Source organism: Hoplias malabaricus, chromosome 12, assembly GCF_029633855.1.
Source record: "Hoplias malabaricus isolate fHopMal1 chromosome 12, fHopMal1.hap1, whole genome shotgun sequence".
NCBI classification, from domain to species: Eukaryota; Metazoa; Chordata; class Actinopteri; order Characiformes; family Erythrinidae; genus Hoplias; species Hoplias malabaricus.
The window spans coordinates 4,265,907-4,327,171 of NC_089811.1; the positions used below are offsets into that span (position 1 = coordinate 4,265,907).

General features: G+C 43.5%; 2 protein-coding genes across 4 annotated transcripts in view; both read left to right on the plus strand.

Moving 5' to 3' along the window:
- itprid2 (ITPR interacting domain containing 2) overlaps positions 1-15,881 on the plus strand; it is a 70,000-nt gene extending 54,119 nt beyond the window's left edge. For 2 of the 3 annotated variants that reach the window (XM_066686194.1, XM_066686195.1), the window contains exons 9-20: positions 154-485; positions 878-1,126; positions 1,771-1,819; positions 4,080-4,168; positions 5,326-7,005; positions 8,940-9,014; positions 9,618-9,733; positions 9,848-9,992; positions 10,521-10,586; positions 11,008-11,433; positions 13,430-13,559; positions 14,704-15,881. In XM_066686194.1, the coding sequence (XP_066542291.1) occupies positions 154-485; positions 878-1,126; positions 1,771-1,819; positions 4,080-4,168; positions 5,326-7,005; positions 8,940-9,014; positions 9,618-9,733; positions 9,848-9,992; positions 10,521-10,586; positions 11,008-11,433; positions 13,430-13,537 (3,335 nt within the window). In that variant the 3' untranslated portion in view covers positions 13,538-13,559; positions 14,704-15,881. The other variant, XM_066686196.1, reaches the window with a different exon arrangement.
- A 7,989-nt stretch (positions 15,882-23,870) lies between these two features.
- Positions 23,871-60,040, plus strand: ppp1r1c (protein phosphatase 1, regulatory (inhibitor) subunit 1C). The gene is made up of 6 exons (XM_066641029.1): positions 23,871-24,301; positions 29,651-29,711; positions 43,249-43,283; positions 44,855-44,921; positions 56,051-56,254; positions 58,035-60,040. The coding sequence occupies exons 1-6, from the start codon at positions 24,221-24,223 to the stop codon at positions 58,100-58,102; spliced, it is 516 nt and encodes a 171-aa protein (XP_066497126.1). The 5' UTR covers positions 23,871-24,220; the 3' UTR covers positions 58,103-60,040.
- Positions 60,041-61,265: the final 1,225 nt, after the last annotated feature.

A 61,265-nucleotide genomic window follows, 5' to 3' on the forward strand; every position in this document is an offset into this window, starting at 1 on the left:
AGCATTTACTCAGAGATTCTAATTCAAACAGCATCAAACCTCCATCAATAATAATTGATATAATACCAAATATATACCATTGATATAATACATTTATAAATGAACAAATGAAGCAATGCAAGGAGGTAGCAGTGTTATCTTTTGTTCCCGCAGGTCGGTTCCGGCAGACGGAGGTCCTGGCCAAGGTGGCGAACGTTTTCTCTGAGATTTACTGTAACGTCTCAGGGCGGCCCCTCCAGAAAATTGGAGCCAAGGAGGCGGAGCCTAAGGAGCCCATCAACAGCGCCGCCCTCAACGCGGCGAAGATCCTGAAGAAGAGCTTGACCCGGCCCAACATCCTGAACCCGTCTGAAGGAGAGTCCGGTCAGATCGGAGCCACCCCTGACCCCGAGGGGCACTCGGACTCGGAGAATAAACTTCCGAAGGTTTTTAAGAAGAAGGACTCTGCGTCTCCTCTGGCCACCGTCACCGAGGAGACCCTTCAGGTGGGTTTTCATGACGGAATAATAAGAATGGCTCTGCATACTTGGTTTGCCCCACTTTCCCACTGTTCTTCAGCGCTCAGGGCCCCCACAGAGCAGGTGTGATGTAGTGGTGGATCATTCTCAGCGCTGCAGTGACACTGACGTGGTGGTGTGTTAGTGTGTGTTGTGCTGGTGTAGAGTGGATCAGACACAGTATACACTTGCTGGAGTTTTTAATCCCCTCAGTGTCAGCGTCCTGTTTCCAATGATGAAGGACTAGAGTAAAAGTGACAAACACTAACACTCTTCCACCACATCAGTGTCACTCAAATAACGCCTGCTCTGTGTCGGTGCTAAAGAGGAGGGTCCTGTAAACAAGGAGGTGCTTTTAATGTTGTTGATGTCTGTCTCAGGTGTGTGTAAACGCTGCGGTGAACAAGACTGCGGTCTCTAAGGGCAACTCCGCTGAAGTCCGCCCCAACTTTGCCGTCAACTCTAAGGATGTCACAGAGCCAAACGACGGAGCTCAGGCCGGAGAAACGGACAGCGGCGAGGTCACAGAGCGCCAGAAAACTGAGAAATACCCCTCCTTCTCCCTGCTGACCAACCCCCACAACACACACCTCCTCAGACAGCAGCCAGACTCCTTCGAGATGGAGGAGGTACAGAAGCCTTGCTTTACACTTCCACTTAAGGCATATATTATACACATAAGCTCCATGACGCCAGGGGCCTCTTTTCCCCTGCTCTGTGCCCAAAGAGCATTGCACCGCCTTCTTACTCTGCGGGCGGGGGGCCCACCTGATCTTCCCTCATTGCCTTTTCGGGCCGAACCCAACCACAAGGCGTGTGCTATGGGACACTTCCCCCAGGCCTGGCTCCAGGGGTAGGTCTCGGTAACCCTCTCCTGGGCAGGGTGGTCTTGGGTTGTGTTGAGGTGGTTGGGGCGTCTGATAATGAGCCTCCTGGACGCCTCCCACTGGAGGTACACCAGGCACGTCCTGGGGTAGACCCCGGACATGGTGGGGGGATTATATCTCCAGGCTGGCCTGGGAACACTTGGGGATCCCACAGGAGCTGGTGGACGTTGCGGGGGACAGAGATGTCTGGACTTTTTTGCTTGCCCTGTTGTCACCACAAGCCAGAAACAGATTAAATGGAAAAGATGATGATGATGTTGATACACACACACACACACACACACACACACACACACACACACACGAAAATGAAAATAAACCATAGTTATCCCCTGTGTAGCAAAATGAGTGTGAGTGTGTGAAAGTAATGGACTGTTGTGCTTCAGTTGCAGAGCAATGAAGATGAGGTGCTTCCCATGTCTCGACCCGGCAGCGGTGAGTGTTCACTGTCTCCTATCTGCTCCTCACACGTCTGACCTACGCTCCTTCTGTTTAGGACCGTCTGATCAGAGAGATGGAGTATGAGATGTATCTGGTGAACTCACGGTCTTGAGCTGTTGGCTTTACTAAAGAATCCCAGTGTAACAGTGTACAGCAAACCACTGAAAAATAGTGGCCTTAACGTTTGTTTATGTGGCTTTCGAACGGCTGGAGGATGTGGGCTGGACCTGGTCCAGGATCAGATTTCTGTCTCAGAAAGTGATACCTTTAATATGCCAGAGCCCTGTTGCTCCATTAGAAAGTTCTTCTCTGATTAATCACTGAAAGCTGGGCTCCTGTGGAGATCTCTCGCCGTCCTAATAGTTTAACCTCGTTAATGCCAAAAGCAGCCGGGGCACATGGTTCATGTTAGCCTCTGGATTACACAACACGCTGGAAAAGAAAGCTTCTACTGGTGATTTGATTTAGTCCGAGCTGATGTTTCAAAGAGCATTCGCTGCTAAATATAGAGTGGGTCTTCAGTGAAATCAGTGTGACCACTTCTGAACCGACAAGATAACAGATACAGAGAGAAAGACTGTGTTTGTGACTTGATTATTATAACAATGCTCTACACAGCCCTTGGAGCAAACCTTGTGACAGTTCGTAGGGCCTGAGAAAGTGCTTGAGCAGTGGATAAGTACTGCCCTCTAGTGGTGGGCTGGAGATACCACACCACATCCCACTTGAGCTTGTTGTCCAAGGTTAAGACCTGTTTCACACACCCTCAGATTCCTCAGAGCCCCAGTTTTTTTCCTGCCAGTCGAGGGGATCAAACCCTTTGGTCCCAAGCCAATGTCACTTACTTTTGGACCACAGCTGCCCCCGAATAGGTTTTGCTGTCGCTGTCTAATGACATATGTGTCTCCAAAATAGTCATTTTTTTAGGAGAATTAATAAAAAAAGGTCTTAATTTTCAACGGAAATTTTGTAATTTTGGAGTGACAGTTTCTAATGGTCTATTAATTGTGAAATTGTTTAGAGAGTGACAGTATTCAAGGTATTTGTGCACACATGCTTGACATTCATTCATTGTCTGTAACACTTATCCAGTTCAGGGACGCAGTGGGTCCAGAGCCTACCTGGAATCACTGGGCACAATACACCCTGGAGGGGGCGCCAGTCCTTCACAGGGCAACACACACACATTCACTCTCACAATCACACCTACGGCACTTTTGAGTCTCCAATCCACCTTCTAACGTGTGTTTTTGGACTGTGGGAGGAAACCGGAGCACCCGGAGGAAACCCACGCAGACACAGAGAACACACCACACTCCTCACAGACAGTCACCTGGAGGAAACCCATTCAGACACAGAGAAAACACACCACACTCCTCACAGACAGTCACCCGGAGGAAACCCACGTGGACACAGGGAGAACACACCACACTCCTCACAGTCACCCAGAGGAAACCCACGTGGACACAGGGAGAACACACCACACTCCTCACAGACAATCACCCGGAATAAACCCACGTGGACACAGGGAGAACACACCACACTCCTCACAGTCACCCAGAGGAAACCCACGTGGACACAGGGAGAACACACCACACTCCTCACAGACAGTCACCCGGAGGAAACCCACGCAGACACAGGGAGAACACACCACACTCCTCACAGACAGTCACCCGGAGCGGTACTCGAACCCACAACCTCCAGGTCCCTGGAACTGTGACAGAGACACTACCTGCTGCACCACCGTGTGTGTGTGTGTGTGTGTGTGTGTGTGTGTGTTGCCCTGCGAAGGACTGACACCCCCTCCAGGGCGTGTTCCCAAGCCTGACATGATACACACTAAAGCTAAGAGAGGGAATATTATTGTACTGATCTGAAGGAGCTGAGAGTGTGGGAATCTGGAGAAACACGTATTAACCATCTTTTATTTACAGTAGAGTTATATAAATATTGTCCTACTGTGTGAAGATGCTTCGTGGTACATAGGGAGTTGGGCCACAGTGAGAGGTTTTATTGAATGCTGTAATTGCAGTGAAACGTTATGGTACAAACACATTGATAGATCTGAGAATACCTCAATATTAGGAGGCCTTTAAGAAGAATGTCCAAAAATGGGTCTAAAACATGGTATTCACAAGGTTTCTGTGGCTTGAAATAGGGTGGAAAGTTATTACCTGTGTTTAAAATGTGTGTTCATTTATGTTTATACCTTGTGTGTATAACTCCTTATATAGCTCTCTCTCTCTCTCTCTAGAGCACTTATTAAGGACAGCTAGTCAGCAGTCAGACAGCAGTGGCTTTGCAGAGGATCCTTCAACAGATGGTTCAGCAAATTCTCTGAAGGTATGTGTGTGTGAGAGAGAGAGAATAAAACACCCTCCCTACATCTCTATCAGTGCTGGCTCTATTATCAAGGGCTTGTAAGTTCAAGCTCTTAATATTATCATTAATCATTAGTATTCTCCTCCAAGCGTGTTGAGCTTCAGTGACATGCCTGCATTGGTTCAAAAAGATGCAGTGGCGCTCCACATGTCTCAGGGGGCCTCATGCTGGTGTTCACCATGCCACTGTGGTAGGGAGGACAGCTGGACAGTGTGTGAGAATTAGGAAAAGAGGAGAAAACTGAGCAACAACAACATCCTAACAAGCGGCAACTGTTCTAGCGTTTCCCCTACACTTTTTCTAGAAAAAAAATAATCCACACCATGTTGTCAGGGGTTAAATGGGTTAAAAGGCTTGGAGCATCTTTGTCCTGTGTGAACCTAGCTCCAGATTCCTTTTCTAACCACTGCAGTAGGACTCAGTGTTACATTTCTTGATCAAATGAATTATTCAGGCTCCTCATGGTCACATTAAATTCCAGCATAGATTCACATGCCGTAAGTACATTTCCTATAAAGGAACGGATGTGGTTAAGGATTTGGTTGTATTCCAGCATACGGAACAAGGAAACAAGCACTGAGGACAACGTGAGAGGAAGCAGGACGGTGAGCCTAGCAGCAAAGAGCGGGGATCATAATCTGGTTATTGAGAGACAGAGATGACTGTACCTGTGGACCGTTACTAATAAAGGCCAATACAGACTGATAGTTTAGCTGTAAAAATGTATAAATCTTTGTTTACAGACTGTATAAGTGAACAAATGTTGCTGGTAAGTAAATCTGTAGTCCATTCAGTTTTACTTAACTCTAAACATACCTCCTCTACCCACATGACTGCCTACTGTGCTGGCTAAAATGGGTGTCAGTCACCTGATATGACAGGGCTGGACAGTTTGCATTCTTATTTGACAAGTAAACCTATTCTGTAGCATTGCATCAGCAGCGGTTAAAAAAAATATGGTCCTGGACTGGCCTCAGTTGCCCCAGAGGATGCACATATTTGCCTCCACCTTCCAGAGGGATCAGGGGAGATCCAGTGAAAGGGTGGAATAAAACATGAACAAAGCGTGGAGGTTTAAGACTTTCCTACAAAACTGACTTGGATTATCTTTGTTTCAGGTCCAGGAAAGTTCGGACAGCTGCGACAGTGAGAACACGGTGACCTCTCATGCAGGTGATGGCAGTACTCCCCTGGCTTTGGAACATCCAGCTTTTGAGAAGCTTCAGGATGAAATGACTCTGCCTGGAGGGGCTAACAGTGTTCTTAAATACACAGCCCATCAGTTACCAAGACTAAACGATACAGACGAGACAATCACGGAGATGGAGAGTAGCACCGAGGAGTCTGACCTGCAGATTCTGTCCGATAGACTTCCTAGCCCTGTAATGGATGCAAACTCGAGCGTCGAGTCGAGCTCCACTGTTACTATAGATTCCGGAGATTCTGATTTTGTAGTAGATTCAGTTCTTACAGGTGAAAGTGTAGACATGACTCATGAGAATAATGTTGATTCTTTCAAAACGGTGGTAAACCTTTCATTACCATCAAATTCTTCCATGACGTTAAACCCAACAGATGAGCTTGACTCGAGCTTCAAGAGTGAACCTTCACCAAAAGAAGTTGATCCGATGTGTCAAATGGGCAGAGATCACATACGTACCACATCCGAGAAGGTCAGAAATGCCTTGATTCGTGCAGAGCAGAGGTCATCTTCGGTTTGCGATGATCGGGTAGGTCGGGCTTGGATCCGGAGGAAGGATTTGCTTAGGGATAATACAGATGAGACCAGAAACCCTTTGAGAAGGTCTAGCTCCCTTCCAACGAGTTTGTTGAGCCCAACCAGAGTGGTATCGTCAGTGCGAATACAACTGGGTGGCGGTTCTGTCCGGCATTGCACCCCGCCCGCCTACAGCTACAAATACGAGGAGGAACGGGAAAGGGATGAGATCGATTCCATCGCAGAGACAGACGAACATTCCGAGGACGTTCAGTCCAGATGCAGGTCCACTCTCCTAATCAAGCAGGTCTCCACGGAAAGTGAGCAATTCAGATCCCCTCCTTACCCACTAAACGTCCCCCCGCACTTGACCCGGTCAGCTAGCTCGCTCTACAGTGTCCCTGCTGATTTCCCCTTGCGACGTGTGGCCCAAGGTGCAGTTTGGAGTGCCAACAGTTTCCCAGATTTGACCAACCCTACAATGCCCCATGCACAGCTTCCACAACAAAACCAGCACCACCTGCCTCATTACAGAGGAGGCATTAACTCACCATTCTACCCTAACAAACCTGGTAACTACCCCAGTCACGGTGCTGTCAGCAGTCCGCTGGCACAAGGACAGAGCCCTATGTATACTCCTTATACCCCAGCACAGGACTCTTTTCTTCCTCAGTCACTTCACCCATCACTGCATGGTGTCCCTTACCCTCAAACAAATGCTCCATACTCCCAGGTACAAAATGCCCCCTATGGGCCATCAGCACCCTTCCATTCACCCTTTAACCATCCTCCACCTCATCTGAGTGGCCCCTATGGTTCCACGTTCAACCTGCAAGGAAATCCCTACAACCATTACTCTCCTCTCGCTCACTCCCATAGCGCACCCAACAGTCTGTTCCCCGGTGCTGCACCTTTCCACCCACACTTGCCCTACGGACACAACTGCAGCAGCCCATTCTCACAATCTCCTGCCCCATTCCCGTGTGACCTCACAAACACACCTCCTGCGATGAGCAGCACGGAAATGCAACTGCGTCGAGTTCTACATGAAATCAGAGACACGGTTCACGGCCTCAGCAGGGTGAGTTCATCTGTAGCGTCCTTCCAACCTGATATTGATAATATTACACTGCAGTTTCTAAAAATATATAGATAATGATGGATCACTCAGTGATTCCCAGACGCTGAATACAAAAGGGATTCAGTTCACATCTGAACACCATGAGAGTCTTATATTAGATACATAATCCTTTCAGTTGGGACAGATTGCAGGCACTTGCTTTTGCAAAGTATTTTATAAACAGTTTGTGCCCCTTTTGCTGCAGGGACAGCTTGTAGTCTTCTTGTCTATATGATGACATTGTGTTGGAGGGATTTATTCGCCTCTGACAGATATTTGGATTTTCTTTGGAGGTTGTTCAGGCTAGACGTCTACAGTGTGTGAGAAGACCCAACAGTCTTCAGAGATGAAAATACACTTCCAATATGAGAACAAGCTACCTACACACCCAGTCTACTTCCGGTATTAAACTGCACTGCAAAAAAGCCACAGCACAGTTAGCCTTTTTCCACCAAAAGAACCAGGTCTTGAACCAGTTCTTTTGAGGATTCTTAGAAACTTGGTTCTTCCCAGTGGACCGGCTCTTGACCTTTTCACCACTTTTGATGGGAAACACAGATACCTTATCAACAGAGAGTGGTGCGGGGTTTGAAGGGGTTGTTTGCTTCCATGGTTTATTCACTGTTTACAGTAGGGTCAGATCAGAGTGAGATGTGTGAATGATGCAGAGTTTGGGCTGTTGAAGAGAGTGTGTGTGTGTCCAGAGCCGATGCTCCTAGTGGGACACGCCCATGGACACCTTCATGCTTCCTCCTGAAGAACCTACTCCCTCCTACTATTCTTTGGTTCCAACTAGGAATACATTTCTTGGTTCAGGAAAAAATGTGTATTGCTGGAACAATTCCAAACAATTCCAAGTCGAATTCGGGAACAGGAACCGAACTGGTTCTACATGGGCTTCTAATGCAGATGTTGAAAATCTAAAGAAACTGGGTTCTGTGGTTTCTTTTATCATAACCTACAGAGATCTCATGCCCCAAAATAATACACTTAACATAAAGTATGTGTTGAAAAAATGTGCAGATTACGAAAGTCTAAGTAACAATGAAAATGCAGAACTTCCCTGATATTCCGAATAACAAAATGCGAAAATGAAATCCAATATACCGCTTCCTAGCGACTCCTGGTGTGACATTTTCAACTTTTTACTAAAGGGAACATGGAGAAAGGAGATGTTCAAATGAATTCAGTGAAGGGGTGAACTCTCTAGTAACACCTCAAAGTAATGTTGGATGATTTTGTATTTGAGATGTTTGTTGTGATTTTGTATTTGAGATGTTTGTTGATGACTGCTGTGGTTAATTTCTCATTGCTGTTGTGTAAAGCTTCCACCCCCTTTTTGGTCACTCTGGAAACAACACGTGTAGTTTTGTGGTTTGTTTTTCAGCGTGTGGGTGTGTATGCATCTTAACATTTCAGAATTGTGTCATTGGAAGGGAGAACAGACCCTCTGTCTTTGCTACTTGTGGCTAAGGACTGCAGAAACGGCACTATGCAACTTTTGGATGAGGATAAGAAATCGTCTCAGATCAGGACAGTGCTGTTAAAGTGAATGAATTACACTCTGAAAATGTAGGGGGAGCCAAGGAGCCAAAATACCAGGCCTTACCTAGTGTTCCTTTTAAAGCCCTAATATTTACTTAAGATCATTAAGCTCTAAACACTACTCCATGTAGCATTTTATTTGAAATGATCTGGGATTGCGCAACAGTTTTCCGAGTGCTATTCCCGTGATAGGCCCTGTGGTTCCTTGTTTCCTGGTAGTCTCTCCCTGAAAGCAAATAAGCAGCCAGACTGACTCAGCGTATCTCTGGGCAGAGTTCAGACTTGTCCCCCTTGTACGTGACTTCTGACTGAAACTCTTTTCTGTTTTCGGTGTGTGTTTGTGCCGCCAGAGCCCTTCGTTTCAGAGGGATGGCCCGCCCCTGGGAACACGGAGTCCACATCAAGCTTCACAGCCGCTCTACGAGGTCAGTCCCTCCTTCACCACTTTCATTCTGTCATTCTATGACCAGGTTTACTTCTGCTCCCACTGCAGCCTACATTTTCTTGATCTCTTGCACACGGCTAACGTCTATGGTGCAGTCTTTCAGTCCATTGACTTCCATTACTTCAAAAAATATCCTTTGAAGAACATTACGTAGAATTCTTACCATAAAATAAAGTAAATAAAACTGTAACTCTGTACCAAATCTTAATCTTATTTGCACTTTCACTCACTGGCCACTTTATTAGGGACACCTAGCTTGGCCTTCTACTCCAGAGGGAGCCATTTTACTCTCCCTCTGCCCTACAAAGAGTTGACAGTGTTCTGAGCACGGGGCTGGGGTTACGCTGATATTATTCGAGTCAGTGATGGTACAAGTGGTGTTCCAGAGTTCGTACACAGGCTCAAATCAAAATATTCAGACCACAGAGGGTCAGTGGTCAGAAACTGAAGGGTTAAACGAGGCCCACCCAAATGTACGTCATCATGACTGTGGGGATTCAAATGAAATGCTTAGTCATTTCCCTCTACGCTAATGGTGATGTGGCCTTCCTTCCCTGTGTTTGTCCTCTCTCGCTCACCGTAGGAGCTGCAGATGCGGCGCAGGAGTCTGAATGTGTTCAGGTCACAGATGATGGACCTGGAGCTGTCGCTGATGAGGCAGCAGTCCATGGTCTACCAGGATTTCAACTCTGATGAGAGGTGAGCAGGGCAGACCCCAGGCAGTGTTTTCTTTTTCTGAACTGTGGTTTTTAATGTGTGTGTTTTATTGTTTGAGTTTTTAAGTTACTCTGTGTGTGTGTGTGTGTGTGTCAGGAGGGAGGTGGAGCAGCTGCAGAGGTTACGGTCAGCGGTCAGACAGGAGCTTCAGGAGCTGGAGCTGCAGCTGGAAGATCGACTGCTGTCCCTCAGTGACCAGCTCCGATCAGCTCAGCACAGCCGGCTCTGCCACCACCCGCTGGTCAGTACACGCTATTGCAACCACACCAGCTCAGCACAAGCCGTTTAAACAAAGCAGTTACAACAACAACCACAGCAGTACAGATACTACAACAACAACCATCACAACCTTGATCCACTTACAGAAACAACACAGAAACACCAGTGACAGTGTCACAAACACGACAATGATCCAGCTACACCGACAAAAACACAGTTAAGGACTAAGAACACAGCAGTTATATATTTACCACAGCAACCACAACAAAGACACTATTACAAAAGGACACCACAGTTACAATCCATTTACAATAGCACAACACAACAATGATGTGCTTATAACAGCCACAACAACAACACAAGCACAGCAATGTTCCACGTACAACATCAACACAACATCAAAACAATCCAGCTCCATTATCTCACATACAACGAGTTTAAAAACACAACCTGATTACAGCAATATATAATGTATAGCAGTATTATGGTGATTTTACAGTGTTTGTGTCATTGAGTAAAGTGTGTGTGTGTGTGTCTGTCCATCCTACAGGGCTTATCGAGAGGACACAGTATGGACAGTCTGTCCACCTCCTCTGCTCTTAGGGCCATGGAGCCGGTGAGTGAGTTATCAACACACACACACACACACACACACACACACCCTCTCTGAGAACACCTGGAGCTCCTGGGGAAGCCTCATGTTACTCTTATCTTTCACAGCTGCTTAAGTGAAGGTGTGTGTGTGTAAAGGAACAATGTTTTTTTCAGTCAAATTTCTTTGTATTCTCTAAATGACCTGCATGGAGGGGGTCCCACACATGGGGGCAGCCATGTGTTAAAATGGGTTTAATACAGAAGCTCACATCCTGGCCACTAGGCGTCAGTGTAATGGTTGTTTTACAACAAGAAGAAGTATTGTTAGAGTAAATGGCTAATTGTCCTTTAAATACAATTTTATATAAGTATGTGTATGGCCATACATCTTGACATAGTGTGTGTGTGTGTGTGTGTGTGTGTGTGTGTGTGTGTCTCCACAGGTGACGGATCTCTTGCGGGAGCAGCTGTATCTCCAGTCAGAGCTCGGCTATGAAGAGTCTCTGAGTGCTGCTGGCACTCCCGTCTCCGGTCACTCGTCCAGAGCAGAAAGTCCATCCAGGTCCACCAGGAACTCTGAACAGTGCTCTCCGGCCCCTCAGAAAGGAGGCGTGTACCGGACCACGGTCTGCATCACCCCCAGTGTCCCCCCAAGACCCGAGCTGGGTCAGTCTCCACCAGGGGAGAGGCAGGAGAACATCTCCCCGAACCTCAACCCTGATTCCTCAGAGAGAGAGAGACCTCAGAGAGCAGGACTGCACCACTCGCCTCAGGAGGACCAGTCCAGCTCGGACAGAGAGGACATACGGGTTCAGGAGGACAGGGGAGGTGGAGGAGGGAAGGGACACCTGGAGCAGCTCATCCAGCAGGTGAGGACTGGGAGGCTATTCAGATTGCTTGCAATATGTTTGGGAGCTCTTGAATAGTTGACCTATGCGTGATGGTTCACCCACGACACCTCGAAGATTGACCAGACCCCACACAATCACTTTTCGGTAAAAAGAAACCATTTCTAAACCAGAAAACATGGGATAAAACATGCTCCACGTTTCACAACAAGTTCAGAGACTTTAGAATAGTCCTCCCCTCTCATCTGAGTTTGTCCAATCACAGAGCTGGACCTTGCTCTCCTCACTGCTGTGCGCTCGGGGGCGGGGTGAACAGCGAGCGGCTCATTATCATTTAAAGGAACAGGCACTGAAAGTGGGCGTTCCGAACAGGGCTGTTTACACAGGGGGAGAGCACTGCTGTTGGGTTTGGTCCTTGTGGTGATTTGACCCAAGCAGGTCACAGATGTTTCATTAAGAACCAGAACTGTGTTCCCTCATGGAAAAGGTGGAGAACATTTCTCCTGTAGATTACGAAAGGTTGGGATATTTATTGACACAGACTGATCTCAGGACACGAGGAGCCGGCTTTGTTCATCTTTCTTTAACCTCAGTTCAAATCTGAGGAGAAAGAGTGAATGATTAAAAATAGTTAGGTTTTAATTCCACTGGAAGATCAGAGAGAGACGTGAAGCTGGGTGAGTTTACATCTGTCAGAAAATGTGAGCAGTGAGATCGTAACTCACACTGGATCTGAGGATGCTTCCCTCTCCTTTAGTTTATCAAAGTACATGTGATTTGACAGAGATAAATTGCTGTGAAACGAAGTGAACAGTGATGAGGAGTCGACTCCAAAAGAGTCGATTATTTTTATTTTGGGAACGACTCTGGGGAAAACTCTCGAAAATAAATATAAACTAGGTTCAGGGTGTTGCTTGTTTGCTCTGTCTATAGCCGTGATACTGTGAGTTAAAATCAAGTGAAGTCTAGGAGTCGATTCTGTCAACTCCAGCAGAAGGAATCGAGAATCAGAGTCGACTCTAATAGGTTCAGAGTCATGTGACATTGTAATATGGGTGTATTACAATTAAAAACCTGCCCATTCTCGACTGTACTCTTACCCTCTCTCTACCCTCTTTCAAAAGTGACATAGTGACCTTTCTGAGGTGCTGAGACAGAGGCTCTGTTCGCTCGACTACAGTTCAGTGAATCATCATGATTTTGAAGCGGTTGTTTTATGGAACAGTTACTACCTAGTGTTGCTTTAACATTTATACGTCTGTTGGATCCAGCAATTAGCTTTTCACCAAACATGTCTCACTTGTCACTCATGGCTATTTTCATAATTGATGACAGTTCTATGTTGAGAATAAATCCACAGTCCCCTGAGAGTCCCCTGGAGCCTAGGCTTTGAGACTGAAGTGGAAGGAGTGAATGCTGTTCTCCCTGAAGGAGAAGTGGCAGTGTTTCTAATGTTAATGCAGTCTGTCCTTTCCCCTGAGAGTCTTGTGAACAGAGTCGTACTGTGTCGCTGGCAGGGGGAGGGGCTCTGGCTTTGTGTTGATGGATGAGCCGACAGGAGAACACTTGACTGATTAACTTCTTCATCGGCTCAGTGTGCTCTTAGAGCCTGGACTGACTTTTCAAACGAGGACATTGTGCAGACTAACGTCAAAACCTGTGACCTCATTCCACGTAATGGTCTGGCAGTGTGTATTTGTGTGTGTTAGATGTTCCTCGGTGTGTTTGACATATACCCCACATTCTGTCTAATTTTTTTTTTTTTTTTTATTTTTTTTAATTATTATTATTATTATTATTTAATTTATTATTATTATTTTTTTTTTACAATTTTGATACCCTGGTATTTTCTGCTAATACAACACCCAGCTCAGCCCCCTCAGCTGACAGATGCCTGAACTGACCAACCCAATGCCATGTGATCAGCCATCTCCCAAAGCAATGTCTAAGGCATAGCCCTCTTGTCCTTTCGCCTGTGCTGCACTGTGATGACTGATGTTTTCTCTGTTGTTTTCAGATAAAGCAGAGTCTGGCGGAGGAGATCAGACAGGAGCTAGTGAATGAGCTTCTGGCCGCTGTGTCTCCGCGGCGGTCTCCCGTCTCCTCGAGAGAGCCGCCATCGTAACCATGGAGATGGAGACCAGAGGGTGGGTTCTAACATGAGACTCAAGACACTCCCACACTGAAACACACGTGCGCCTGCACTAACCCCCTGTCCACGTGCGCCTGCACTAACCCCCTGTCCACGTGCGCCTGCACTAACCCCCTGTCCACGTGCGCCTGCACTAACCCCCTGTCCACGTGCGCCTGCACTAACCCCCTGTCCACGTGCGCCTACACTTACCCCCTGTTCACACGCGCCTACACTAACCCCCTTTTCACACGCGCCTGCACTAACCCCCTTTTCACACGCGCCTGCACTAACCCCCTTTTCACACGCGCCTGCACTAACCCCCTTTTCACACGCGCCTGCACTAACCCCCTTTTCACACACGCCTGCACTAACCCCCTGTCCACGCGTGCCTAGATAAGTGTGTATTGGAAAAAAACAAGTAGGGTGAGGGTCCTACCCTTCGTATGAATTTGACCCAATTCTGGCAGCTGATTTTGATTTAGTCTTAGTCTTCTGACTAAAATGTGTATTAGCTTCAGTCTCATTTTAGTCATTTAATTATTGTTAGTTTTAGTGCCTTAAATTAAAAAGTCTACTTTAAGTCAGGTATTTTAAAGGCTTTCATATTTTAGCAGAATTGTTGTGTTCAAATGTAGGCACTTTTTTCTTATGCTTTGAATTTGTTTAACATTAACATTTCTAGTTCAAAGTTTGCCGCAAGCCAAGACTGAGTCGACTCCTAGAGATTCGACTCTGTGAATCATTGGCCAACCTTTGATATGAATGATTCCCAGATGCTCAGTGAATCGATTCTTTGGGAGTCAACTTTTCTCCTTCACAAATTCTGCCCAGCTGCTTGTTTCCCTGACAGACAGAGCATTTCCTGTTTTTGTTTCTTTGCGATTTTGATTCCAATCCAGAAACAACAGGTCATTGATTAGTCTTTCATATGTTTATTGTTCATTTAGTTTTTATTCATTGACACATACTGTAAAACATTTTGTCATGGTTCTTGTCTTTAAATTGTTCATTTTATTTAGTTTTCATTGGGAAAAATAGGTAGTAATTGACTATTTTTCATCATAGATTATGTTGGTGATGAAGTTGGTGAAGATGTTGATGAAGGTGGTCTGTACTGGGCGCAGTGTTGACGCTTCTTCTGGCTTTTCTCTCTGCAGCAGCTGAAGAGGAGGAGTGCTGTGAAAGTGAAGTCTGTGTGAACACTGATGAAGCCGTGCACTGAGATCAGCTCAATATCGCCCCCACCCCCCGTGTCTGCCACACACTACTGCAATTAAATCCCCTGATATACCCCTCCCTCACCCCTCCCTGCACTGCTACTCAAATGCACAGTTCGGGTTAAGCCCACACTACTGCAGAAACCTTCTCCAGCTATAGCAATGCCCCACAACTACAGCAACAATGTCCATCCATCCATCCATCCTCCAATATTCCTCCAGCTGCTCCACCATTAAGGCATTTCAGAGTACTTTACAGAGGGCCTGTGAATAGTTTGGGAACTTTTCCCATTGTACTGTGTTTTTATTCTCAAATACATAATTCATAAACCTTACATCGTTCAGTTATAACCATAATGTGAGCACTATGAAACCACAATGTAACAACTGTTATGAGATAAATCTGGACTCTCTGATTGGTGCCTTAGAGTTTGAGGCCAGCGGATCAAGCAGGTTTATTCTGAGAGCAAATATCACAGGAAACATCTGGAAATGAAAGCAAAATAACCATAAAATCAGAATCCAGATGTCTCTCATGCTCCCATCTGGAAATACCTGGGAAATCAGTCTTTGAAGAAAGCCTTGGCTTAACAAACATACCCCCATCAGCTATAACATTACTACCACCTCCTTGTTTTCTTGTTTTTACCCTCACTGTCCACTGACTGGACATTTTGCAGTTCTACAATTACAGACTGTAGTCCACCTGTGGCTCCACCCACTCTTCTTCAGCTATCAGGACCACCACAGCAGGTATCATTTCGGTCGTGGACATTTTTGTCTGGTGACAGAGAGAGGTTTAAAAACTCCAGTAGCCACTGCCGTGTCTGATCCACTTGAACCACAACCCACACTAACACCACCACCTGGTCACTGCAGCACTGAGAATGATCCACCATCCAAATCATACCTGTTCTGTGGGGGTGCTGACCACTGAAGTGGAATACAGTAGAACTACAAAGTACTCCTTTGCGGTAAGTGAACCATGAAATGACCTTGGGCAGTCTTTTAGCCCTAAGTTACTGCAAATGCACATGTTTATGAAAGTCACTGTGTGTGCTGCAGTGGTAGAACCCACCTACACCCTCTACCTACATAAGTACACAGTGCAAACTCTTGCACTTGGTTCACAGCTTTGAAATTATCGGACACTATTGAGCCCGGTCCAATTTGTGCGTCTCGTTTTCAGAAGCAGTTCCTCAGAAAGCCCTCCATTGAATGGTTCTTCAGAGAATCTGTGCTTCTTTATATTTCAGACCCTTTATTTTTTTAAGAGTCACAGGTCTAACCTCAGTTTTCACTGCAGTTTGCTCCCGCGGGTTCGTCTTGCGGAGCCCAGACAGACACTGCTCCAGAAAAGCATTATATTGTTCTTCAAACTTCATGTATTGTTTTATTACACAAGATGTCCGTGATTTGTTTTTGTCATTGTGTTTTTTAAAGGACACTCTCCCTGGTGTCAGAGTAGGGAGAGACTACAGATTTTATTTCATGTGTTCTGTAGGAATTCTTTATGAGCTCTCTGTAACTTCACTATGTGCCCTATGATTACTGGGAGTCCTCTGAGTTCTCTGTTGTTGCTTTTCCACTGCATGGCACCTACTCAACTCTACCCTGTTTTGTCCCTGGTTCGGTAACAGCGGGCTTTGGAAACCACAGCAATGGCGGCGGTAACATTAAGTGGTGTTTACTCATGGTGTATCGGCGTGTTGTTGTTGTTTGGGACTGAACACAGCTCCGTCATCAGTTCAGACAGATCAGTAGAGTTTGTTCCTTCCTTGTTGCAGCGTCCAGCTCTCGCTGGATTCTTTCGTCGGCCACCGATCCAAGGAGCGTTTGAATCTCTTCAAAAGACCACGGCGTCATTTTACGAGCTGCCGTCGTGAGTCGGATAAAAACAAACGTGATCTCTGCTGCAGCTGGAGATTTTACAGATGGAGAGTTGGTGCTGGTCGTCTGCATTGCGTGGCGTGGCGTAGAGTGACGACTCTCTCTGGACAATCAGCGCTCTGCAAGGTTTACACGCCACGGTTTAGTCCCTACTCGACTCGCTCTGAACCACAGAGAACAGCCACTAAACAAGAATCTGCTTCCAGAACCAGGACCAGGACTAGATTTACCTAATGGAAAAGGTAAAAAAGCAGTGTACAGTTGAGTAGAGTAGGAACCATGCAGTGGAAAAGCACCATTTGAGTCCTGTGTCCTCGATGGTACCACACTTTATTCCACTGTAATTTCTGGGCTGTATTTATGTTTGTGATCATTTTTGTGGGTCCATTTGCATGTGTCACTAAAGGTGAAGGTGGTCACAGCGATGATGATGATGTTGATTGCACTGTGGGTAATAGTGAAAGTGTGTGTGTGTGTATAAGTGAATGTGTTTGTGAATAACTGTCTACTGTAATCCAACTATCTTCTAATGCAGCCTCTGTGAGGTACTAACCGTGCAATACATTTCACTTTGTCTCAACTTGAACTGACCAGTCACAACTGCTGTTTCTAGGCCTGCCACTATAGAGAGGAATTTAATAAGCACAGTGAGGTGCTATAATGACCTCGTTTTAAACCCGATATCTGCTATCTGACTGTTTTTGTTTAATTTTGTAGCACTTCTGTCTGATGGTTATGCAACAGAACTTTTTGAGAGCTCATTTACATATATACAGACCAGCCAAAACATTAAAATACACTCATTGTCCATTCTTTCAGCTCTACTTAAAAGCACTATGTAATTCTACAGTTACAGTCCATCTATGGCTTTGCAGAAATTATTCTACCACTTTCAATCTCTTCTTCAATGTCTAGGACCCCCACAGGACCACCACATGGCCAGGTGGTCTATGATTTTGGAGGTGGATAAATCTCGAAGCTCCAGTGGCAGTGACCTGGTGGTGGTGTGTTAGTGTGTGTTGTGCTGATGCGCGTGGATCAGACACAGCAGTAGCTGCTGGAGTTTTCAAACCCTGTGTCCACTCACCGTCCACTCTGAGAGACACTCCTCCCTCGTTGGTCCACCTTGTAGATGTAAAGTCAGAGACAGTAGCTCATCTGTCACTGCACAGAGTGTGTCGGCGGGATATTTTTGGTCGGTGGACTATACTCAGTCCAGCAGTGACACTGAGGGGTTTAAAAACTCCAGCAGCACTGCTGTGTCTGATCCACTCGCCCCAGCACAACACACACTGCCACCTCTGGGTGTCCTGATTATTGATGAACAGGGTGAAAAGGGGCAAAAAGTATGCAGAGCCACAGATAGATTACAGGCTGTGATTGTAGAACTACAGTGCCCCTGTGAGGTCAGTGGACACTGAGGGCAGAACCAAGGCTGGTCTGTGTATCAGTGTTCAAGGCATGGGATCTAAAACAGTCTTGGAAATGAACCCTTAACAGAGTTTGGTGTGTGAAGCCAGGACAAACATAGGATATGATCCCTGTAATACAGTGGTCATGGGAGGCCAGGTATTGGCTTAAATGTGCTTTATGTAAAGGCATTATAAAGCCCCCTGTAATGAAGTGTGACCTAATAAATTCACACAGAATAACGTAATGACAGGAGTCCATCACACGCTGTATGTGTAAACAATAAGCTTTTCGAGCCTGTTCCTCTGAACTCCTGACAGAGGCTTTAAATCTACTCCTCTGGCTCCAGTCTTTTACATAAATGACCAGGGCCTTTGTAATTATTTTCTTGAAAATGCAGCAGCCACTAGCTTTGTGTGGCGTCTATGGGAAGTCCCTCTGTAATTCCTATCTTTCCTGAGTAAGAAGAAAAGTGTTAGCCGAATGACTTCCACGCCTTTTTATGTGCGAGAGAACGCAGGTGATGTTGATCTATGTTCTGCAGTGTGTTAATGAACTGTAATACTAACTGATTCACAAGACTACGTCTTTTTTTTTTTTTTTTTTTGTAAGGGATTTGTTAACTTGTCGTCTGGGATGCATGAGGGATTTATGGCTAAACGCAAATCATTAATAAAGATTTATTTATTTTCAATACACAGAAGCGACTGTCCTTCATTCCGTGTTTGTCCACACCTGAACCTACCTGTTAGTTAGGAGTTTTAATATGTGTAATGAAAGTTTATCCCTGAATCACGTATCACATGAATCAGTGCTTCATTATGTAAAGAGTAACACAAAACTGAATCAGAAAGCAGCAATAAGTTTTTGTTTGTATAAAGCCTAGTTATTCATGTAAAACAAACGGAAAGTTGGGTAAATGATTCCTGAAATTCCAGGGGATATCATGCTGGGGCAGATGTGGCCTAATGGTTAAAGAAGCGGGAAAGTATGGAAATCCATTTCCGCCACATGAAATAATAATGAAAAAGGCACTTTTTGTCTATTATTATGCAAATTGCTATCTCAGTGTTTCCAGGTACTATCTCATTATTTTGAGACTCTCTTAGTATCTCAATAAAACAAAATGGTATCTTGAAATATTAAGATGGTGAGACCGGAAATTCACCTGTTCAATCCCCACAACTTGCAGCAAATTTGGGGGTGGTTGGAATGAAGGTACAGCACTGTCTTCTCTCTCAGTCCATGGCTAAAGTGCCCTCCCAAATGTTCCTCAGGCATTGGGGCTAACTGCCCACCAGTCTGGGAGTGTGTTTTCTCTGCTCCCAGTGCGTTGTTCAAATGCTGTTCCTAGATCTCAGTTCAGCATCAGCACCATCATTCCTCTGCATCTGATCCGAAAACTGAACCTACTGGGCCTGAACACCTCCCTTTGAACCTGGAAGAAGGGATCCCTCAGGGCTGTGTGCTCAGTCCACTGCTGTTCACTTTGCTGACTCATGTCGGTGCAGTACTATGCAATGCATATCTCAAACCACATCATCAAGTTTGCAGACGGCACCACCGTGGTGGGCCTCATCAGCAAGAAAGGCGAGTCGGCGTACAGAGGAAAGGTACAAATCTAGAATGTTTTGCAGGTGGTGGAGTGTGAATTAGAAAAGAGATGATGGCTTTTGGAAAATGTGGTGATTGAATGTATGAAAGCCCTCTTGGAAACATTACCTAAGTATAACTGTTGTGCCAGCTGGACGTGTGCCACATCATGAGCTGTGCTTGACTTGTTTTGCAGCAAGTGTTGTGTGGGTCCGACCTTTGTTCCACAACACACCTGACATCTGACCTGTGTAATAAGGATGAGTGAATGAAATCCTCATTGATACATTGGATCTGATCTGATCCGATCAACAAATAACAAAACTGCTTCTGCAATTTCCGATGGACTTTTAACTTGGTATTTACCATCATTCCAATGCACTCTCTGATAAATCTGCTGCAAAACAATACACATGAACCTCTAAAAATAATTTCACACAAGCGAAACCTGATCCAGCTTGTCGTCACCATGGAAACCTCATCTAGTACGGGCCTGTAGTCTGTGGGACCATGGGTAAATGAGTGAATGTTCAGAGTGTTGTTTTTTTGGAAGAGTGTGATTCCGCTGCGGAGAGAACTCGCCTCATCATGTGTAAATAATGTGTGTAAGCTCAGGCAAGGCTTCATTTTAATCTGTGTGTGTGTGTAATGGACTGCTGTTAAGATCACATTGTACATTTTGGAGTTAAAATGACGTCTGTGTGGTCAGGAGGAAATTGCCTTGCTGCCGGAGCGGCGCTGCCCATTGCTGTGACTATCAGATTACTCCACAGTGTGGGCAGTTAGACCCAACAGAGGGCGTTCAACACTGCCCTCAGCTCTGTTCTCTACCTCTCTCTATTTTCTATCTGGTTCTACCATTAACTCTACTTTCTGCTTTCTTTCTATTTCCCTCTCCCTCCCTCCATCCATCCCCCTCATGCCCCCACACCCCTGTCCACCCAACACAAGGCCACACTTGTCTAACAAACCTACAGACTTGCTGTGACAGGGCTTTGGTACTTGCTTCTTTCAGCTGACAAAATTTTGACACTTTAAAAACTCTGAGTACGCATTAAATTACATTTTTTGCACTTGCACATTGGAATAAAACACGTTTCTGTGTGAGTGACTGAGTGAGTGTGTGAAACTGTCCAAAGGTCTGTGTGAGTGACTGAGTGATTGTGACATTTGTCTTGTGCCTAATCATTCTGAACTCATTCATTCATTCATTTCCTTTTTTATTCGTGCTGATGAATGGCCAGTTTAACTGAACACACAAATCTCATGCGTTGTGTGTTGGTGGAAATGTTCTCTTTACTTTCCCTGTCCTTTTCTTCGCCTGCTGCTATCCACAAAGTCTCTGGCCTTTCCTCGTGCACGGATATTAAAGGTTCCTGGAGCGTGGTGATGACCTAGAGGCCTGTAAATGGTGTGCATTGATAGAAAACTCTAAGCAAGCTTTTGGGTTTGGATTTTTTGGGGTTTATTCCAGCAGCAGCAAAATCTTTCATCCATAAAGTGATTAAACCATGAGAAGGAAGATATTTTTAGCATGGTGTAAACTTCTCAGCTCCGTGTGGGGGATTGTCTATAATATTTACTGTATTATAATAAAACAAATCATTGTACAGGAAGAAAATGTAAAGACGAAAACGTTTTCTGATGTATAACATATTTTCTATAGACTTCTACACCTCGTTTACAGATTAACAAACCTCCTGAATGAATTCTGCTACTGTAAGCTGCTCCCATTGCTGACACGGCCGCTCAGAGCTGGACGCCACAACTCTGTACGGAAAGGAAAGAGACGCAAATGCATGCCTGTTAATGTGAATGAACGTTTCACAGTGATCCTGTGTCGAGTTCAAATCAGACTTTCACAGTTCCAAAATGTAACACATCTACAATTCAGAGTGTTGTTGGGGTCAACAGGGGGCACTCTCCCTCTGGACTGTGTGGATACCTATGCCTGAGAGGCCGCACTTTTGGGGTTGTTGAGGCTACCCTGTAGTGTCCCAAAGACTGTAAATTATTTGGGGGTCTTAAAGGAACTAAGCCCTCCTTTTGCTGTGTGGTCTAGTCCTAGACCTAATCTCGGTCCAGAAACAGTCCAGAGTGTGTATCTTTTGTCTTTGAATGTGTATCATCAGCTCAGCTCTGGGTATTTGTGTGGTGAAGTGGTGAGTGATGTCTTTGCTGTGTGGCTGTACGTCTGGACTCTGAACTTTTGAGAGAGAGGTTTGTTTTTGTTATTGATCTGCTGTGAGGTTTGTAGAAATGTCTCCGCTCTGTCCAGCAGTTTTGGAGTGGTCGTGGTCTAATGACCCACTCTCCAGCGTGCAGGAGGATCAATACGGAAGATTTCCGTGGCAGATGGCCAGTGGACAGAAAGAGAAAATGGCTGGGCTGGACTCAGGCCGATGTAAAGGTGAGAGATCAGGTTTTCTTTGGTGAAGTCTCTGAGAGCGCTGTTTTATTCCCTCCTCTACACATCCTCTAATAATGACTTACTAGGTTTTAGTTTTTTGTCTGTTCCATCCATCCATCCATCCGTTCATCTGTCAGTCAATCAGTCACGCCACTCAATCAGGGGTGGTTTGTTCCTTAGGGCCATGGGGCAACACGCCACCTAAACAGAAAGGGAGGATATTTTTTGCTTTAATTCTACTACAGTAAAAACCCATGGCTCTGTATTAACCAAGCTCTGCCAGGCGGTTTGTTTTTGTCCAAACTCTAAATATCATAGTCCAATCATCGTTATGTTTTGTTCTATACGGTCCTGCCTTTTTTTTTTGGGCAATTTCAAGAAGGTGAAATTGCCCCAGACTCCTCTCATAAACTCTCATGTTAAAGCTCTTTTCTTCGAGCTGCAGAGCCTTCAGTTCATTCTCAGTGGGTTCCAGGAACTCGTCTCAAAATTCTTTCATCATATACAACGTGAGGTGTGTTCCAAATAGCCCTCTACTCTATTCCCTACATTGCTCACTATGTAGTGAAGTATATTTGTTTATGACCACAGCTGATTGTTGATTCGCTGTAGAGTCAAAGTAACTTTATTAAAGTAGACTTTATAATGAACTCCTGGATAAAACTCTCCACAAACTCTGTACAGTGTGTAGATAAAGAGAACACTTTATGAATCTAATGGTTACTGGTGGTATTTCTACATGAGGTGACCAGAGAAATAAAACTCTTTCACATTAGATGACACTGTCATGTTAGATTCCTGATTAGTTTGTAAAGTGCAATGTGCCAGTTTTCTAGATCTTAATTTACCTTAGCAGTTATCGCAACAATTACCACCCCCCTGAGAGACTTGGCAGGAACTTCCAATGCACTTCATTCATCTATTTATCTATCCATGCATCTGTCTCACCACCACACATCCGTACTCATCCATCCATCCACTTTCTCCTAAATGTATTAAAATTCTCCTTCTTTGCCTTAACCATCTCTCTCTCTCTCTCTCTCTCTCTCTCTCTCTCTCTCTCTCAGTATAGTCCTATATCCTACTACACACTATTAATATACTTATTTTTACTGTTGTTTTTATTATTGTTGTAGTAGTAGTACAGGTGGTAATAGTAGAAGTAGTAGTAATAGTTGTGGAAGTAGAATTAATATTAATAATATTAGCAATAATATAATCAGTGGCAATAGTACTATAGACAATACTTGTTTTTAACTTTTGTTGTTGTTCTTTTGTATTATTATTATTATTATTATTACTACTACTACTACTGGTATTATCCTAAATATGCCTGTAGACCATATTGGCCTATGAACTGTGTCAGGTCATGACACAATACATCCTGAACCTCCTAAAAATAAAGGGATTCTTTTAGAACAGACACTGATTCATGTTCATCGCCAGAAAATCTGAATAATTCACCATCCACAAATGATCTGCCAAGTGTGATCAAGTGTCCTAATGCCTTATCACCCAAACTTGCTCTCATGGGTCAGCCCCACTGTCCAGGAGGCAGAATCAGGACACACAGAGAGAGAGAGAGTGACAGAGAGAAAGAGAAAGAGAGAGAGAGAAATCTGCCGACAGCTTCCTGAAGTTGGGTCATCAATAATGTAGAGCACATCAGAGTGTGTCCCATGGGGAGAGGATATTACTCTGCTCTAAGTCTCGCTAATGCTGGACATCTGAGGCCAAGGAGAAGGACTGGAGCGCTGTAGCTGGACACTGCTGGAGGCTAGAGGACATAACATTTACTGTTGTGGATGAAAGAGGACATTGGACCCGACACGAGAGAATCATAGCTAATTTAGGACAAACCAAAAGACCAAAAGTCTGTTTGATTTCGTCAACTGCTTCTCTCTCTCTCTCTCTCTCTCTGTGTCTATCATTAGGAGTGGGGGGCAGTTTAGAGGCTGTCCTTCGCTGCTGTATGTCTGACCATAGAACTGCTCTTTGTCTTCCCTCCTCTCCCTCTCTCTCTCTCTCTCTCTCTCTCTCTCTCTCTATCTATCTCTCCCTCCCTCTCCCCTCTCCGTCCCTCCCTCCCTGCCTCCCTCTCTCTCCTTCTGGCTCTCTGTCTCTCGGCCGTCTGTGTGTCTGTTGACTCTCGACATGGAGCCCAACAGTCCAAAGAAGATCCAGTTCGCAGTGCCGCTGTTCCAGAGCAATTTGGACCCTCAGGCAGCAGAACATGTGAGTAAAGAGAGAGTGAGAGAGGAATGGGAGATGAAGCGGGGGGTCTCTAGTTACAGCTGAAGCTAATGCATGCTGGGGGTCCCACCGAGCCTTACACGAGATCTGCCAAATCAGTTTTGTGGCTCATTAGTGCTGCCCTTGTCATTAGTTAACGGTGTTGGAAGGTGGAAGTGCTGCTTGTTTATGTGGCTGAGGGCTGAGGATGACATGCCGGGACCTTCTGACCTTCTTTTTCTTCATCTTGTGTTTCTTTTTTGTGTTTTTAAAGCAGCTAGGTTACACAATCTCATACCTCTGTCTTTCAATCCTCGATTTCCACAGTCTGACCCCAAAAATTCTCGGAATTACTGCAGACTGGAGATACGAGGATCTCATCTAACGGCGATGATACGTTTGGTTGAATGATCTCAAGGTGTTCTCACTGGTGTTCCACTTGGCTGAATAATGTTCTTCATAGTTCTTTACCAATGTTACTCTTTACAAAAGCGCTGCCATGTTTAGTTCCCTGTGTAAGAGATCTATGAGAGTGAGGAATGGTTATGAAGTTTTTAGTAAAGCCTCCAGGTCAAAAGCACTCTTAAAAATAAAGGTGCTACAAAAAGTCCTTTGAGCGATGCCATTGAGGAAAAAAAAACACTTTTGGTTCCATAAAGAACCAGGTTTGTTTAAAAGATGTGTGGAAACTTTAAAAGGTTTAAATTGTTTGAAATGTAATTTTATTTTAATTTTTTTTCTCTTCTAAACTCAAAAGCCTAGCCAGTGACTGGGGCTGAAAATTAGCTGAGCTAGATGCCTCATATGTATTACATGTGCTACACTTTATGTAGCAGTGTTTATCTGTATTGTCTGTAAGCACTTATCCAGTTCAGGGTCGCGGTGGGTCCGGAGGTGGGAACACACCATGGAGGGGGCAAAAAATACTACACTCAAGGTTCTTTACATATTTAATCACTATATTATAATAAAATGGTCCTTCAAAGACATTCATTCTATGGAACTTTTTTTAAGAGGGTAAGACAAGAGTTTTTGTAGAACTGTCCTCCAAGCCAAGAAACAATCAAGAACCTGGATTGTTTGGGAGATATTTAAGCATTGAATTCCATTCTGTTCCATTCACTTTCAATGTATTCTGTTTTCAGTCATAGAAAATGTTGAAGCAAACCTTCAGTTGCATTTGGAGCAGGGTGGTGTGGAGTTATAACCGGTTGGAGTAGAGTGGTGTGGAGTTATAGCCAGTTGGAGCAGGGTGGTGTGGAGTTATAGCTGGTTGGAGCAGAGTGGTGGAGTTATAGCCGGTTGGAGGAGAGTAGTGTGGAGTTATAGCCGGTTGGAGCAGGGTGGTGGAGTTATAGCCGGTTGGAGCAGGGTGGTGTGGAGTTATAGCCGATTGGAGCAGGGTGGTGTGGAGTTATAGCCGGTTGGAGCAGGGTGGTGGAGTTATAGCCGGTTGGAGCAGGGTGGTGTGGAGTTATAGCCGGTTGGAGCAGGGTGGTGGATTTATAGTCAGTTGGAGCAGGGTGGTGTGGACTTATAGCTGGTTGGAGCAGAGTGGTGGAGTTATAGTCTGTTGGAGCAGGGTGTTGTGGAGTTATAGTCGGTTAGAGCAGGGTAGTGTGGAGTAATAGCCGGTTGGAGCAGGGTGGTGGAGTTATAGCTGGTTGGAGCAGGGTGGTGTGGAGTTATAGCTGGTTGGAGCAGGGTGGTGTGGAGTTATAGTCAGTTGGAGCAGGGTGGTGGAGTTATAGCTGGTTGGAGTAGGGTGGTGTGGAATTATAGCCGGTTGGAGCAGGGTGGTGTGGGGTTATAGCCGGTTGGAGCAGGGTGGTGGAGTTATAGCCGGTTGGAGCAGGGTGGTGTGGAGTTATAGCCGGTTGGAGCAGGGTGGTGTGGAGTTATAGCCGGTTGGAGCAGGGTGGTGGGGTTATAGCCGGTTGGAGCAGGGTAGTGTGGAGTTATAGCCAGTTGGAGCAGGGTGGTGTGGGGTTATAGCCGGTTGGAGCAGGGTGGTGTGGAGTTATAGCCGGTTGGAGCAGGGTGGTGGAGTTATAGCCGGTTGGAGCAGGGTGGTGGAGTTATAGCCGGTTGGAGGAGAGTGGTGTGGAGTTATAGCCGGTTGGAGCAGGGTGGTGAAGTTATAGTCGGTTGGAGCAGGGTGGTGTGGAGTTATAGCTGGTTGGAGCAGACTGGTGGAGTTATAGTCGGTTGGAGCAGGGTGGTGTGGAGTTATAGTCGGTTGGAGCAGGGTGGTGGAGTTATAGCCGGTTGGAGCAGGGTGGTGTGGAGTTATAGCCGGTTGGAGCAGGGTGGTGGAGTTATAGTCAGTTGGAGCAGGGTGGTGGAGTTATAGTCGGTTGGAGCAGGGTGGTGGAGTTATAGCTAGTTGGAGCAGGGTGCTGTGGAGTTATAGTCGGTTGGAGCAGGGTGGTGGAGTTATAGTCGGTTGGAGCAGGGTGGTGGAGTTATAGTCGGTTGGAGCAGGGTGGTGGAGTTATAGTCAGTTGGAGCAGGGTGGTGTGGAGTTATAGCCGGTTGGAGCAGGGTGGTGTGGAGTTAGAGCCGGTTGGAGCAGGGTGGTGGAGTTATAGTCAGTTGGAGCAGGGTGGTGGAGTTATAGCTGGTTGGAGCAGGGTGGTGGAGTTATAGCTGGTTGGAGCAGGGTGGTGTGGAGTTATAGCCGGTTGGAGCAGGGTGGTGTGGAGTTATAGTCAGTTGGAGCAGGGTGGTGGAGTTATAGCCGGTTGGAGCAGGGTGGTGTGGAGTTATAGCCGGTTGGAGCAGGGTGGTGGAGTTATAGCCGGTTGGAGCAGGGTGGTGTGGAGTTATAGTCGGTTGGAGCAGGGTGGTGGAATTATAGCCGATTGGAGCAGGGTGGTGTTGGGTTATAGCCTGTTGGAACAGAGTGGTGTTGGGTTATAGCTGGTTGGAGCAGGGTGGTGTGGAGTTATAGCCGGTTGGAGGAGAGTGGTGTAGAGTTATAGCCGGTTGGAGCAGTGTGGTGTGGAGTTATAGTCGGCTGCTCTATTTTTTATTCTGTTCTTCTCTAGTTAACTTTATTTTACTCTTTTTGATCTTTTTCAATCTATTACTCTTTTATTTCTTTCCTGTTTTCCTTTCAATTCCAGTCATTTCTTTTCTATTCCTCATATTTTACGTTCTATTAATTCCCATCCTCATTGTTGTAATGGGTTATATTTGTGTTCTCAGTGAAACACTCCTGTGTCTAGCATCCAGTCCAGAGGCTGTTTAGAACAGTAGCTGCTGCTGCTGACTGAGTAATAATAGTAACGTATTGGACCGGTTTTATGATCAGGCTGGATCAGCCAATCAGACGAAGCCTTGCTTGTGCTGAGTTAGTGCTCCATTAGAGCCGGCAGCAGTGGATCTATAACATCTTCCCTAAGCCTCGTTTAGAAACGGACAGCCCTGACCACTGCAGGAGCACAGGGAAACAAAGGAGTGAGTGGAGCTCTGGGGGTGTTAGAGGGTAGAATTCATGATGGTGATGATGCAGACTGTCTATGATTCAGAGAGAGGAGGAAGAGTAGAGTTTGAAAATAGAGCTCAGGTTCATCACGACTTTTGAATCTCCTCACTTTCTGAAAAAATATAAAGCATGTTTCTCCAAGGAGGTCATTTTAGAAATGTGAATATGGTTATAGTACATTTGGGTTCAGGTAAAGAGAGGTTATTCCATGTCTGTCATCCATCTTTGGGCAGGAAATTGTTTGCTGTGAGTGGTGTTATTATCTCACAAAAGTGGTCCTACTCCAGCGTGAATTGTGATTTTTTTGATAAAAAACACCACCCCTAGGATTCACAAAGCGTACTAAATACAGCTCTCCCTCCTTCGATGTACACATGAATTTCTAAAAGCTATAATCTCTTAAAAATGATATGATGCAGTCACATTATTGTCACTAAAATTGCAAATAGTGTAATGTACATTTAAAGGTACAGCAGTGGTGTTAAGGTCCAGTTGTGTTCGCTAGAGCTTTTCCAGAAGGAGAAGTGAATATTTGTTACCCAGTAAACATTTAGCTGTTGATTCAACGTTGAAATAACGTAATGACTGCCGTCTAATCAACGTTCTCTTAAGGTTGAAAATGAAAGTTGAAAAGACGTCCAAACACAGACATTGAAAAGACGACTATTAGACGTATTTTGGACGTCCATTGATGTTATTAATTGGTCCCGAAATAAATGACTTGTATAAAACGTGTTTTGGACGTCCACTGACGTTATCGATTGGTCACCACTTAACTAACTTATTAAGATGGATTTTGGATGTCCATTGACGTTTAAAATATGTCCTTAATGGACAGACTACTTTTAGACCTATTTTGAACGTCCTGGGATGTTCCTTGTTTACTGGGTAATCTTTTGCTATAGAACAGTTTTCATCAGAAAAACGAAATGAATCTATGAAATGAACACTACTTAAAAATCTACAATTGATTTATTAGGTGAAGAAATAAGTTGTAAAGTGCTTTTTGTGAATCACAGTTAAAAACTCAAACATTCTCCCACTCTTTGGTAATTTTTGGCAACTGTTGCATAGAATTAAAAATGAGAGTTTTCATTTTATTTACTAAAAAAACTTGAAAATGGTGTGCGACAAGGATTCATTGTGTGATTATTGTGTGATTGATGTTGATGTTAACACTCATAAATGTGTACATAATTGTTAGGTTACATTCTCTTGACATGATATGATTATATATTATATGATTACATATATGAGGTGTTACCCTCAAGGTCACGTCTTAAATATATCACACACTATTAGGTGTTTAAGATACTACCTTGAAGGTACCATTTCAATGACGGGTTTTCTGAGTGTAACCCTGACTCTGTAACCACAGTCCTCACTGTCTCCTGTTTAACTTTCCCCCAGAGCACTTTACAGCTCTGTTAATTTGATTCTTCTTCGTATAGTGAGCTCATACAGTGATCATCAAATAATGACCAGCCTTAACGAATCACGACGTGGACATGTTACAGATATGTGAGCTGCTCCTAGAGTTGAACAGGCCTGTGTAATCATGAGATCTTGTTTCCTACTCATCGTGAATCAGAAAATTATTTGTAGATCCTTTATTAGTTGATATTATATGATGTTGTAATACTGTGTTAATTGTGTAAGTGATATTAATTACATAGCAATAATCAGCTATGGGGTTGACTAGGCTTAATGCTGAGAGGATACAAGAGCAATAACAGTCTCTCTCTCTGTGTCTCTCTCTCTCTCTCTCTCTCTGTCTCTCTCTGTCTCTCTCTTTCTCTCTCTGTCTCTTTCGCTCTCTCTCTCTCTCTCTCTCTCTCTCTCTCTCTCTCTCTGTCTGTCAGATACGTAAGAGGAGGCCCACTCCAGCGACTCTCGTCATCTATAATGACCCCAGTGCTTCAGGTAACGTTATGGCCCAGTTTCAAAACACACACACACACACACACAGGATCAGTGCTTATCTTCTAAAGCATGTGTATGTGTGTGGACACAGAGGGGACTGGTTTAAACAGAGTACATGGGGTCAAGGCCAGAAGTGAACACACAGATACGTGTGTGTGTGTGTTCCCTGTAACCCAACAGAGCATTGTGTTAGTGCATTAGCCCCATGACCCATTAGGCTCGTTTCTCTAAAGCCTTTATATTAACGATGTGGGTGAAGTAGTAAATGAAGCTCGATGGCTCTCTTCTCAGAGAAAGCTTTCATGCCACTGATAAACACTGCATCTCTTCACTGAGTTCACTGTGTACAGGGCTGTGCCATATTTAATCCAATGGGAGGGCATTTGGGTTTAACTTGGGGGGGGGGGGGGGTATGCTGCAACAACAGCTTCAAACAGTTACTTTTAGCACACAGAGAAACTCAGAGTGAACAGTTGAATGAACTCCATGTGCTTCTCTATCAGAGCTGTGGCAGGGGAAAATAAAGCTAAGGCTGAATGGTGTTTCTTGTTCACAGCTTCTAGAATTTGCCACTCCTCCTTAAACAGAACAAAACAGGATTTTCCCAACAGACGGAAAGTGCAAAACATTCTTGTCTTGAAATGTTTATTTTTATTCAGTCCTTGTCTAGTTTTCCTTGTGAAATATAAGTCGTCAACGAAAACCTCTATCAAAAATGTTATATGTGGTGTGTCTCACATTTTCATCGTCGCTGCCCACTAAAAACTGACTGGGTGGTCTTGTTTCACAGTGTATGGGTTGGTGGACTCCAGATCCACACATTAATGTACAAATGCACTGTGAGTTTTTATAATGTTCCCTTTAAATTCCATCATAGGTTAAGAAGGTTATTCCTTCTCTTGTAAAGTAACCAGTTTAGCACTCTCACATTGCCAGATGCTCTAGGGATAACCGCCTATAACCACAGAAAAACATTTGACTGACATACAAGCCATGGCCTGGTGGGTAGGGAACTGGGCGTGTAACTGGAAGATTGCCGGTTTGATTCCCAGAACCGGTGGGTCATGACTGAAGTGCCTTTGAGCAAGGCACATAACCCCCAACTGCTCCCCAGGTGCTATGGCTCTTCCTCTGTAGCCAATAAAGTGATTCTAATTCTAAAGGGACCAATCACGAGTCTGCTATTTTGGCATGACATGTAGAAGGAGGCGGTCTTTGATTCACATCGGACCAATGCCAGAGCCAGCCCAAAACGATAAACAGGAGTTCGTATACTCGACTGTACAGGGAGCCAATCAGAATGCAGCTGGCAGAATACTGACTAACCCCCCCGGTGAAGTGCAGCTGGTTTGGATCTAAACTGCTGTCTGGACCTTGAGAGAGTCTTTCTTTATCCTTCACATATTTTATCAGTTATGTCCTTTATCGGTTCCGTCAGCAAAGGATGGGATTGTTTGTTTTGGTAGTTTTTTGTTTTGTCTGGTGTTTGGGACATGGCTTGAAGGGTTTTCAAGACTGTGGAGTTTCAGGGATGTGTGTGTGTGTGTGTGTGTGTGTGTGTGTATTTCAGTGCCTGTGGTCTCTCTAACATTGCGGTCAAGTTCTTCCTCCCTCAAACCATGGCTGAAGTGCCCTTGAGCAAGGCATATAACCCCCATGCTCACCAGGTGCCAAAATGGCTGCCCACTGCTGCCTGTGTGTGTGTTCAGTAACCCTAATCACTGGTGTGTGAATCTTCATTGACACTGATGTGCTAAATGTGAAGGTCAAATTTGGTTTCACTTCTATATAATGATGATAACGCAGGTTTCACATTTTCATGTTTAAGTATGAAATAAAGCTTATAATCAAGGCCTTAAGTTATCTTTAAGAGGACATACTATGAAAAAGTAATTGGTTCAGTTCTTGTGCACATTAATGTGTTTATCTGAAGTCCACCAACCCACACACTGTGAAACAGGAACACCCAGTCAGTTGTCTGTAATATGCCTAAGTCTGATAATACAAGCCTATCTGATTCTGCTCTGCTTCTGACGTCAAGCGTAGAGACTTTAGAGATGTCCTGCCCCCTCATCTGAGTCTGTCCAATCACAGCGCTGTGGAGAATAAGAGCACTGAGAACAAATGGAGAAGGCTAAAAAAAACAGCTTCTGTTCCTCGCTCCTCACTGCTGTGCGCTCAGGGGCGGGGTGAACAGAGAGCGGCTCATTATCATTTAAAGGAACAGATGCCGAAGCCCGCCGTTCTGAATAGGGCTGTTTAGCCAGAGGGAGAACGCTGGTGCGGGGTTTGTTCCTTGTGGTGTTTTGACCAAAGCAGGTCACGGATAATCCTCATAGAAAAGAACAAATTGAAATGGGTCACAGCAGCCACACATGAGCCTAAAGTCACCATGCTCAATGCCAAACGTCAGCTAAAGGTGTATAAGGAATGTGGAGCAGTGGAACTGTGTTCTCTTTAGAGTCTGAACCCCATCGATTCCCCTTGGGATGAGGTGGAGTGGGGTTTGTGATCCAGAACTAATGAGCCTATATTAGTAACTAGCTTTAGCGGGTAGGGGCAGGCCTGGTGAACACATAAACAAACACCTTCCTGTCAAACAACTCACAATGATGCTTTATTCCCTTTCACCTGTGCACAACTCCCTCGGTTGTAGAGTTTAACTTCAGTGAAGGAGAATAGAGCAGGGCTCCCAGTGGTCATTCAAGTTCATTGTGAAATGGCTGTGGTCGTATTGTGAGAGTAAATGTCTTTTCAGCACGTTTGTGTCTAAGTGAGACGCAGATTTCTCACCGTTATGAGCTCGGTTATTGTTTTAGGAAGTCTCCCTACAACATGCCTCTGAGACTCTGACGCTCATTCACGTCTGGTTTTAAGAGACAGAGGGCACTGTTAGTTAATGTTAATTATTGGTAAATGGGGAGGAGTACACAGTCGGCTGTGTTTCAGTAACTCCAGACATTTCTGTGTATTTCCACATGGAAGACACTGGTGTGCACCCCTTGGATCTGGGGCCCTCAATACTTGTTGGGAAAGAGGGGTAGGGCAGAGACGGAGTGATATATACGCCTTGAAATGGAGATTATTTTAGGGGCACACTTCAAACAAAGGAATATGAATGGGAATCAGTGGTAAAATGGCGGCACACGTGACCAAAAATCTTTTTTTTCTTTAATAAACTATGATGATCACTGTATGCAATTTCAGTGCGTTATGTCACTTTACTTCATAACAAGCAGAAACCATGCTAATATTTTGCTGATGTCTCTGAATTTCCAGTTCCACCTTAAATGGTGAAACAATTATGTTCTAGCACCTGAGGTTACTGTAAAATTTAAGGTGGAACTGGAAGTTTAGAACAAAAAGAAGAGGAATAAGCAGCTGAATTCAACTTTATTTATAGAGATTTAGGAATGGGTGATAATATATGATTGTCAAACATGTTTGTACATGTATAAAGCCCTAAATGTAACTGTCTTAAAGTTCAGAACGCTTAGGACAAATGTGACTGAGATAGGGTACGTCTTGAACATGAAATGTAATCAACACTTGGAGGAGGTCTGGGACCCATGGCCTCATCACTTTATCAGTGTGAACAGTAAGGCATTCTTTATCACCTTGAGTGAGAAAAGACAGTAAAGAAACTACGACGCAAGGTGAAAGAGAATGACGTTCTTTGTTCAGTTTGACCTTGTAGATGAGAAAAGAGAAAAGATTACAAAAGACTAATAGCTCTTACTGGAATGTTAGCAAGGATTCAGTGAACATTTCTGTCTGAAAAACCCTGCGGTGGTCCAAGAGTGATGCATGTGGACAGCACATCCACTTTGTGATCAGATGATCAACACACTTTAATGCCAGATATGAACAGGACTCACCCACTGACTCACCCACTTACGTGCACTCAATTGCACCACTAGGGGTGCTATTATTCACATACCTACTCACGTTTTGGAACTGCTCCACCAGGGGGTGCTATTCAGTGCTTCATATTACAGACAGTATAGTACTTTTTTCTTTTTTATTACTATTTATATCAAATTAATAGTCTACATTTAGTAGCTTTAATTATTCATTTAGTTAATTTCTAGAATGTCTAGTTGTTTTATGTGGTGAATGTGTCTGATGTCACTGGCAGGCACTTTTGCTTGATTCATGGCAATACTTTTTAATTATTAAAGAAATCTTCAATTAAAATAGCTGCACATTATGTGCATTTTATTCTTAAAATTTTAATCAATTTCTCTGTTGTTTACTAAGAAAAGATGGGGAAAAAATTAACAAAAGCCACAGTCATTTTTGAATCAAGCTAAATTCTCTGCTTGTTTTTATTTTTTTATTTTTATTTATTTATGTGTTCTTACTGTGTCTGCGTGGGTTTCCTCCGAGTGACTGTCTGTGAGGAGTGTGGTGTGTTCTCCCTGTGTCTGCGTGGGTTTCCTCCGGGTGACTGTCTGTGAGGAGTGTGGTGTGTTCTCCCTGTGTCTGCATGGGTTTCCTCCGGGTGACTGTCTGTGAGGAGTGTGGTGTGTTCTCCCTCTGTCTGCGTGGGTTTCCTCCGAGTGACTGTCTGTGAGGAGTGTGGTGTGTTCTCACTGTGTCTGCGTGGGTTTCCTCTGGGTGACTGTCTGTGAGGAGTGTGGTGTGTTCTCCCTGTGTCTGCGTGGGTTTCCTCCGAGTTACTGTCTGTGAGGAGTGTGGTGTGTTCTCCCTGTGTCTGCGTGGGTTTCCTCCGGGTGACTGTCTGTGAGGAGTGTGGTGTGTTCTCCCTGTGTCCTCGTGGGTTTCCTCCGGGTGCTCCGGTTTCCTCCCACAGTCCAAAAGCACACATTGGTAGGTGGATTGGCGACTCAAAAGTGTCCGTAGGTGTGAATGTGTGTGTGTTGCCCTGTGAAGGACTGGCACCCCCTCCAGAGTGTATTCCTGCCTTGCGCTCAATGATTCCAAGTAGGCTCTGGACCCACCGCGACCCTAAACTGGATAAGGGTATGAATGAATATTTTGCCAGTGGAATAAAACATTCGCTCTAGATACAATTACTTATTACAAATTCATCCAATTAAAGTGTGTAATGACCTTATACACTCGCATAATACCCTCAGAATGAGGAATATTAAATAAATGAAGGTGTTTTATTACTGAGACTATCACAGTGAATGTGTAATGTTTGTGATTGGATCCTGGGGTCATTGTACAGTGCGCAGCGTGTGCTCCTGGACGTATATCGGTCAGAGTTCAGCCACAGCTCTGACATTTAAGGAAAGGTCAATAGCGAATTATCTAACAGTCCATTTTTAGACTAATCCCATTACACAACATCAGGAGACGACCTCTCTTTCTGGCCCCTGGTCTCTGGACTTTTAGTGGCACAGCTGCCCATCTTCACAGAGCGCTGTGTGTTACGAGTCCAGGAATATCTAAATGTTTAGAGGCCCCTGGTCAGATTATACGTTATACAACCAAATGTATGAGGACACTTTAGTCTCCGACTACAGCTACACACCGATAAAAAACAATTCCTTGGCAAAGTGGAGTCATCGTAAGAATGTTATAGGATTATTTAAGTTTTTCTAGACGTTATTTACCGGTTTAAATTGACCATAACCACAGTCCTAACTCTAAACCCTACCCTAAACATAACCCTGAGCTAATAATGGTTAGAAATAATGATTAAATTGTAATGAATCGTAATAAATAATGCTGTAGAAAGGATGCAAAGATGTGTTACGCCCCTGTCCTGTCATGTCTGTTTTCCCTGCCATGTGCTCTCTCAGCACATGGCTCTGTTTGTTGTTGTCCATGTCTCAGCCCTTGTCCCACCTTCTTTCGTCCTCCTTGTCAGTGTCCTCGTCAGTGTTGTTTGTAATCCTGCCCCTTTATTATTAGTCTCAGGTGTCCTTGTGTGTATTTAAGTCCCCTTCTCTCACTTCCTCTTGTCAGACATTTCTCCTTTGTACTGTTTCGGTCCTTGTTATCAAGTCTATCATGTTATCAAGTCTGTATGTCTCTGCAGTTTCTCCGTCATTGTTTTCCACGTCGTTGTTTCATGTTGTCGCTTCATTTCCTCTGTTGTTGTCTCGTTTTGTTTTGCTTTGTTCCTAGTCCAAGTCGTGTTGTTTTGTTTCCTAAGCCATGTTGTGTTGTTTTGCTATGTTCCTAGTCATGTCGTGTTGTTTCTTTCCCTCTCCAAGTCAAGTCATTTTGTTTCCTAGTCATTTTGTTGTGTTTTCTAGTCCTGTTCCTCTTCCGTAGTTGTCTGTCTTTGTTTTGTTATATCTTTTGTTTGATTGAAGTATATGTGTTTTAGCAAGTGCCTCCGCCTCTGTCAGTCCGCCCCGTGAAACGTGACAATATGTTGCTGCTCCTTTTTTGTCCTCTAGGTTCCTGATCTTGAGACCTGGTCTAGGGTTATTCTCTTTAGCAGCGTCTGTGGTCTGGTTTGTTGATGTAGGACAGCGTTTGGTTTGTTGGGCTGTAAACACAAAACCATCGGTTTGATCACGTTAGTCACAGTCCTGAGGTCAGGAGTAGTCAATATATTAATGCCAATTTTCCTTGCATCCCATTCAGGTTCTTATGGTTTAAATTTGGTATTCCCCACCCTCCCCACGTCTGGGAGGGCTTTACACTAGATGTTGAACATTCTTGTGAGAATCACTTAAATTGTAGTGAAGTCCCCAAATATATTATACAGACTTCCATCACTCCAGAGGACAGTTCCACTGCTCTACAGCCCTATGCCACTGGGATAATGCCCCTCCAGCAAGCAGTTGATCCAAAACAGCTCATATAATAAGATAATAAGGACATATAATGTAGAAAAGTGGTATGCTTTGTAGCGAGACCTCTGTTGGTCATCGATAGCAAAGCTGTCTGTTCTCTATTCAGTGGTCTATTTCAGTCACAAAGCAACTAGATGCAAATCTTCTCAGCAGCCATTAAAACATGTATAAAAGCACTTCACTGACCCCAGATCTGCCTTTCCATCTGCGGGTGGAAAGGCGTTGATTCAGAAGCAGTGTCCGCTCAGGAAGACTTCCTTTCTGACCATCTCTGTTGACTGGAAGTGTTTATTTGGGCCTCTTTCTTGTACCAGACGCTTCTAGCTGTAATTACCACCAGTGGGACTTTTCTCAGCATGAACAGAGCGCTGGATAATTTCACTCTGCTGCCGGAGAGAGCTTAAATAGACCCTTCCCTTCACACCTTCTTTGATGAGGCCTGGTTTTTTACAGCTCAGCTCTGTTCACACTTAGGGTGATCATTTTCTTTAACCCAAGAAACAGGGCATCGTAGCAGAAACAGAGAAGACCTGATACCACTCACACAAAATAGAAGCACAAACCTGACACTTACTGGTGATATTTAAATTCTATTCTCACTCCCTCCAAAGGTTTGCTATTGGCCAGGTGTCACATTCTGGTTTCTTATCATTACTTTTTGATTCCTAACCATTTAGCAAGGCTTATGTGTGTGTGTGTCTGTGTTGCCCTGTGAAAGACTGGCGCCCCCTCCAGTGTGTATTCGTACCTTGCGCCCAATGACTCCAGGTAGGCTCTTGACCCACAATGACCCTGAACTGGATAAGGGTTACAGATCATGAATGAATGAATGAATGAATGAATGAATGAGTAATCAATGTAATTCAAACTGATTTGACATGAAGTGGTTGTTGTAGAGAAACATTGGTGAATGGAACCAGACGTCTCTGTGTGAATAGAGCGTTTTGTTTGCTCTCACCATCAGACCTCCAATCATTTAAAGAGCTTTGTTATGGAAATGTGGTGTATGTTTGAATGACTTATAATATATAACGTGACCCCAAACACAGGGCAGCATTTCTCCTGAAATGATGTGATTTTAGTGACCTGTTATCTCTATAATTACAATGTAATACAATTACCATAATATCATTACACACTTATAACCAATTCATAACATGCTTTAAGATTTCTCTGTGTCTCTTCAGTCATGTAAAGTGGATGTAGGCCAAGTCTAGAGGCTGTTTATTTTCTGTTATAACAGAGCAGAGTGGAAGAGCATGATTGCTGGCTGCTGCTGCTGCTGCTGTGTGTGTGTGTGTGTGTGTGTGTGTGTGTGTGTGTGTCATAAAAAGCACAAACAATGAATGCATAATATATACTGCATAATAAGAAAATTAAATAGGAAGATATTAAATTACATTTAATTAAGAACTGATTATAAAACTGTCACGGGGCGACAGCTGGTCTCCACTGCGCACCACAGAACCCAGCCCCCAGACTCAGAGGAACTCTGAAACTCAAAAGGGACTACCAGGATTAGTGAAACTCCAACATGGAGGAACAAGGCCCTTGCCTTGCCCTGAAGCAAGTGAGGACCTCGCGCCCTTTGATAACTCCCCAGAGGTGGAACTGGGTCGGTTATCAACACACGATGGAATGAGCAGACCTGGGTGGGAGTCTCTTGAGTTTGGAGCATGCAGGTTCCACAGGGTGAGAGGTATTCCCACGCTTAAGGGCAAGGCCTTCCATCGCTTCTTGAGTTTGATTTCCTCAGGATTCAGGGGGCTGGGTATGAGGTAGCACAAGCAGAACATGGTCCTCCCATGACAGTAGCATCAAAGATATCACCTTCTCTCATTATGCATGTCTCAAACGAACATAGAAATGTCTGACAGCTGTTTATATTCTGTTACATTACATCAGAGTGGCTATAAAGTATCCAATGTTTAATATTACCCTCATATTACCATGTTATTATACAATTATTACAATCAAAATAGTGCATCTCGTGATTCTCTAATATTCTCTGTTATATTACCACAGAGAGGAACTGGCTGCTGTGATGGTGTGGTTGGTATGTTGTGTGTGTGTGTGTGTGACACATTTTGTCTGTTATTTTACAGTAGTTTTGTTGTGGCTGTGGGTTGTAGGCTGTGTGTGTGTTTATTAATCAGATGAAAAAGCAAGAAGAAAATATCATACTTACGGTATAAAGACACAAATAAATATGAATATTGACCAAGGCTACGCTGGGTTGGATTTAAATATGCACTGAATACAAAGCACCACAGATCCACTCCAGCCCTGTGAGGGACGTCGCCCCGGTTTGGTGGTTGTTTATTTTCTGTTACACTGCAGCAGATTGGAGTGGACTGATTGCTGGCTGTTTGTTGTGGCTGTGATTCCTTGGGAGTGTGTTCCCTGGGCTTTTGGCTGCGTTTGGCATCCCATCACAGAGCCGTGAGTGGGAGAGCGTACACACACAGAGCAGCATTCACTTCACAGGCCTTTCTTTGTGTGTGTGGCATTTCTGAGCGATGGCTTAAGTGTGCCTCTGGTGATTTATAAATGGACCTTTCTGGATGTCCATAACCTTGCGTCACATGATGGCTGCTCATGCTCAGAGCTTTGGAGGAGATGCAGGTTGGAATAAAGTCCTTGGAAAGGCCTGGATCTGGCAGGTTTTGGCTGAAACGTTCATAACACAATAATGTAATATTCTCTAATACTGGAGCAGTCTGAACGGCATGTGTTCTGTATTAAACTCCTAAATATGCACTTAGTGAGATGTGATAAATATCTGAAGAACATTAGCTCTCTTTCTTCACTTTTTCCAAATGAATCGATGGCAGACGTGCTTCCTCGCCACTGCTGGATTTAATGGATTTACTGGAAAGTGAAAAGACACGGTGCAGAACCTCTACAAGAACAAGGCATTGCTTCAAAACTAAAACTGATGAAGCTGGCAAGTACATAACAGGCACTAAACATTAGTCTGGTGCTCACTTAATAGTGCCTGTAGTTCCCCTCACACACATCTTGTGCTGACGTGATAGTATCTGGTCTTCCTCATACAGTATTTGTAGCTCACTTCATAATATCTGCTACCTAACTGTATTTGGTGCTCACCATATTGTTTGGAGTACTGACAACTTACATAGTTTTAACACTCACTACATTACAGTACCTGGTACTTCTCACATACCACAGCATTTCCGAAAGGATCGGGACACAACAACAAAAAGTAATGATCATTTAAGCCCTATGTTGAAGTTGTGAAAGTTTATTTTGTTTTGAATAATATTTACCTATTTTTAATTTAATACCAGCTAAACATTCCAGGGGCAGTTTTTACCATTGTGTTCATCACCTCAACAACTCCCTGTAAGTGTTTGGGAACTGAGGAGACCAGTCGCTGTAGTTTTGAAAGTGAACTGCTCAACAGCTCAGTGTCTATGTTTTAGTGTTTTCGATTCACAATTCACAAGTTGTATTCAGTGGGAGACAAGTCTGGAATAGTTTAGCCCCCGGAATCTTTCACTAAGGAACCATGCTGTTTACATCCACGTCGAATGTGGACTGGCCTTGTCTTGCTGAAATAAACAAATCCTTAACTGAAAGAAAAACAAGTTTTGGCAGTATGCTACTCTAAATCCTGTATATATCATTCAGCATTAATGGTGCCTTCGCAGATGTGCATGTCACCCATGGCTTGTGAACTAATGTCCCCTCATGGACACTAGCTTTTGAACTGTGCTCTTTATAAGAAGCCAGATCTCCATTTTCCTCTTTAGCCACTTCACCGCAGTCCATTTTAAACGTGCTCAGGCCTGGGGAAGGCAGCAGCATTCCTGGTTCCAGTTTTTTATGATTTTCTTCTTTGCATTGATGATTTTAATGTGACTTCATGGATGCCTCTACAGAATGTGTTCATAGACAGTGATTTTGGGAGCCCATGCAGTGATCTCCACTACAGAAACCTGTCTGCTGCTTAAGTTGAACTACACTCCTCAGAAAGGCCTGGATTTGGCCCTTTTGGGGACTTTGGAGTGTTCATTATAACCCTCCAATGAACAGCCCACTACACACTCCCCCTTTTGGGGGGCTTTAAAGGGCTCAGTGTTAGCCCTGATGCCCCCCACTGCGTGAGTAATGCTTTCCTCCTGTGAGCTGGAGGCACTCAGGTTTTGCTCCATGTTTCTTCTTCTGTTTATTACTGCAGCAAGAACTCGACTCAGAGAGAGACCCGGACTGAGAGAGAGAGAGAGAGAGAGAGAGAGAGAGAGAGAGAGAGAGAGAGAGAGAGACAGACAGAGTGAGGAAGTGTGTGCATGGAGTTAGTGAGTGATTGAATAATTTGAAGAATATAAGTTAATAGACATTTGATTAAATTAATAAGTGAATGAGCGAGTGAATGGAGAGGCATAAATGGATGACTGACTGTATGAGAGTGAGAGGTTGATCAAGCTAGCCCATGAGGGATATGAGTTAGAAAGTGAATGAATGGCTGAACAGATGTGAGAGTGAACTGCTGAACAATGTAGGGAATGAGTGAGTGAATGAACAAATAAATGAAAAGACGACTAGTTGAATGAAAGAATGACCGGAAGCTTGAGTGAGGAAATGAATAAGTGGAGGAATGAATGAATGAATTAATGATAGGGATAGATGTATGAGTGAGTGAGAGAGCGAATGAAGGAGGGAATGAAGTGGTGAAAAGTTGGTAATGAAAAGTTGGAAGAAGAAGTTGGAGAGTTGAGTGTTTTAGATGAACGTCTGTAATGAATCTGTAAAGTGAGGGCCTATAGCTTGTGTGTGTGTGTGTGTGTGTGTGTGTGTGTGTGTGTGTGTGTATGTATGTACGTGTGTGGTGGGAGGTTTTTCCTGGCGTTGGCTGCGTGTGACGTCAGGGAGCATTGCCTGCAGACACAGCTCTGTTTCAGACAATAGTGGTCTGTAGTGGACAGTGAGTATGAACACAATGCTGTGTATGACCTCCTCTATAAACTCTGTTTATTAGATATTCTCATCCATCAGCTGCAGTCTGATTTAATTCAGCTGCAGTCTGAACGCCAGGGTCCTGTGCAGCACTCGTTTCAAAATGCAGTTGGCATCATGTATGAAGACACTAACCTGAAAGAAGAGAGCAGCCTTGCCCTTAAGCGAGGGGACTCCTTCAACAAACCTGCTTCATGTCCCACCACTAGAGAGCTGATGGTTGTCTCTGGGAGGCATCCCCTCGCTTAAGGGCAAGGCCTCCCACTTCATCCAGGTTGGGCTTACCTCCCAGGTGCTCACAAATAGTATGTTCATTTGATAATCATGTGCTTGCTCAATAGTGTGTGACACACAAGAATGCTATCTTCTTGCCACTGAAAAATGTGGTACTTAAAAGTGTAACACACTTTTAATTTATTTGTGTTCAACACATTTTACCTCATTGGTATACTCACTAAATTGGTACCTGATGCTCACCTGGTGTCTGGCGCTGGAGAGGGTCTCACAGCATTAAAAACACAGAAGCTCATGACTCTTTAAGATTGAAGGATCCCATTCAGTTTTGTTTGGAAAAAAAAGGCCATTACACTCTGTTAGCCATATTAGCATTTTCTTCATGGGATGTAAGGGAAAACTGTTAGACTCCAATTCATTTCTCTGTGAATTCGTGTGAGTTATTCATACACAGATCATATACAAGCTTCAGTAATTGTGTTATTTCACTCATGTTTTGTTTATCATGTTTGTTTTCGAGGTTAAATAATTTGATTCCACTCTCCCTGTGCTCTGAGAGTAAAACAGATTCTTGGAGGACTGTCTGCCTAAATTATTTCATGTTTTTTTTTAAATAAACTGTCCTTGTCTAAAGAATTGAAATGATTGCTGATGTATCCATGCCACAGTGAAACTGAGGCTGAACCTCAAATGTCTCCCTCTACACTATGTAATGCATAGTGTATGTCATAAAATAAGGGTTTCTACAGCGTAGTGTGCTGTATGATAGATGTCAGGTCTGGTCGCTGAACTGGAAAAATGCTGATACCATCAGAACATGGATTTAAAATCTTCTTTTGATATGAATGATGCCACTCACATTTGCTATTTGTCATCAACACATAACACCATGCTGCCGTGCATCTTTTCCTGGCTGGATGAGCACATACACAGTGGGAGCCCATTCTTAAATTATTAGGAAAAATGCCTCTCCACTTTTGAAATATTCTTTACTAAGTCACTTCTTTATAATTCCTCCTGCTTCCTCCAACCAGAGCAAACAACAGCTCCATCTCTAAAATCAGAGAGAGAGAGAGAGAGAGGTCAGTTGATGCCTGAGGACACTGTCCACTCTACTGCATCAGGACAGTGGTCTTTATGGGAAACCTTTCTGATTTATTACTGAACCCATTTCCCATATATGTCCTTAAGATACAGACTGAATGAATGAACAAATGAATTAATGGATGGATGGATGGGTTAATGAATGAATGAGCAAATGAATGAATAAGCAAATGAATTGATGCATGAATGAATGCATAGTTTGTAAAATCACCATAGGAAAGTATAAAACAAAATGGGACGCCATGCTAAACAGTAGCATCTCTGGGCCATGGAACAGTGGAGCGATAAAGCGATAGAGCTCCATCCAATGGCTTTGGGATCATCTAACATCTGCTACCTGCCCCCGTTGTTCCTAAATGACTGTAGATGGTAATCTTTACATTGTTTACAACTACTAATTCTCTCTCTCTCTCTCTCTCTCTCTCTCTCTCTCTCAGCTGAGGAGAAGCAGCCATCCAGCTCTCAGGGAGAGGTAGGTACAACGCCTGGAGGGGTCGGTGTCTGAATGTCTTCAGTAGATGTAATGGTCAGACGTATCTAATGCTAATGTTAATGCTTCAGTGTTTGTGTCGAAGAAGGTGAAGGAAACTAGTGATGACTCTAGACACCCCACACATGAAGACATTTTTCACAGATTTGTCAGAGCTTGATTGTTGTTAGTCCTCCAAGTCCCCACACTACACGATCTGCCCTGAATGAAATCACTAGATCATGTGCAAGAATGCTGGCTTTTTAAATAAGTTCTACACACTATACTTTTTTTTATAAATAAATAAATAAAGGAATGAATAAATGAAGTTTAAAAAATCTTGAAAAGTTGGGACATTTGGTAAAATGCATGGAAACCAGGAATCTGTGGTTTAATGACTCTGTTTAAGTGTTTGGGAACTGAGGATACTGATCGCTCCAGTTTTACGTGTAGAATTTTAAACACAAGACACCAGCTGCTCAACAGTGTGTCATCATCGCTGTCTGATCCTAAACGTGTTACAGACTATAACTGAGTATAACTGATAACTGACAACATTGTCAAACTTCAGTCGCTCCAGTGTTTATACCCTGGGTCAGTAAGGCTTTGCTCATGTTGGTCGACAAATCTCTCTACATTTTTAATGCGATTTTGAGAGTAAGTGTCTACATTATGAGTTCTGTTCAGAGTGGAGTTGTAAACACATCAGGTCTGAGCTGTCGTCCTGATCGTGGCCAACCTTTCACTCTGTTGATGTCACTGATGATACTGTGATAGACTGTTAGTGACGTGTGGAGTGAGAGGTGTCTGACTCTGAGAGCGTTAGAGGCCACTCACAACACATTTCATCTACAGAGGAACCAGATCAGACCCTCCACTAAACCTTTAAACCCCAGGCTTTGATCCTCCACCTTCTCACCTGCACTCAGTACACACACACACACACACACACACACACACACTCAGTTTTGTGACTGTTCTGGTCATATTTAGCTGGGCCTGTGTTTATGTGAGAGCGCAAACACATGGTTAAATGCAGCAAAACAGACACAAAGAGCGTGGAGTAATAAAAGCACTGAGTAAAACTGAGAATAAGAGAACGGAGAAGAAAGAGAATTGCATGAAAACGGCTAAAAACCAGAGCTTCTGCTCCTCGCTCCTCACTGCTGCATGCTCAGGTCGGAACAGGTGCTAAAATCCACGGCTGTTTAGACGGGGGAGAATGCTGCTGTGGGGTTTGATCCATGTGGTATTTTGGCCAAAGCAGGTCACAGATGTTTTATTAAGAATGCAGAACTGTGTTCACTTGTGGAAAAGAAGAGATTCTATGTCTGTGTTAAGTGATGTTTGCTTTATAATGAAACCATGGCTTTATCACATGCATCAGCAAGTTGTTTATTACAAACAACACCATCATTTTAAAGAGTGATGTACATATCTGAGGCTGTGTGTCTGCTGTGTGCTCTGTGAGCTCTTGTGCTCTCTTCATTGATTACTGGGCTGGAAATAGAGTGGGAGTGAAAGGTGATGCGGCCTCCGTCTCATGTTTTGTTCTTTTCCACTGACCACGCCAGGCCCAGTCTGCCCAACTGTCTCCGGCCCAGAGGAAGACCAGTGTCTACACACCACCCACCATGAGAGGTACACACAGACACACAAACTTATTCCATACCAGCTACACAATCTGGACCCCAGAACACCCTCCTCACAAACTGGGTTGTGGTTTTCATTTTATTAGTGTTAATCACCAGCAGGTCGCAAATACAGTAATTACATTTCCATAAGCACACGTGAAAATGTCAATAGCATTTTACCTGAATATTGTCTAATGACTCTACATTAGAACATTAGTGAAATCCTCAATTCCATTTTCTTTTCCAATTCCAAACGCTTGTCTCTATGGTGTGTTACTGTGTGTAGAGTGGTGTTTAGTTACTGTGTGTAGAGTGGTATGTTACTGTGTGTAGAGTGGTGTTTAGTTACTGTGTGTAGAGTGGTGTTTAGTTACTGTGTGTAGAGTGGTGTTTAGTTACTGTGTGTAGAGTGGTGCGTAGTTACTGTGTGTAGAGTGGTGTGTAGTTACTGTGTGTAGAGTGGTGTGTAGTTACTGTGTGTAGAGTGGTGTGTAGTTACTGTGTGTAGAGTGGTGTGTTACTGTGTGTAGAGTGGTGCGTAGTTACTGTGTGTAGAGTGGTGCGTAGTTACTGTGTGTAGAGTGGTGCGTAGTTAGTGTGTGTAGAGTGGTGCGTAGTTACTGTGAGTAGAGTAGTGCGTAGTTACTGTGTGTAGAGTGGTGCGTAGTTACTGTGTGTAGAGTAGTGTGTAGTTACTGTGTGTAGAGTGGTGCATAGTTACTGTGTGTAGAGTGGAGTGTTACTGTGTGTAGAGTGCTGTGTAGTTACTGTGTGTAGAGTGGTGTGTAGTTAATGTGTGTAGAGTAGTGTGTAGTTACTGTGTGTAGAGTAGTGTGTAGTTACTGTGTGTAGAGTGGTGTGTAGTTACTCTGTGTAGAGTGGTGTGTAGTTACTGTGTGTAAAGTGGTGTGTAGTTACTCTGTGTAGAGTGGTGTGTAGTTACTGTGTGTAGAGTGTTGTGTAGTTACTCTGTGTAGAGTGGTGTGTAGTTACTGTGTGTAGAGTGGTGTTTAGTTACTGTGTGTAGTTACTCTGTGTAGAGTGGTGTGTAGTTACTGTGTGTAGAGTGGTGTGTAGTTACTGTGTGTAAAGTGGTGTGTTGCTGTGTGTAGAGTGGTGTGTAGTTACTGTGTGTAGAGTGGTGTTTAGTTACTGTGTGTAGATTTAAATGATTTACCCTAACCCTAACTGCGTTATTCTCCAGCTTCTCATTGAATACTCATTTCCACATTAAACAGCTTTGCGCAGCCCAAGCTACAGCTAGATTTTCTAAACTAACTGTTACTGTGTGTAGAGTAGTGTGTAGTTACTGTGTGTAGAGTGGTGTGTAGTTACTGTGTGTAGAGTGGTGTGTAGTTACTGTGTGTAGTTACTGTGTGTAGAGTGGTGTGTAGTTACTGTGTGTAGAGTGGTGTGTAGTTACTGTGTGTAGAGTGGTGCGTAGTTACTGTGTGTAGAGTGGTGCGTAGTTACTGTGTGTAGAGTGGTGCATAGTTACTGTGTGTAGAGTGGTGCATAGTTACTGTGTGTAGAGTGGTGTGTAAATACTGTGTGTAGAGTGGTGCGTAGTTACTGTGTGTAGAGTAGTACGTAGTTACTGTGTGTAGAGTGGATTGTTACTGTGTGTAGAGTGGTGTGTAGTTACTGTGTCTAGAGTGGTGTGTAGTTTCTGTGTGTAGAGTGGTGTTTAGTTACTGTGTGTAGAGTGGTGTTTAGTTACTGTGTGTAGAGTGGTGTGTTACTGTGTGTAGAGTGGTGTGTTACTGTGTGTAGAGTGGTGTGTACTTACTGTGTGTAGAGTGGTATGTTACTGTGTGTAGAGTGGTGCGTAGTTACTGTGTGTAGAGTGGTGTGTAGTTATTGTGTGTAGAGTGGTGTGTAGTTACTGTGTGTAGAGTGGTGTGTAGTTACTGTGTGTAGAGTAGTGTGTAGTTATTGTGTGTAGAGTAGTGTGTAGTTACTGTGTGTAGAGTGGTGTGTTACTGTGTGTAGAGTGGTGTGTTACTGTGTGTAGAGTGGTGTGTAGTTACTGTGTGTAGAGTAGTGTGTAGTTACTGTGTGTAGAGTGGTGTGTAGTTACTGTGTGTAGAGTAGTGTGTAGTTATTGTGTGTAGAGTAGTGTGTAGTTACTGTGTGTAGAGTGGTGTGTTACTGTGTGTAGAGTGGTATGTTACTGTGTGTAGAGTGGTGTGTAGTTACTGTGTGTAGAGAAGGGCGTAGTTATTGTGTGTAGAGTAGTGTGTAGTTACTGTGTGTAGAGTGGTGTGTAGTTACTGTGTGTAGAGTAGTGCGTAGTTACTGTGTGTAGAGTGGTGCGTAGTTACTGTGTGTAGAGTGGTGCGTAGTTACTGTGTGTAGAGTAGTGTGTAGTTACTGTGTGTAGAGTGGTGCGTAGTTACTGTGTGTAGAGTGGTGCGTAGTTACTGTGTGTAGAGTGGTGCGTAGTTACTGTGTGTAGAGTAGTGTGTAGTTACTGTGTATAGAGTGGTGTGTAGTTACTGTGTGTAGAGTGGTGTGTAGTTACTGTGTGTAGAGTGGTGTGTAGTTACTGTGTGTAGAGTGGTGTGTAGTTACTGTGTGTAGAGTGGTGTGTGGTTACTGTGCGTAGATTTAAATTATTTACCCTAACCCTAACCCTAACTGCGTTATTCTCCAGCTTCTCATTGAATACTCATTTCCACATTAAACAGCTTTGCGCAGCCCAAGCTACAGCTAGATTTTCTCAACGAACATCATTTTGAAACACTTCTAATTTCCCATTTGTTGTTTTTAAACAGCTATTTTTATTACTTCTGAGAAGGTACTTAACTATTTTTACTGCAGTAATTACTTCACCCAAGTCCCAGTACTTTTATAGGAGTATGGGTTTAATGTCACTGCGGATGATATTGATTAGTTCTGATGGTCTACTCTAGATAGTCAAACTACTACTTTAACTTCTTCCTAAAATTAAACCTATATTTCCAATCTTACAGTGTGCAACTGCACCAATCATTACACAAACCTTCTGATGTTTAGTGAACAATTAGATGATCACAACCTTGGCCCTTTAGCCAAAATACAAGCATTCAAACATGTTTTAAACTGTAAATTTTAAGTTAATAAAAGTAGGTGAAAGTCACATTGTATCTAAACACGATGAGATATTTTAAACACTTTAGTAACGCATAAATTCATAAAATATTTAGTGTAAAGTTTGTGTTTTACATGGATTTTAAAGTTTGCGAGTGCACGGTGCCCCTAACCCCTGCGATGAGGAAGGCATAGCTCTATAAAAAGTGTAAAAGGAAAATCCATAAATGGCTCAATCTTTGCAGCAGAGTGAGTTTGTGAGAGAAGTAGCAAATACTTAAAAATTGTTTCCCAGCATAAAATTGCAAGGAGTTGTAGTCTTTGGCGTCTGTCATTTTTAATACTGTGAACGTTTTAATGAATCCAGAGAAACCTCAGTGAGTGTAGGGCCCGGGCTGCACAAGCTCAGGCAAGATCTAGATTGGCAACTCAAATGTGTCCATAGTTGTGAGTGTGTGAGTAAATGTTTGAGTGTGTGTTGCCCTGTGAAGGACTGGTGCCCCCTATGGGGTGTGTTCCTGCCTTGCACCCAGTGATTCCGGGTAGGTCTCAGACCCAGCATAACCCTGAACTGGAAAAGCACTTACAGACAATGAATGAATGTATTGTACTCTTTACGAAAGGTTTTATTAAGAATGTGTATATAATGTACATTTTAGTGGAGCACAGAAGTAAGCCATGACCCATTGTTATTATTATTATCACTCAGATTGTATCATATATTGCTCACCTTAGTGACCTACCTTCACCTCACGCCATGTCTCTCACTGTCATCTTCCCCCTCCATCCACACAGCGTACAGTACTCAACTCAATTACAGCTACTCAGTGAATCGATTACGATCACACCACGGCGTGTAATTTATTCCCCTGTTTCTGTGTTGTCGTGTAAAGACAGGCCCAGCCCACCTGGGCTATTTACAGCACAGTCCACCCGTCTCTCACCCAATTATCCCATAGTAATTAGCAGTTTAATTAGTTAGTGTCTAATTTCTGCTATATTTACTGTATAACACGCTCTGACGGATATGGGTCTCTGACGCAGCCTCCTCTCTGTTGTCTATATATAGAGACGTCTGTACAGATCCTTCCACTGCTCTGACATTTGCGTCATCTGCATCAATACCAACCCAATAGTGTGTGTCCTGTAAACATGAATGAATCAGTGCAGACCTAGAAGAGTGTGTTCTGAGCTTAAACACGTGTTTCCGTTCAGCAGCTCATTACCCAACACTTTCCTGAGGAGAATCAGATGTGTCGGAGCAGGAAAACAACTACAACCTGTAGTGCAGAGGCTTCCAGATGTGCTCTATAACCTCTACGCCTACCAGCCAAAATATTAAAATATCCTCCTAGTTTCTACACTCATCATCCATTCCCTGAGCCCTACTGACTGTACTGGAGCACTGTGTAGTTCCACACACACTAACACACTGTCAGTATCACTGCAGCGCTGAGAACGATCCACCACCACATCACACCTGCTCTGTGGGGGTGTTACTAACCGTTTAAAAGAACAGTGCTATATTTACGTGTGATCTCTGTTAGTTTACACTTTCCACATTTGACCAGGGCTGGCACAAGCATATGACACAAAATACAAAACCCTCGTGTCTGTGTCATAATTAATAAGACCCCTGCATTTAATACTTGAGAGATATACTGCATTTGATAGATGAGAGATTTTAAATAAAATCAAATCAGGTTTTGTCTTCACCTCACTTCAGTTTTTCAAATAATGTAAAGGAAAAAGCAAAGGGAAATGGGAATGCACTTGTTTCATTGAGCAGTGCCAGTAACTGTGGCACACATGGCTTTCCTCAGATTTCCTTCAGTTGAAGGTGAGATTTCCCTCATATTTACACACAAATCAAAACAAGGCCTTGACTCCTTGTATTAAAACTGAAAGTACAGATGTGTTAGTAGCTCACGTTTGATCACATTTTGCTCAGTGATCAACATTATTATGAAGAGAGGGTTAAAAATACATTCAGCTTTTACTGCAACACCCAGAGATCAGCTCAGTCTCAAACATCTCCCTCCACCGTATGTAGTGCACAATGTATGTCATAAAATAATGGTTTCTGAACTCACATATGGCATTATGTTGATTGAAGGTAGTAGTTTTAGTTTTGTAATCTCGTACAGTGCAAGGCGTATGTACTATTTGAGACACAGCCTGAGCTTCTGCCTCTCCTCCATAGTTGTTTTTCTGTGGTGCATTTGCTGGCTCAGGACCACAGCATTAAGTGCATGCGTATAGGCAGAATGACGCATGAGATCTGAAACTTTCATCTAATCCAAGACCATATACGAAAGTGACTCAAATCTAATTTGAAAAGAAGTTACAGCTCCAAGGGCTGGTAACCTGAGTGGCTCACAGCGCTTATCTGTAAAGTGCAGAATGTAGAGATATGATTGGAGTGAGCTGCTGAGGCACAGAGTGAGTAAGGTGCTTTTTTTTTTTTTGAGTTTTACATTATTTGGTTTGTTACAAAGAGATCTGCCTCCGTGAGGTAGTAGACCTTTTCACCACTGAGTTCTGAGTTCCATTTCTCTTTGTATACTGCTTCAACGTAACGCAGTGGTCTTCCACATGTTTTATGCAATTACATATTTTCACCAGAGAGGTCTCCAGATCTCCAAACTTGCCGATCTTAAATAATGCAGATTTAAATGCATTTTAATTAAAACATAATGGACTTGAATGAAGAATATTAATGGTTCATCTTAGTGTCAGTATCTGAGCCTGCAGCCGCTATAAATTAGTGCTTACGTAATGTTCTGAGTGTAGTACTGAATACACGCCCGCACTACGCCACACCATCTGCCCCCACAGAGCCAAGGCCATGGCCCAAACACACCATATGCTTCTCTTCCTTTGTTGTCTTTATTTTGGTGCTCTCATCTGTTTCATGTTTTTTTTCTTTCCGTATAAAGTGTTCACACTGTGTCCTCCGTTCTGGACGGATCACTGTATCACACTGTTCTAAACTCAAGTGATTCTGATCATTCAGATGCTGTTAGTGATGAGGAAATTAAGGAGATTCTTCTTATTAAGACACTTCATGTACAAACATAGATCTTTAAAAAACATTATAACATTTTAAATATTAATGTTAATGCCTATTTATCCCCGCAATCTCAGGGAAAAAAAAGGTACGGTACTGTCACTAAAGTTACAAACAGTGTAAATGTACCTTTAAAGGTACAACATTGTTTAAAATTCCAGTTGTGTTTCCTAAAGCTACATTAAATTCTCTTTTAATGACATTTGGCCAAGGGGGCAGCCTTAGAGACTGGGCTTGGTACCGGAAGGTTGCCAGTTCGATCCCCAGGACCAACAGGAACGTCCATGGCTGAAGTGCCCTTGAGCAAGGTACTGAAGCCCCAAACGCTCCCTGGGCACTGGGGATGGCTGCCCACCGCTCAATCTTCATTTTAGAGGACAGTTCCCCTGCTACATAGACCAAATACTGAGGGGGTTTATAACCCTCAAGCTTAGAGGGGTATATAAACCCATATGTAGATGGACCCCATTTGATGCCTTGCTTTTCTATTGAGAAACAAATAGAGAAACACTGGGGTATTCCTTTAAGGCAGTGCGGTGGACAGACCAGAGGATGGAGCAAGGTCCAGTGCAGACTCATGACAGAGCCATTTCCTGGAATAGACGAGGTGCTAATCCACATTAGCCTGAGTTATCGATCGCTGAGTGCAGATGCATCATTGCGAGGCCCATCGCCTTAAATGGAGCATCCAGCTGAGTGGGGTAAAACTCTCAGTAATGGTCAGCAGGTCTAGAGACTGCACTGAGGCTAGGCATCAGGCCCGAGGAGTGTTTTTAGTGAAGAAGTATCATTTTGGATGCACAATCGACCAAAAAGTGCCTTTCTGGTTATTATCGCTAGCAGTGTTTCCTTTAGCCTTAGTGACGGTATCTCAGCAGCCACATAAGAGGAAATGGCTCAGTAATCATGGAACGTTTCCAGGAGATCAGGAAGTTGAGGAGAACTGTGGTGTTTGATAAAAGTCTGTGTAAGTAGTTTGCTAACTGGAAAGTTACAGTGTTTGGGAATTAGAGAGGCAAATTTGATAGTACTCAGACATGGCTGCTGGGTCCTAGTGTCCTAAACTTCCAGCATTCTAACTTTTCAAGGTCTTACATATCCAATATTTCCTGAGTCATATGTTCCCAGTGTCCAATGTTTCTGTGGTGCTACTATTCCAATATCCAAATTTCCTAGCGTCCTAAGTTTCCAACATCCTAAAATGCCAGAGTCCTGTATTTCCAGGGTCCTAATTTTCCAAATGTTCTACATTCCTACGGTCCTGACTTCCCAGTGTCCAAATTTCCCATGGTCATCAATTTCCAGCATCCAAAATTTTCAGGGTTCTACATTTCCAGGATCCTATATTTTCAGGGCCCTATGCTCCCAATGCCCTAATTTCCTAGTTTCCTGTTTTCCCAGGGTCTTACCTTTCTAGCGTCCCATATTTTCTAGTTCCTATGGGTGTACTATGTGTCCTGAGATCCTCAAGTGCGTTAAGTTCCTATGTCTATCTGTCTATCGTTACACTTATATAGCACCTTTCTAGTTACCCAAGGACGCTTTACAATCCACCCTGCTCAGAACACTCAGGCCACTCAATCCACACACTGGCGAGAAACAGCAGCCAAATGCGCACAGCGTACTCTTCGAGCAGGAACGACCGTCCACCTGGAGGACTGCATCGGGCACTAGGATTTCACCCAGGATACAGCACCAATCCATATCTGGGCACTCACACATTTACTCACACAAACAGACATTCATTCACATACACACTTATTCACTCACACACCAGGACATTTATTAGAGAGGCCAATTCACCTACCCTCCATTTTTTTGGACTGTGGGAGGAAACCCAAGCAGACACAGGGAGAACATAGAAACTCCACCCAGATGGGACCCAAGATCCCAGCGCTGGGAGGCGAACGTGCTAACCACTAAGCCACTGTGCTGCCAATATAGGGTTCTGTGTTCCCAGGGTCCTAAATTCCATCCATCCATCCATCCATTATCTGTAACCGCTTATCCAATTTAGGGTCGCGGTGGGTCCAGAGCCTACCTGGAATCATCGGGCGCAAGGCAGGAATACACCCAGGAGGGGACGCCAGTCCTTCACAGGGCAACACAGACACACACACATTCACTCACACACTCACACCTACGGACACTTTCGAGTCGCCAATCCACCTACCAACGTGTGTTTTTTTTTGACTGTGGGAGGAAACCCACGCGGACACAGGGAGAACACACCACACTCCTCACAGACAGTCACCCGGAGGAAACCCACGTGGACACAGGGAGAACACACCACACTCCTCACAGACAGTCACCCGGAGCGGGAATCGAACCCAAAACCTCCAGGCCCCTGGAGCTGTGTGACTGCGACAACTACCTGCTGCACCACCGTGCCGCCCGTCCTAAATTCCTAGTGTCCTAATTTCCCAGGGTTCAATTTTCCCTAGCTTAATATTCAGGAAACAAACATTAACCCTTTTATTGTCTTTAAAAAGTTCATAAATATTGTTCTGTATTTTGTTAGAAATAAATTAGAAATGTTTTGCTAAGCTAATTGCTAAGTTACTCGGGAAAGCAGGAATTGTAAGCTGTTGTTTCTAACCTAATAGCAAATTTGCTTAACACAGCGGAGTGCTGACATGGTGCCATCTAATAGTGATGATTGCTTAAGTTAATTAAAGACGTTGCTAAGGAGATCCCACAGTCAGAAATGTCCATGGTGTGCATTAACGTCAGTTTTTTAGAGGAGTAAGAGGAACTATAAAGGTTTGGGGCGGAGGGCTGTGAGGAACGCACTTCAGCAATAAATAAATGAATAAATAATTAAATAAATAAGCGGCTGAGTGTGGTGTTGGCATGGTACTGGAGCGAAGCTGCTGAGTGTGGAGTGTTGTGAGTGTGAGGAGGGTCAGTTCGCCTCTTCATCATTTATCAGCACCATTCAGGCCAAGAGTGTAGAGCTCTAAAAACAAAGTTCCTGACACAGTCGCCTTAATCTAATTTATTCTATCTGACATTAACTTAGTATCCAATATCTAATAAATAACTTTTCTGGTCGGTGCCACACAGCTCCACACCTCAGGTCATTGTCTGTGAGGAGTGTGGTGTGTTCTCCCTGTGTCTGCGTGGGTTTCCTCCGGGTGACTGTCTGTGAGGAGTGTGGTGTGTTCTCCCTGTGTCTGCGTGGGTTTCCTCCAGGTGATTGTCTGTGAGGAGTGTGGTGTATTCTCCCTGTGTCTGCGTGGGTTTCCTCCGGGTGACTGTCTGTGAGGAGTGTGGTGTGTTCTCCCTGTGTCTGCGTGGGTTTCCTCCGGGTGACTGTCTGTGAGGAGTGTGGTGTGTTCTCCCTTTGTCTGTGTGGGTTTCCTCCTGGTGACTGTCTGTGAGGAGTGTGGTGTGTTCTCCCTGTGTCTGCGTGGGTTTCCTCCGGGTGACTGTCTGTGAGGAGTGTGGTGTGTTCTCCCTGTGTCTGCGTGGGTTTCCTGTGGGTGACTGTCTGTGTGGAGTGTGGTGTCACAATATCACTGTAACTCAACACACTTGGAGAAGAACACTAACAGCCTAATTCTGAAATGTTGGCTAATAGATGGTCACACTGACCAGCATTTTGCTGAGTAATGTATGTGGAGTGACCACCATAACAGATCTTCAACCACAAAAAAACAGCAACAAAAGTGTGATGATGAGATCAATTTTGAGTGCTTATGTGTCTCACATAAGTCCCAGTGAGAGCGTGTTTTCTTATTTTCTCTGAATACTTTCTTGTTATGTGCTGATATCAGAGTTTTCTCTCTGTCTCTCTGTTTCTCTCTCTCTCTCTCTCTCTCTCTCTCTCTTTCTACTATAAGACTAATCAGAGAGAGGAAGCTCTCAGGCCTGTCCGTATAAGAGCCGTGTCGTGTTACACTGGATTATGGCTTGGTGCTGAAATGTATCCAGGAAATATGCTGCCTTTGTTGAAACACTGATGCCATTCAGGCCCCATGACTATAACACAGTAGTCCTCCATAAATCATCACTTTTTATTGAATAAAAATAGGAGGAATATAGTCACTCATAAAAACAACACTGTATTTTCAACAAAGAGGTTTAGCAGGAGGTGGAAAATTGTTCTTAACTTTTAGGGAGGAGTTGAAGTAGCCAGACACACGCTAAGTCAATGCTACCATTCCAGGCCAAATCTGGGCCATAAGAGAACTGCAGATGTGCCACATTTGGGCCAGATATTGCTCTCTTTCTGTTGTTCTATACGTTGTAAAGTTTTGACAGAATGCTTTAAGGTTACACTCTGTTAAAAGAAATTGCTGTCTAATATACTGTCTGAATACGGTCTAATACAGAGATACAAGGTTTTGCTGACAGCAAATGGTTGGTTATTGATTAGTTTGAAGTGATAGACCACTAAGGAACATGTTTAAGAAGAAGATGAAGAAATGGTTGGTGTGGGGCAGTGGTAAAACCATTGGCTTCAAGTGGGTTCGATTCCAGCTCTGGGCAACCAGCCTGTGCTACATCAATAAGTCCTTGGGCAAGACTCCCAACACTGTGTTGGTCTAGCTGTAATACAAGTGTCGCTCTGCATAAGAGAATCTGCCAAATGCCGTAAATGTAAGTAAGTTTATTTATTCCCCATTTGGGGAAATTGACACTGCATTTAGCTCATCAGTGTCAGTGAACACACACACACACACATACACACACACTGGGTCAGTGGGGAGTAGCTGGGGTTTAGGTGCCTTCCTTGAGAGCATGTTTTATCTGTGGATGTTGAGGGAGGAGAAAGAGCTGTTTCTTCACGCCCCAACCCAGATTTTTTCTTGCTGGTTCAGGGGGCCTGGCCATAAGCCCTGTTTATGTCCATTTTCATCAGACATTTCACACTGCCTTGTGTTTGTTCCCACTCCCTCGTCCACTCTCCACGTCACTCTGTCTCTGCGCTGACAGGAGGTGTCCACTGTGTGGCGCTGTGTGTGTTTGTGTGTTTTTATTGAGTGCAGAACTGCAGCTGGTGGTGGAGCAGCACTTTCAGAGGAGAGAGCAGAAGGAGGCGGGTCTTTGTGACAGCCCAGACACGCCCAGTCCAATCACAGCCCCACACTATGGCAACGCAGCCCAGTGGGCCAATCACAACTGCCCAGAGCCCAATGGCAATGAGGCTTATGTCATTTCTGAAGCTCAGGCAGGAAGCAGTGAGGCGGGGGGTAAGTCTAGACGAGAGCACGACTTAAAGGGCCCCTACTTTTTCATTTTCTCCTCCCATTAAACGGAATTATTTTTGTTTGGTTTATACGCTTCACAGTCCACCGTCTTTTTATCCTTTAGGACTGAACAGGCCATTTTTGCTACACTGACATTAAGAATCGTATATGCAAATGAGCTCATTTCTGATTGGCTGACCCATATTGTGCATTGTCCAAAACCGTCCAGATTAATCTCAAATGGACGCACCAAATGAAAACATGTACATAGAGTAATATATACACTGCCATTCAAAAGTTTGGGATCAGTTTCATTTGTATATTAATGTTTAAAGAAGATACGTGTTTAAAAACGTTTCTCATAAAAAGTTCCTTAACTCTGCACAATCTCACAAATCTCACTGATATAATTTTACAATTTTTGTCAATATATAAATACAGTGCATTACTTATCTTTAAATTACTTCTTAATATTCACCATGAAACATCTTTAAAGCAACACTTAGTAAGATTTGGTATTTTTACTCCTGGGCTCCCCCTAGAGTTCCAGATTGTAATTTACTTTTATAGCAATGTCCTGAAATCAAGGGGGAGGGGAGAAAGAGGGATTGTTGTTTCCCACCCTCCTATAAAAATTTCATAGTGCAGTTTCTGCCGTGCTGAGCCCCTCAGAGGTGCTGTTCTGCCTGTTACAGCTCAGTGAAGAATCACAGTGATTTTAAAGCTGAAACTTTAAGATAATAATTCTACACAGTGTTGCTTTAAATAGCTTTTAGCAAAAATGATTTCACTTTAAATTTTATTATGTACTGCTGAAATAAATTATCATTATATTCATGTTATTTTTTCTTATTAATTTTCATCCAGTCTCTTCTTTGATCTTTATGCATTCGGGAGTGTGTTTAGTTAAATAATTATTGATAACTCAGTAACTTTGTGGACACAGTGTGTCTACAGCCTGTCAATCAATTCCAATGTGGGCGGAGATTTGAGAAAACTCTCAAAAGTGCTTGGATCCCACAAATTGCAGTTTGTGGCTAGATTTGTTATAAAAGTTATAGATCTTCTTCTTCTTATTATTATTATTATTATTATTATTATTATTATTATTATTATAGTAAGTGATCTCAAACTTGTGAATGACAGTGTAAGCCATGACTGTGATGTCACAACCACAATTCAAATAAAAAAACAGCTGTTTGTGTAGCATCACTTCCATATACAGTCTGTACGGACTGCGGCTGATCAATACATTCTGAAATGTTTACATAGTACGTCAAAATCCATACAAAAATGTTTTTGTTTTTCCATATGGGTCCTTTAAAGCCCCACCTCCCTCACACAGTGGAAGTTATTTAAAGTAGAGGGTACATTTCAGTGTAATTTCAGTCAGGAGCCCTGTCCACTTCCTGTCCACATTTTAGTAAACAGCTCACTCTGGACAGTTATGTCCCTACACAGGCCACTTTATTAGAAACACATAACTGTTGTTCTACTCACTTGCCATTTTTTAAACCAATTCTCCTGCTTCCAACATCACAGGCGTTTCTAATAAAGTGGCGGAGGAGAGGCTGCATCATCCCTGAGACTTGAATGTGAAAGGTGTCAATCCTCCTTTTACAATTCAGGTCAAGTTACTGAATGCTCATTGGTCAGTGTGTTGTGGGAGGGGTCTGTCTTTGTGATGATGAGGATAGTTTACTGACGACACTTTTCTGTCTCTCTCTCTTTCTCTTCTTTTCTTTCTGTTGCTGTTACCGTTGTGTTTGGGATTATGATGCAGGCGAGTCGTCAGAGACCTCAGAGTGTCGGCAGAAAAACTTGTCCAGTCCTTCGTCTGTCTCTCGATAGCCTTATCCCCGAGTCGCCTGAGCTGTATACCTCCTCCTCCTCCTCCTCCTTCTTCTTCACTCTATTTCCACCACTACAACTTTCTTTCTGTACACATATTTACTCTGTACTTTTACTTGAAGCCATATCAAGCATCGTATTACAGTGTGTTTAAGAGTCATGTGTTCTGTATTTACAGTGTTCTGATTGGTTTCCACAATATGCTTGTTTACAATTCTCAGCTAAATGGTAACACTTCATTTGAAGACTACCTCCATAGATTTATTACACATTTGTAAGCATTGAATAACCTATTTATAAAGCAGTCATTGAGAGTGTATGAACAGCCTCGAGACAATGTTAATCAAGATGTTTTAAGAAGAAAGTGACGTGGTGTTGACTGCTCAGGGCATGTGCCTATTGCCCTGGAGTCTAACTACACACACACACTGTGAAAAGAGACCACCCAGGCAGATGTTATGGCCTAATCTGTCTAATTCAGAGGGCATAACGTGGCATAAAATGATCCAGTTTGATTTTGCCTGACTTACAGAGTAGTAAGAGGAATCGTTATGATTTTACCACATCGGTTGAGTATCTCTGATCACAACACGTGATCCACTTTAATGTAATCGCACAAAGGTGGGCTTTAACTGTGTAAAACAGACACAACGAGAACAGAGAGATCAGAAAAACAAGAGTGGAGAAGGAAGAGAACTGAGCTAAAACTGCTAAAATGAGAACATATACAGTATGTGCCTGAATTCTTGCTGCTGCTTGTTTGAGACCCTGGTGAGCTGTGTGTGGCTCATTCTCTTGAACGCTGGTGTGGAGGGTGTGATCCTTGTGGTGCCACCTTCTCCACAAAAGAACACAGTTCTGGGTCGTAATATAAAGTTACAGCAGTATGTTCTTTTTATAACACCACAAACCACAGAGTAAACATTTAGCCGTTGATTCAACGTTGAAATAACGTAATGACTGCCGTCTAATCAACGTTCTCTTAAGGTTGAAAATGAAAGTTGAAAAGACGTCCAAACACAGACATTGAAAAGACGACTATTAGACGTATTTTGGACGTCCATTGACGTTATTAATTGGTCTCGAAATAAATTACTTGTATAAAACGTGTTTTGGACGTCCACTGACGTTATCGATTGGTCACCACTTAACTAACTTATTAAGATGGATTTTGGACGTCCATTGACGTTTAAAACATGTCCTTGACGGACAGACTACTTTTAGACCTATTTTGAACGTCCAGGGACGTTCCTTGTTTACTGGGCAGTGTTGGTTTTCATGCATGTTTTCCTCTCATTGTTTTCCAGTCTAACTAGTTTGTGTTCCATGACTTATGAATGAGGTGTAATAACAAAGTAATAAACAGTCACTTTATTTTAATAAAATAAAGACCCACTTAATGTGGTTGACTTCATAAAACATCTTGATGCACATCATCTTCAGGATTCTGCAAACGTTATTAAATGCTTATGCCTGTGTTATAAAATCACTAGGCATCCATAAATAAAGTGTTCCCCAAAAAAAAGGTCTGTATTTTGTTTGAACACATTACATTGGCGGTAAGCAGAAAAGAGTATACATCTGTGGTATGGAACCCCTGGCAGCATATTTTCTGGCACATTCAGACGAGTCTCAGTGGTTTCTGAGCAGAACTCTGACTTTATTTTTGAAACGATGGATCAGAGAACTATGAAGAAAGAAATAAAGGTGATTTTTCAAGCTTCAAACGAACCCCCTGTGGAGTGTGTGCTGCTTTTTTATGGTGTTTTAGCCTCACACTCTTTTCCACAAGACGAGCGCTCCCACTGATTTTACGCTGTCGTGATTCTCGGCCCACGTTTGGAAAGAAGAACTCGTGAATAACGCACACTGTTCACTAAGTTTCTATTCTTAAACATTTCTGAGGTTCAGCTGTGACAATAAAAGGACATCCTTGTCTCTACACTCTACACGGTCTGTTCTCTCAGCTCCACCGACCACACAGGAGCACTTTGTAGTTCTACAATTACAGTATGTTGCTCTGCATACTTTGTTAGCCCCCTTTTCCCCCTGTTCTGCAACGCCCAGGACCCCCACAGAGCAGGTGTGATGTGATGGTGGATCATACTCAGCGCTGCAGTGACACTGACGTGGTGTTACTGTGTGTTGTGCTGGTGCGACTGGATCAGACACAGCAGTGCTGCTGGAGTATAGAACTATGACTGTGTGATCTGTGGAGCTGAGAGAATAGACAGCGAGTGTAGAGACAGGGGTTTTAATGTTATGGCTGGTGTATGTGGAACTGGTTTCAGGTCAGTAATAGTTAACAGGATGTTTCCCATTTCAACCCCATTGTACCTTTTAGTGCCTTAGAGTCACAGTCCACTTTCTTAGAAACTCCTCTCTGGTAGGTCCTCTCTCTGGCCATGTGTGAGCGCCATCTACAGGTCTTCACTTGTAAAGCAACACTGAAATACTGATTATTCCCAGAAGATATCACTGAGGCTCCCAACATCACTGTACTTTCTTAAATGGAAAACCATTTACAAATGAATCATATTTAATAATATACAATAATTTAATTATGTAAAATCTGTGTGGTTGAGGATGTATTTTGTTGGACTTCTGTTTTATTGTGTCCTTTTGTAGCCATAGCATTAAAATGATTTAAACTAGCTTTAATGCTACATAACGTAACACTAACTAACTAGCATTAATGCTACTTGACACATGTTTATAACTAGCATACTGCATGTCTTGTCTAACATTAACCTTATATAAACTGGTATTAGCACTAGTTGACTAGCATTGTTATTGCTTAAACTAGCATTAACCTTACTTAGGCTAATTTCCTAGCATTAACATACATTACAATTTACCATATTGACAAACACTAACCTTTAAACGTGCATTAACACTACTTGACTAGCATTAACCTTATTTAAACTACCATTTCATTGCTAGTTGAACCATGAATGTGTTTGTGTGTTACAAATAATATTTAATTTTAATGTTGGTTAGACTAGCATCAACAGTAATAGATTAGCATTTGCTGCTTTTCTAGCATTATACATTCATTCATTCATTGTCTATAACCCTTATCCAGTTATTAGGGTAACGTTGGTCCTGAGCCTACCCGGAACCACTGAGCACAAGGGCTTTGCTAGCATTAACATAACTTAAA

Bases quoted from the DNA above. Each gene is read 5' to 3' on its own strand.
- ppp1r1c (XM_066641029.1), top strand. From the start codon at position 24,221: ATGGAGCCCAACAGTCCAAAGAAGATCCAGTTCGCAGTGCCGCTGTTC. The intron at 24,302-29,650 runs GTGAGTAAAGAG...TCTGTCTGTCAG, and splicing joins ACCCTCAGGCAGCAGAACAT to ATACGTAAGAGGAGGCCCAC. The intron at 44,922-56,050 runs GTACACACAGAC...TATTGAGTGCAG, and splicing joins CACACCACCCACCATGAGAG to AACTGCAGCTGGTGGTGGAG.